This window comes from Cryptomeria japonica, chromosome 3, assembly GCF_030272615.1.
Source record: "Cryptomeria japonica chromosome 3, Sugi_1.0, whole genome shotgun sequence".
Lineage (NCBI taxonomy): Eukaryota > Viridiplantae > Streptophyta > Pinopsida > Cupressales > Cupressaceae > Cryptomeria > Cryptomeria japonica.
The window spans coordinates 429,178,091-429,238,229 of NC_081407.1; the positions used below are offsets into that span (position 1 = coordinate 429,178,091).

General features: G+C 36.2%; 1 long non-coding RNA gene across 1 annotated transcript; it reads right to left on the minus strand.

The window, feature by feature from the left end:
* Positions 1-24,396: 24,396 nt before the first annotated feature.
* On the minus strand, positions 24,397-28,545 carry LOC131070415 (uncharacterized). Its single transcript, XR_009112322.2, has 3 exons — positions 28,093-28,545; positions 27,469-27,574; positions 24,397-24,819 (listed from the first exon to the last, which is right to left on the minus strand). It is a non-coding gene; the product is annotated as an uncharacterized LOC131070415 (long non-coding RNA).
* Positions 28,546-60,139: the final 31,594 nt, after the last annotated feature.

Consider the following 60,139-nt stretch of genomic DNA (forward strand, 5'->3'; position numbering starts at 1 on the left):
CTCACCCACTTGAAACCTTTAATGGTTTCCCTTAAAGTCTTCAAACTTAATGGCTTCCCTTAAAGTCTTCTTAAGACTTTAATGGTTTCCCTTAAAGTCTTCAAACTTAATGGCTTCCTTCTAGAGTCTTCTTAAGCCTTTAATGGTTTCCCTTAAAGTCTTCAAACTTAATGGCTTCCTTCTAGAGTCTTCTTAAGCCTTTAATGGTTTCCCTTAAAGTCTTCAAGCATTTAATGTTTTATCTTCCTTTTTCTCATTTAAATAAATTAATATTTATTTGAAATGCAAATTACACCATTTAATTGAAATTAATGATTTTATTTCAATTGAAATTCCCAAAATTCCTCCCACTTGCATTCTCCTACAAAATCCACTTGCATGCCTAAATCCCTTCTAGATTCTTCTAACTCCTAATTAGCCTAATCCTATCCTAATCATTGTCACATTCCTAAATAAAAGGAAGTCGCTTCTCAGAAACCTCCAAAGTCTTCAATAACCATTAAAGGCTTTATGTCTTCAAATGGTTAACCTCTAAAGTCTTCCAAACCATTAAAGACTCTTACATAACCATTTATGGTTAACTCACATTTTACCTTTGGTTAGAGACTTTCCTCTAACTTAACCATACTTTTGACTCATGGGTCTCTTCAAAGCATTTATTTCTTTGACTAAGGTAACCATTAAACCCTTGCACATTCATTTATCCCTTGGATAAAAGCAATATCCATTAACCTAACCCTAACCCAACCCCCTAGGGTAACCATCATGTCCCCTCAAGCATTCAATGCTTCTTATCTCTCCTCTCAAGCCTCCTCATGGTGACACTTGTCAACATGGGATTGGGTTGAAAGTCTCACATGGATTGAATATCTTTCAATCCTAACCCTTGTTAAGATTGCTCAATCTTAACCCTTCATTTCCCTATTTCTTCTATAAATAGAACCCTTCTCCTCAAGCAAAGGAGGAAGCATTAGAGTATTGTTGTTATACTGGTATTAGCATAGAGCTTTTTCATAGCATCACTATCTACACTTGCATAGCATTTGTTTATCACATACAACCGTCTTGAATCTCCATATGGCATCCATGGCTAGTGCTAAAAGATGAGAGCTACACTCATGTGGAACTTGAAGAGGAGAGGAACAAGGGAGGAGCAACTATGAGCATCTTGATTAGCATTTGGAGGAGTATAGTTTATCTATTCTATGTTTGTATGCTTTCTATTTCATGCTTAACATCTCTCTTGATATGCCTGTTTAGGATAATCTTTTGTTGCTAACACTAATGTTTTCTTCTTATGGTCTTGTGTGTGTTGCCATCAAACTAGATTTTCTAATCCTTTTTGCAGAGCATCAATCTCAATCAACCTTCACCATGCTTCTTGTATCATTACAAAGCTCTTCCTCGTAATGTTTTGATGTTTCACTCTTCTTCATTATCGTTAATATGTATAGTAATATTTTTTATATCTAAAACCTTATGATGTTTTGCCTTTTATTTAGTAATTCAATTTGCCATAATGGTCTATAGAAAAATACAAATCTTGGTTTTCTTAGATATCATCATCATCTTTTTCTTTAGTTCTTGAATGAAGCAAATTCTCTTTTAAGTATGGCTACTTTTAATTTCTATTTTTTTAGACTCATCACTACTTTCAAATCTTTATTCTTGTACTTGTTCTTATGACCATCATTACTTGTTTGACTTCTGTGTGTAAGAGGTTGTTAATCTAAAATGAATTTATTCTTACCTCCAAGGGATGATCCTATTATTCCATGGATTTTGATTTCAAAATTAAGGTGGTCATAATATGCTAGTAGGTCTATATTTACATCTTGTGATTCTACCTACAATGATTGATCACTTGTTACAGACAAATTATATCACCATGAATTTTAGTGACTTTACACCCTCTACCGTGGATACATATATCAACATAATTGTATCCAATTTTACTATTTTCTCCCAAAACCAAGTCTAACCTCAATAAGAACTAAATGAATTATATTTTACATGTATACATTTACAAATACTCACACTATAACCAAATAGCCTAAAATTCCTATTGAAGAGCTCATATCTCAACCTCAATACTTATTTATTAAGAGGTTTTATATAAATACCCTTATTAATCCGATTTAACACCGAGTAAAACAAGTGTGAACCAAAGTTTACAATGCATATAGAGGAACAAAAATGGTCATATGATTGATACTAGTTGTACTGTTAGGTGTGCTGCCAACCAATGCTTGCCATTTAACAAAAGAAATGGAGTCTCATTTTGTAAGTTGCAGATGGGTGCTCAAGGGTAACTTTCCCGGTTATTGCATATTGCTAAGGAGGTCCACATGTTTCCACTTATGATAATTACACTGTATTGAATCCTTCATGATCAAAGGTATGCATTTAGTTAATGAAAAGTGCATAGATTTTTGTAATATTTTTGAACATCAACGTTTTAGATTATATTTCATGATTAGATTATATTTCTAAATAGAATAAAAATATATATTCAACGATCCACTCTAGATCCCAACTAACCAAATAATAAATAAATACCAATAACTTGCATAGACTATGAAGATTGGTCAATTCTAGATCTCAACTAACTAGTGGACCAGAATGTATATACACCATTAAGAGTTTCTTAGGCCATAATTTGTAATCAGTTTACACATGTGGACATGGTAGGATTGACCTATCATAGTTTATAATATCTGAAATTTGGACTCAAGCTAGGGTTTAGAGCATGAATTCAATGGATTGGTGTGTCAGATCTAATGATCAAATTGGATGAGGTTCAGCTTCAATTTAAGCCCTCAAATATGACAGCCTAAATAGATTTTAGTTTTATCACACGAGTTGGGATTCAGAGACACGCGAAGTTCACAAGTCAAGAGACATTGGGGCCCAAAAGATTCTGGTTTGCATGTGCCTACTAGCAGGGTCTTATTGCTTTGTTATAATCCTTAGTGTTGCACTGGTTGAGTGGGTCTACAACATAATTTAAGCCTATGATTATTGCCTGATATATAGCAAATCAGACATGTTTTAAGTCCATGATGTCAACATGGTCAAGTGGCATGTTTTCATGGATACTTTCGTGTCACTCATTGATATCATGCACATGTTATGGGTGAAAGTCATGTGTCTAGATGTCAACCTTCTATGTAGGTGCCATAACCAAGTATTAGTTGAATCCATAATTTAATACTTACAATATATTTTAAAGTAGTTCTTGTGTCAATGTATCAACTTTTGGTTGCTTGATGTATGATCATGTGCATAGAGTTTTGGAAAGGAATAATACTATTGTTCACAATGCTTTTAAATGGCTAATAAGAATCAACAATTGCTACTCATAGATTTTGAATTCCTTTCAAATGTATACAGGTTCTAGACTCAAAACACACTTCTATACAATCGTGATAGGGCCAAAAGTTATAAGGTTATAGACCTCTCAAAGAAAAGTGTGAGCCAAATTCTATTTAAATATTATGTTCATTGTCAACTCCAAAAACATAATTATATTCAATCCAATCACAAATATGTTTAATCTAATATAAAGGTTATGCATCAGAACAATGTTGTAAAGGGTATAAAGATAGTAGAGATGCTCCAAAAGAACATAAAAATTGGCATTACCAAAGGCATTACAATCAAGTGTCAAAAGTAAGACCATGGAAGCATGTAAAACAATAATAAACTAAAATTAGGGTTCTCAAATGTGGTTCTATGTTATTTTGTGAAGAAAAGAGGGTGTGATACAAGAAAAAATAGGTTTCCTAACTAATGCATGAGAGATGGATATTGCAAGTAGTTGTAGTTGAGATAAGCATGGAATGCATTTGACATATGAAATATTGTCTTATATTTTCTATACTCTAGATGTAATGCATGGTAGAGTCAAACCCCAAAACCTTTTAATCAACCCTTGAACCTTCAACCTAGCTCTAAGATAAGGCCCTCAAACACTCTCAAGGCCGTGATTAAAATCAAAGAACCAAGGAAGAAAGTGTCACTTTAAAATTGGTAGGACAAAGAGATAATGACACAGTTTGAATTCGATAATTGTATGTGTTGACCTATAAAATTACTCTTAAAGGAAATAGCCTTATGGGAAACTCAGTGATAGGGGACCTGCGCGTTTTCACTGAGTGACCTCCGGGATTTTAAAACTCGGTTCTTCTTTCTTTTGGATGGAGAAAAGGGAAGGAAAGGAACATGAAAGAAAAACTATTCTAAAGCGATGCGCTAAACTGATTTTGATGCAATAAGGGGCATAAAGAACTTCACATACGTGTCATCTTTGAGGCCCATTCAACAATCTACATGCCCAAAACAATGATTAAGATATAACCAGAAATCCTTTTAACATAAAGCAATATATAGCATGCATCCACCAGATAACAAGTGTTAAAACATAGTTTAATCGGTGGAATCTTAAGCATATATTTCTAAAGTTATGTTAGAATTGCAAGGATGCACAAAAAACTATTAAAGCATACTAAAAAACAATAATCATAGAGGCTGCAGGCACAATTTGATTATCCCCTCTTCAGAAATACAAGCACAACTTAAAGGCTCAATTCCTATCTAGAATACTCGACTATCTTTTAAGATAAAAGTTTTGAACCCTTTTTACAATGCTCCCTCAGGCTTATATAGAAAAAAACCTCTTTGATCTGAAATGGTGATTGTAACTGAACAACTTTCTGCATACCCACCTCGTGTCCACCGCCATCATGGAGATTGTTGTAGCTGTCGTGAGCTTGATCTTTGCATCATTATTTTCCTCCATGTGCGCGACATGGTTGCCACATGAAAATTCCCTTTTTCTGTTGCAACCGCTTGATCACACGGGTTTTTGTTTTGTTTGCATTCACACTTCCTAGTTTTGCCATGTGATGCCTCTTGCGGCCTTCTGCCTTTGAAAGGAACAAAGGCGCGCTTTTGAAATCTCCCCGGGCTCAAAACATTTCTGGGCCCGCGCTTTGTCAACACATGGCACGCAGGTGGAGCTTTTGGAGCCCTCTTTTCCCTTCGTCGTTGAACACCCTGCGTTGCTAACACATGGCACTCTCGCCTGCCTTCGAAAGAGTGCAAAGTCACGGGCCTGTGAGAAACTATGCCATGCTGACACGTGGCGTGCTTGTGCCTACTCCCCGCAAGCAGCAGCAAACTAGTCTTGACTTGGCGGAATCATAACTTTCTGCTCGGTGCTTGAAATTTGAAATCCTCAAAAGCTCTAATTTTAGTCCCTTAACAATATGTCTTTGGCTATCGAGTTAAGGGACGGAGAAAAATTTCAACCCCAAATTTCGCTTTGAAAGCCTCCGAAAATGTAAAATATTGCAACATAGACAAAATACTGAAAATTGGATTTTCGATTTTCTCCCCTTTGATCGCTCTGGATTTCCTTCGAGCTGATTCTGACATGTTTCCATAAATGCCTTGATCATAAACCCCCAAAAGTGTAGATATTATCTACAGTTCTTGGCGACTCATGGGGGACTTGTGCCTGCGGAGGTTGAACCTAGAATCGCTAGTTTCGCAAACCAGAAATGCCTTAGTCGGGCGGGAGCTTTCACCTTGCCGATTCGTTTCAGATATCTCAAATCAATTTTTTATGATAAATCACAAGGGGACACAAATGCCAAAATTAGAGAACCAATAGCCTTCGAGTCACTAAAAGGATCCACAAAATGTGTGCGCTACTGCACTTGGAGAAAACTGGAAACTAAAACATGCATTCTCCTTAAGAGAATGCAACTTAAAAAGGAAAAACATCTAACTACTATTTACATGATCTCCGAACTATGTAAGGAAATCAAACAAAGCCATTAACTGGCTTATCAAAGTAACTTCCCTTTCTGACCAACTCCTGATGCTTCACATGTTCTTGGGCAATTAGGCAGAATGGGAAAAATATTAAGCATCCAACAGACTATTGGAATGCCTCCCACAGGTTAGGAACAAAGAATCTCATCCACTCTCAAATGGTATCTTCCTGCAGTGAATGAGTGAGTTGAACCTTCTCTCCTTAGTACTCATCTTCATGCTTAGAGGCGAGCATGACTATGGGTGACTCCTAGCTCTCCAGCTGAGCTAGATGGTGGATGGGGCATTTGCGTGAAAGTATCAAGTCCAGGCAATCAGCATTGGACTTACGGTCATTATCTGCTTCCTACAGGTCCTATTGACTAATAGGGTTTGGTCTTGATGGCTCATTTGATGGAATGAGAACCTCCTCCTGATGTGCACTCTTATAACGATCCTCCTGCTTGGGAGGTGATGGCTTGATGTCAATAGATGAGCAAAAATATTCTAACTCGTCCCAAAATAGGTCTTCATTAGTCTCCTCTTTGCTTCGCTCCACAACATAGATCACCCTTATTTTGTGGCAATCCTCATGATGATCTATAGAAGCATCAAGCTCCTCCTCTTGTTCAACCTTGCGAGCTTTCTCATATTCACACGATCCACCATGCTCCTCAACATTTACTTGCTTGTTTAAAACTTCTTTCACTATAGAAATAGAAAAGTCCTCTTCCTCATGGTCAACAAAGCAAGGAAGTTCATCAAATGAGAGGAATAAATCCTCTTCTTCATTTTGCTCCCTTATCTGGTTGATGCCTCGCTGCTACAATTGCTCACCTTCATTTTCCTTTGGTGCTAAGGACGATTCTTCAACCTTGCAAGCATATAGAATCTCACAACCGACAAACTCCTCCTCTTCTTTCATTTATTCACGAAACCAATCAGCCCTCCAAACAACAAGTCCACCCTTAAAAAGTGAAATGGTATCAGGACCAGGGAGCTGAGGGGGAAATATTTTTTGCAAAAAAGATTGAGGGGGCTCATTAGGAGGCTTCCCCTATTTGATTCTTGGGATTTCTAATTCGGGAACCCCAACGGATGATTTCTCCTCTAGCACGAACTTCTTTTCGATAACTGCTAGCCCTTTGATCTCTTCTTCCCTAGCAGAAACTTGGATTGCAAGAAACTGCTCTGGTTGTTTTCTTCGAGCCTCTGCCCGCTATTATTGAAGCTCGACCTGGTTTGCAAGTTGATATTGTTGTAGACAGTATTCTTAACCCATGTTAATAGCCTTCAGTTGTTCTTGGAAATTCATCATTATTTCCCCGACGCTAACATTTTCCAAGTTTCTTACATTTTGATGTTGGGGGAAGCGGCTGGCATGCTGATGGGAGACATAATAAGCCTCTTTCGGTTGCTGGTAAGAATATGCAGGCTGCTAAAAAGGTTATGCAGGGGTGGGCGGGAGGCAAGTGTTAGGAAGTTGCTCATAGCTTGTCGTAGTAAGGGAATATAAAGCAAAACCAAGAGCATAGCCAACTTGATATTATTGACAGGGAGGTGGAATGCTTTCATTTTCATGGAAAGGGGGTGGAAACATGCACCATTCGTAATACCCTTCCATGATAAAGCATAAGGAAAATAGAGGATCTGCAGATAATGTTCTAAACAAGAGAAAAAGGTCTACCCAAAACAGAGAGCCTGGTAAATACCAATAGAATCACCCAAATGATTCGAAACTTCAAAGTTTCTAGATGCATGCAGAATACATCCTTAAGGTTGAAAGTGTTGAAGGATGCACCAGATCTCCAGTGGGCAATGTAAAACTCGTGAAATTCAGTCCCACCGAGCGTGCCAGAAAGAGAACTGTTGACCTATAAAATTATGCTTAAAGGAAACAGCCTTATCAAAAACTCAGTGATGGGGGACCTGCACGTTTTCACTGAGTGACCTCCAGGATTTTAGAAGTCGGCTCTTCATTCATTTGGGGGGAGAAAAGGGAAGGAAAGAAACATGAAATCCAAACTATTCTAAAGCGATGCGCTGAACTGATTTCGATGCAATAAGGGGCCCAAAGAACTTCACATACGTGCCAGCTCTGAGGCCCATTCAACAATCTACATGCCCAGAACAACGATTAAGATGTAACTAGAAATCCTTTTAACATAAAGCAATATATACCATGCATCCACCAGATAACAAGTGCTAAAACATAGTTTAATCGACAAAATCTTAAGCTTATATTTCTAAAGTTATGTCAGAAATGCAAGGATGCACAGAAAACTATTAAAGCAAAATGAAAAACAATAATCATAGAGGTCGTGGGCACAGTTTGATTATCCCCTCTTCAAAAATGCAATCACAGCTTAAAGGGTCAATTCCTATCTAGAATAATGGACTATGTCTTTTAAGATAAAAGTTTTGAACCCTTTTTACAATGCGCCATTGGGCTTATATAGAGAAAACCTCTTTGATCTGAAACGGTGATTGTAACTGAACAAATTTCTGCATACCCGCCTCGTGTCCACCTCCATCATGGAGGTTGTTGCAGTTGTCGTGAGTTTGATCTTTGCATCATTATTTTCCTCCATGCGCATGACATGGTTGCCACCTGGAAATTCCCTTTTTCTGTTGCAACTGCATGGTCACGCAGGTTTCTGCTTTGTTTGCATTCACGCTTCCTGGTTTTGCCATGCGATGCCTCTTGCAGCCTTCCACCTTTAAAAGGAACAAAGGCACGCTTTTGAAATCTCCCTAGGCTCAAAAAACTTATGGGCCCGCGCTTTGTCGACATGTGGCACGCGGGCGGAGCTTTTGGAGCCCTCTTTTCCCATCATTGTTGAACACCTCGTGATGCTAACACGTGGCATTCCCACGTGCCTTCGGGAGAGTGCGAAGATGCGAGCCTGCAAGAAACTATGCCATGCTAACATGTGGCGCGCTCATACCTATTCCATGCGAGCAGTAACAAATTGGTCTTGACTTGGTAGAATCGAAACTTTCCGCTCGGTGCTCAAAATCCGAAACCGCTTACGTCATCGGAAAGGTCCTCAAAATCTCTAATTTTTGTCCTTTAACACTATGACTTCGGCTATCGACTTAAGCGACCAGGAACAGTTTCAACCCCAAATTTTGCTCTAAAGGCCTCCGAAAATGCAAAATACTGCAACATAGACAAAATACCGAATATTGGATTTTTTACTTTTCTCACCTCTGATCGCTCTGAATCTTCTTAGGATTAAACATTGGGTACCAAGGTTTTCACATAAACAAGTACATATCCTTCCAACTCTACTAGTAGTCACACAAAATCGTGTTCCTATCCTACAAATCATCGAAGACAACCATGAAAAACCCTCAAGCACGTGGATATATTTGAACATCTCCTACAAATTGGGAACTCCAATTTCATTAAAACTTGTCAAAACCCTTTAAACCTCCCAATCAAGCCACGTTTTGGAAAAACACTCAAATTTTCAACAACTTTATTTTCCATCTTCCTATCTAAAATAATTGTTACAAGACTAGCCTTGTGTTGTCCAAAACTCACATCAACATCCACTACACCACTAAAATGGCGCTCTTTGTCTCCATAAAACACTTGCCTCACCATTTTCACCTCCTATCGAACCGACAAACTCAGCAAGCACCACTCAGGGTTTGCCCCCTCCACCCACTTTGAATATTCACCTTCTCCCCAAAAAAGACTTATTTTTTTCCATTTTGCCAACACCTAATTGCTAGGGTGTTGTCGTCCTTCGTAGAAACCATTGGAGGGACCTTCCCCCTTTACCCTTCCATACTACGCCTTTTTGTAGCCTCCAACAGACATCCCCATCCCTGGTGGAGCATTTTGAAAACATGTCGTGTATGATCTCAACCCATTCTTTTGGTTCGCAGCTAGAAAATATCTTTGCACCTATGTAGATACCCTAGCAACAACCGCTTTCTTTGGCAGTAGTGGCATGATTCTCTTCATTGATTTTGAAGGAATGATGGATTTTAATAATGTCCATGAGGCCAAAGCAACCTATGGAACCCACAGATAACACACACCGCAAAAAATCAAAGCATTAGGACTTTAAACAGTATGTAACCTCTTTTCAAGATCTGCTCTTCTGCAGTGGATTTTAATTAGTAGACTTGTCAGTTTTTCGAGTTTTGTTTCCTCAAAAAGCATGTTTAAATTGTTTGTTTCAAGATGTCTTCATAAATGGCATGAATGTCATTGTATGCTAGACATTCCATGACAAAATACCGCTCCATCTCTACTACTCTAGTGTTACAAAATAGGCATATTCTTTTCTCCCATTCCTCTTAAGGCACCTTCCACCTACCTGTTTCACATCTCAAGTGATAAGAGTCGGTTCAAAGCTGAGCCATTAGCATTTTGGCTTTCCATTTAATATCCGCTCCTATATAAGCTTTTTCTTCATGGTCTCCTGTGGGGTTGAATTTTGTTATATAATAAACTTTTTTACGTCCATCTTGTTTTGTCCATAACCTACTTCTGAATTTTTCCTTCACAATTTTTTTAATTTTTGCATTCATGTCTAGGCATTTTTGAATGCTCATGTACCATTTTTTCATCCATTTGTCATTTTGTTTCATCCATAAATGTTCTTCCTTCTCTCCAATCTTTCCTCCATAATCAACTTAGGCCAGTGATGACTTCCATATTCTGGATCTTCTTTAGATAACTTACTAAATGTACCATAGCTAAAGCTTCCAAAGGATAAGTGTCAGTTTCTACCAAAAGAATCTCATATGGGACAACAGTTTTAATTTTGAAATTGCTTAAGATTAGGTGTTTTTAAATTCTTTCTAGTTGTCTCCATTTCTGATCTGACATATTGCTGCCCCAAATTTCACACCCATAAAGAATCATTGGAGTGACAAGCAAACCAAAAATCATTCTCTTGGTTTTCCAATCCCATAGCTCAACATTTCTACACCTGTTTTCTAGCAAGTACAGTGCTTTCCAACCTCCTTGAATTCTTTTTTCTCTACAAGTTTCCCAGCTAAGCTTGTTGTGAAAATCAAGCCTTATATATTGTATTCATTCACAACTTCCAACAAACTACCTTCAAAGAGAGTCATTTTGTGCCTTTTAATTTCTTTTCGAAGAAAAGATCGTCATTTTGGTCTTGCTAATATTCATTTTCATTCCAACTTATTGGCAAAATGCTTCAATTGTCTTCAAGTGTTCTCTCAACCCTTTGGTAGTTTTAGCAATTAATATGAGATCATCTGCATATAAAAGTAACTTTAGCCATTCTTCTAACTTGTCAATATAGAGCCCAAACAACATTGGGGAAAGCGGGCATCCATGTTTGACCCCAATATCACTGTCAAAACATTTTGGCATTCCCTCTAAGGTTCTGATTTTAGCCTTGTCCTACTCATATAGCCTATAAATTGCAACCCTAAGCTCATTCGGAACACTCAATTCTTCCATCATCTTCAATAGTTTATCCCGAGGAACAATATCAAAGGCTTTTCTAAAATCTACAAAGTAACAAAATGCCTCACCCCCTTAGGTATTCCATAATTTTTCAACCAAGAACCTAAGTGTAACACCATTGTCTATAGTAGAATATTTTGGCCTAAAACCAACCTGTCCTTTGGCTCTTTTTCCTTCCCTTTTTTCCCAAGTGCTAATCCTTCATTCAATCATGCTTCCAAACAACTTCCCAAGAATGGGGTTGATCATAATAGTGTGGTAATTTGATGGATTGTTAATATCACCACTTTTGTGAAGGGGGACCACAACACTAGTTGTCCAATTTTCTGGGAAACCCTCTTGAGTGGCATTGTTAAAGATAAGGTTGATATGAGGTGCAAAGGACCTCAATACCCCACTTTAGATATTCTGCCCAAAGTCCATCTATATCTTGTGTCTTTCCTCCTGCCAACCTCTTTATGCCTTGTTTAATATCTTCAATGGTAAAAAGTTTAGCAATGACATTGATTACCGAAGGTTGTTGTTTATCTTGGTCACACTCATATTTGATCATATTTACTAGTTACAGAGGAAAAATAATAACTAAGTAGGATCTTCTATCTATATGAGATAAGTATTAGTGCTTTGGCTAGAGACTTTACCCATAAAAATATATTGGGTAATGAGTCACGCAGTAGAAGATGATAATTCCTCAATAGAATTGCATGGAGACCTTTGTCTAATAGAAAAATCACTAACAATGTTTTCTTCCTACCTCATAATTCAGTATAAGCCTAATGAAACAATCCCACCAAGATTCTTTTGAGTAGCATTTTTATTTTGTTCCAATCTTTAGTTTTTAGTTGAAGATGAAGATATTGGCAAATTATTAAAGTGGACTTTCTTTTTTTGGATAAATAACCAACCTCACATGAAAATCTAAGTTTGAGAACCTCCATTTACCCAAACCGCTTACAAATTTGTATTTGATAAAATAAAGGTATATAAGTATGTATTTCTAGTTTTAATTTCTATTTTTATGTGATCTATAGAAGTGGGTATGTAACCCTTCGTTGGGTGGTGCTTTCTTGAACAATTTTCTGATCAACTACTACCCACTAAATTAAGAAATGATGCTAAGATGAAGGTTAGAAACTATTCACTTAAATAAATCATTAATTAAAAGAAATTCATATTCTAGTCATATATTTATGCTCAATATGGCTTGGATAGGCTTTCACCTTAAGTTATAATCTATTATAATTGTTTGTCTCCTACAAAAATATGTGGAACTTACATCTTCAAAGTTTTTTAGATTACATTGTTTGATATTGTGTAAGGAATAACTACAAGAACAAATAAAACACGAGAAGGCTATGTAATCATTAGCTTAGGGATTCACGCGAGTCACATATTTTCTTTTAGTTATACTATATATAGTTGTTTATTTATTAACAAAATTACACACTTAACATTTTAGATTGTGTTTTATAATGATTTTAAAAGTAATTTATTTTTGCAGTCATTTAACAAGGGCTTCTATAGTATAGACTTAATACATATGTGACAAGGATCATGCAAGTCTACAATGTGTGATTGCTATAGAACTCACTTATAATTACATGTTAACTATAGTTTCATCCAAGTCCCTTATATTTATCAATAATTAACACAAAGTTATCCATTTATATTATTTCTTGTTTCATAACACTAAATATGCAATATTTTATTTTGGTCTTGAATTTTAATTATACGATTTCTAGTCTATAGTGGAACAAACAAATTATGTACTCTTAACTTAAAAATTGGTATCTATACAATTCATTGCTTTCCTAATCTAAATCTTAGCATAAATTTGATACAACTTTTTTTTTTTTTTGATAAAAGTGGATAGAACCACTGAACTATATTAAATTTTAAAAGTTTTTAACAGTGTCTGGTTCAAAAAGCACTAAAGGGAAAGAACCAATAAGAAAACCCTTCAGTATTGCTTAAGTAACACAAGCCTATTCTACCCAATACCAAATGCCCATTGGCATAGTACATCAAAAAAACCATCCCAATTACATAAGCCGCATTAGATATAAAGGAAGCCACCAATAGAAGCTTTTAGAAGGAAGATTAAAGTATGATCACCGAGCATATCCATTGCTGCCAAAAAACACCAGTCTGAACCACCCCTGTCTATGAAACACAATTCTCCAAACCACTGGTTAGAATGATACCACATAGCAGAAATGAAACCATAATCAGAGACCTTGTCAAAATAAACATTGTGATCAAGCATGACAGAACCCACACCAAATAAGGAGGTTGATGAAGACTACAACTATGCCCTTCTTTACCTCAAATATTCCAAAACCGAGGAAGGGATCTCATCCACACTTACCTCCTGCATATTAGCTTCACTGTCAATGGCTAAGTTAGCCAAGAAATCTGCAATCTTATTCACTTCCCTATAACAATGGGAAATTAAAAAGGAATAAAAAAAATCTAATTTTTGCAAAATATGATCAAGTATATATTGTAATTGCCAACAATTCGACTTCTTTTTCATGACACTTTGAATAATAACCATAAAATCACCCTCAATTATCAAGTCCTTAATTCCCAAAGATATAGCCATATCCAAACCAAAGGACAAAGCAAAGAATTCTGCACAATTGTTAGACTTGAAACCAATCACATGACAACGAGCCTGAACAAATCTTACCTTATGATCATAAATTACCATACCTGCCCTTGCCAGGCCAGGGTTCCCACAAGAAGCACCATCAAAATTCAATTTAAAGTGCCCTTGCGGAGGAGGTTTCCAACAAGCAAAATTTCTCTTACTTATAACATTAGTCTTATTTAAAATAGATCCATGAGAAGGTAAGACTGATAACATTCTCCAAACTCGAGTTACCCTACCATCCCAATGAGAAAAAGAGGTAAGGGTTTCCAAATTCTTATAGATAAAAGACAAAGCAACTTCAGAGATGGAAGATTCAATGCTCAATAAAACCTCAGCCAAGGAAGAACTTGTTTGTTTAAAAATCCTATTATTACACTCTAACCAAATATTCCAAATCACAATAGATGGAGAAATAATCCAAAGACATGCATAGAAAGATGAGGCAAACAGGAGAGGCCAAGCTCTAAAGTGGGAAAGGAGATCCTTACCAATAACAAAGGATAGATTAAGCTTTTCAAACAACCACTGCCAGCAAGCATAGGAAAAATCACAGTGAAGAAACAAGTGTGCAGAGGATTCTAAATTTTTATTACAAAAGACACAAGAAAATAGTGCAATAATACCCAACTTGTCCAACCTCATTCCTGTAAAGACCCTGCCCTGCATTGCTAACCAAGCAAAAGCACCAGCCTTTGGGAGGCAAGCCATATGCCAAAACAGCTTGTATGGCCAAGTAGATAAATCTTTAGCAACCAAGAGAGAATTATAGCCATCCTTAACTATGTACTTACCAGAGATATTCCTTGTCCAGATAAGCTCATCGTCCGCATCAGAAAGAATTATTACTCTCTCCCCCAACATCTTTTCATATTCCAATTTCACATTTTGATCAATATCTAAAAACTCAATTGATTTCCATTTTGCCACCTTAAGATTCCCACTATACTCAATTTCAAAATAATCAGCCACAAAGACACCCCAAAGGGAAGAAAGAGTGGAAATTAAAGGAGACCAATCCCTCGAGTTCACCAAAGGGGGATGTCCATTCCAAACTTCCTCCCAAAACCTGACCTTTCTACCATTATGAACAATCCATAAAAGATGAAGCAAAATCATTGATCTACATTTACATAGAAAATTCCAAATAGCTGAACCAGACGGTAAATTAGAAACTTGAAAAACGTACTCTCTTGGTCCGTTATTTAAATATTTAGCAAACATAATTTGTGCCCAAAAGGAGAATGGTCTCTTATACAATTTCCAAACCAGCTTAGCACCTAAGGCTAAATTCTGACTTTCCAGACTCCTAATGCCTGTGCCCCCAAGGTTTTTAGGCAAACAAACTTTATCCCATGCTACCAGAGGGAGTTTCTTTTTACATTCTTTATTATTACTCCAAAGGAAGGACCTAAGAGTATCTTGCAAACTAACAAGAGCCGCTTGCAGAGACTGCAAAACAAACATGAGATAAATAGGAACAACATTTAGGACAGACTTAATAAGAACAATCTTACTAGCCAAAGATAACCATCTATGATTCCAGGATAGGATCCTTCTAGAGATAACTAAAATGATCTTATCCCAAAACTCAACTCTATCCTTCTTAATGAAGAAAGGTATACCAAGATAAGAACAAGGAAGATTTCCAGATGCATATCCCCAAAAAATCTTCAATCTATCCTGAACCAATTGTGAAGCATGAAGGAAAAAAATCTTTGACTTATCAACATTGACTCTCTGACCAAAAAAGGATGCATAATTTTGTATTATCCCCTTTATCACTCCTGCCTCACCCAAAGAGGCCTGACCAAATAACAAGGTATCATCTGCAAACAAGCAATGCGAAATGCTTTGTGAAACATTATGAATCCTAATTCCCTTCCAAAGCCCTCCCAGCTTAGCAACTCTTATAGCCCAACTGAACGTTTCAGCTAGAAGAATTAACAAGAAAGGAGAAAGGGGATCCCCCTGCCTCAAACCCCTAGAAGAGGAGAAAAAACCACAAGGGGAGCCATTAATTAGAACCGAGAACCTTGCAGAAGAAATACAAGCACGAATCCATTTGACCCATGCCTTGGAAAAGCCCAATTTAAGTAGAACAACACACAACGCCCCCCATTCTACTCTATCATATGCTTTCATCATATCTAATTTGAGGATCATGGTCGGGATTTTCTGAGTAGAAATAGAATGCAGAGCCTCATGCGCCACTATAGCTCCCTCTGTTGTCTCCCTTCCTGGAACAAAACCACCTTGTTCTAAAGAAATGATCCTAGGCAGAATTTTAGCCAACCTTAAAGAAATAGCCTTGGTAAAAATCTTGTACAAAGTATTACATAAAGCAATAGGGCGAAAATCAGCAAATGTCTTGGTAACCTCTTTTTTAGGAATAATTGCAATCATTGTAGTATTAAGCTCTTTCAAAACAGACCTATTCCTTCTAGCTTCCTCAAGGGCCAATAAAACATCATTCCCTACAAAATCCCAGCATTTCTGAAAAAATAAAGGAGTAAATCCATCCGGTCCCGGAGCCTTATCAGGGTTCATTGCAAAAACAACATTCTTAACTTCATCCAAAGAAAAAGGAGACATCAACATTTTATTATCTTCCGAAGATACCAAAGAAGGAATATTAGAAGAAATGTTATTATGAAGATCTCCATGCTCCGAAGACAATAGTGACTTAAAAAACCTAACTGCCTCTGAAGCAATATCCTCATGTTCTGTTAAAAGTCTGCCATTTGGACACTCAATACAAGATATCCTATTTCTACTTCTCTTAATTTTTGTTGAAGAGTGAAAATTTTTTGTATTTCTATCACCATCTGAAAGCCAGATCTCCCTCGATTTCTGTCTCCAATAGATTTCTTCTCTGGACAAAACTTCTTCAAGCTCTGCTTTTAGCAATTTTAGCTCATCAAAAACAAGAGGCACCATACCATGTTGAATCACATGTGAATTAAGACATTCAATCATATCTTAAATCCTCTGTTTTTCCTGAAAGATGTTCTTAAAATGCAAGATATTCCATTCTCTAATATAAAATTTCAAAAATCTCAACTTCTTAGCAATCTGAAACATTTGGGATCCAGAGCAATAAGGAGCAGAACTCCACCATTTTTTGAGCAAAGGCAAAAAAGAATAATCTTTAAACCACATAGGTTCAAATTTAAAAGGCGACTTAAAAGGAGCTTTATCTTCTAGAATTGATAGGGAAATTGGAAAATGATCCGACCCCGAAACTGGAAGAATAGAGGAAAAAAATTCGAACTCTGAATCAATCCAAACATCTAATAACAAAAACCGGTCTAACCTTTCCACAATCTGAGAAAAATCTCTTCGCATATTTGTCCATATGAAAATCCCATTCTGAAACTGATAATCAAAAAGACACATGTCCTTAATGAACATCCCAAAGTCTTCCATAATTTTTTTATTAGGAAGAATACCTCCTTTCTTTTCTCCCAAGTCAATGATAGCATTAAAATCCCCCCCAAAGATTATAAAGGGACCATGCCTTAAAGGGGAGGAAATCCTCTTAAGTTCTCCCCATAATTTAGTCTTCCTTTGAATACCAGAAGGAGCATAAATATTAAAAAGCCAAAACTTAACCTTTCAAAGCTTACTTTTAACTAAGGCCAACATCTTGTTTATAGTAGAAGCAACTAGCTCAACCTCAATGTTATAGTTATTCCAAAGCAATGCCAAACCCCCTGATGCACCACAAGCTGGAGAGGAGAGGAATTCCCACTTTCTCCAAGAAGAAAAAACCAAATCAGCAAACTCCTTTGACAATTTTGTCTCTTGCAACATGAAAATTTCACACTTAACTAAGTCCATCTGGGACTTAATTAAGCACCTCTTGTTAGGGGCATTTAAGCCCCTAACACTCCAAGATATAATTCTCATTTCTCTCGAGGGGAGACCGAGGCTCCCCTCTTTCCTTTAGACGGAGAAGACTTTCCTTCTCCAAAACTACTTTGAAGATTACGCTTTACAGCCCCCGACCTAGTCACAGGAGGATTGATAATAGACCTCTTACTCCTCTTACCCTTAGGAGTACCACTTCCTTTCATAGCGTCACCAAAAGAAACCAAATGCTTCCCTTTCCCAACACCAGGAGAAAGAGACAAAGTCTGCTGAATCCCAGCATCAATTTCCAATTGAGTCTTTCGATTCTTTGGAGGCCTACCCCTACCAGGAGAAACCACAGATGAAGCCCTAAATAGAGTAGTTTGAACAATTGGTAAACTCTTACTTGACTTAGGAGAAGTCATGGCTAAATTATCTATGATGCCCACTTCTGATGAGGCCAAAACCTCAAAAGGGTTAGCAGATGTAGAAATAGGAAGGGTCGATTTAATTCCCCCAAAGTCATTCTCAATGGAATAGATAACCCTATTCGTAATGTCCTCATCCATCTGATGCTCATGATCTTTAAAAAGATCATTTACTTGGTAAACCAGATTTTCATCTGGCACAATAACAGGAATGTCCCCCAACTGAATATTATTTCCTAAGATGGCGTTATTATCCACATCCACATCAACATGTTGCGAAGAATTAGACACCAATTCTTTGACTTGTTGAGCAAGGATAGCATCATCAAGAAACCCTAGAGAAGAAACCCCAACGTTAGACTCTGAAACAACCCCATCATTCTTCGCAAAAATCTGACCAATCCCCTGACAACTTTCTAAGTATTCTTCTGACTTCATAGGACAGACAAGATTCCCACCACCATCATTTAGTGACTTATCCAAAGAATTCGAGGTAGTGAGATTTGGAAGCAGATCATCCACATTGTTGTCCCCCGAAACCACAATATTCTGGTGAGCTACTGTCTTATCCTTACTTGTAAAAAACCCTACAGACTCCGGATCATGAGACACAACATAAACCTCTCGCTTCCCAACATCCCTCATAGCCTGGTTAACCTCAAAAGTAGCAGGAGGTTTCCCAGTGGAACCATTAACTAATAGTTTATCCAGAAATGGATTATCGTTACTACCCAAGCAATGTTCTGCCTTATCCAAAACAGAGGATTTCGAAAAATCCATAAGCAAAGGAGCATCCAATTGCAAGGAAGTTTTACCAAAGTCTTTCTCCAACTTATTAATTGGTTGTTTCCAGATACCCTCATGAGATTTAATGATATAGGTCCGAGGGCAAACATTATTAGGGTTAGTCAAGACACAAATTTTTACCAAAACCTCCCCCTCCACAAAATCATATCTTGATGATAAGATAGAACCACAAGTATTACCAGTTTGCTCCAAAACCTTTGAGTCCATAAATTCAAACGGTAATTTGGGCAAGCCAAACCAGAAAGGAACTAATTTAAAGCTTGACCAAGCAGGGACATAAAGTGGTTTCCAAGCTGAAACAAACACTAAATTTTTACCAAACCAGTAATGCGAAGATTTTAAAACTTCATCCCTAACAGAAGAAGAGTTGAAAACAATAATAAATGCATTTGTAGAGAGTAATTGAAAATAACGCATATCAGACCACTTTTTTTGCAATTTATGATGAAATTTAGATAAACTAGTTGCATCCCCCCATATTTCCCTAGAAATAACATGTCTATGCAAACAACGAGCTTTCAAATCCACAACAGAATCAAGTAAATCAATGCATGGAACAGAAGCCCATACCTGTGAAGACCCACCTCCTAAATCAAAGCCGGTTTGATTTTCACTTACCTTATCGTCTTTTCCTGATGTTGAAGATTCCCTTACCTTATCCCCCCTTTGATGTGACAAAGATAACTCAAGCCGGTTACTGTTAGATTGTTTGTCCATCATCTTTTCACTAGTGTTCAACTGAGAAGCCCTAATTGCCTCATTTACAGATGAAAACTTCACAACTTTCGCATAGGACGATTTTCCTCCCAGCTCTGTAGATCGTTTACCCAGAATCCCCTTTAAATGATTTGGGATAAAATTTTGCCGCAGGCCCTGACCAAAATGCTTACGATCCAAAAATTGTTGATGCCCTTCACCAGATCTGTCCATACTCCACCAATTTCCATTGCTTGGACCTCTGAAAAAACCCCAAAAATACTTAGAGACCGGTCTGAAATTTCGTAAGTCTGCCCTCAACCAATTCTGCGCCGCCATATCTACCCATTTGCCCTTCGTGAAGACCAGTTGTGGGACATGTGGCAAATCATCCCAACCCACATTAGCCCACGTGCCAATAACCCTAGATTCGTCCATGCAGAGCACTTTTAAAATATGAAAGATCTGGATTGCGCAAAACCAAATTTACTGCACCTTTTGCTTTTGAGTCTTTGAAAGTATTATTTTGCCCTTGAACTTGGTTCACAGCAAAAAATGTCAGGATATAAAAATACCAGGAAGAGACACCATCTCTTGCATGTAAGGTCGAAGCTGCTTCTGGAGGTCAATGTCAATGTCAAGATTTGCCCTGCTATGGCCTGCAACAATTCGCGTGCCCTAGCCAACTTATGTCCTTTTCCCCTGCATTTCGTAGTTCTAGCCTGAAAGGGTAGTGTGCCCTAGTGCTAACTGTGAAAATCATGCTCATTTTTTTTCAAATCGCGCCCATTTTCTTGCAATTTTCTCCCACGTTATTCAACACATGAAAATTCTTCAGCGGCCCTAATAAAATACTCCAGTTTTCACCTTACATGCTCTCCTTGGCGCTCCTTCACCATTTTTACAAAACCCTTGCTATCGCACCTCTAGAATACTTATTTATTTTGAATTGATAAATTTGATACAACTTTATTATATATGATACTTGTTTATTTTCCAGTTCCTAACATACAAAATAATTGTTTCCTATAATCATAAATAAAAATAACTTGCATAGATTAGTTCTTTATAGCCTCAAGCCTAAACTCCACAAAGAGAAAACAGCCATACAATGTCTAGTTGATCATTGTATAGTAAGAAAAACAAGAATGTATTCATTTATAATAGGAAAAATGAGTTTACATTTATGAAGTTAACAAAATAGTTTGAAACCTTAATACTACCTTGTTATACTACAAATAATTATCTTTGCAATTCTGTTTTAGTAATAATGAGAGTGATTTTAAAGACGGTGGTTGTTATTACGTAGCTCCTGGTTCATTGAATATACTTAACAAAAACCAGACAAACAATTCTAGAAAGGTTTAATGTTCATGACAAACCATATATTATAAAAGGATTCTACAAAGGTTTTAAATTCCAATTTCTTCCTATATTCTTTTTTTTTATATAGTAGTAGCCATTCAAAGAGATGCTATCCAAAGCCATTGATTGAGCTGCAATTCAAAGGCCTCACATCATAATACACCCATAATTTATAGGTTTAAGACATTCCAGCAATTGAGCTGCAATTCAAAGGCCTTACATCATAATACATGGACCCATAATTTATAGGTGCATCAAACAAGCCCTAACAAACCCAAAAAGCCACTAGTTTCTAACCTCCAACAATCACTAGCCATTTAGAGAAGACCTAGACTTCCTGTTAACCATTCAACAATGGACTTGGCCTTCCTATAGGCCATCCACGTTTGAATGGCCACCACTTTTGTAGATTTTTCCAGCTGCTCCAGAATAAATTTCCAACACTTTTCATAACTGACCATTCTCAATCTAGATGCATCTTGACCCTCTCTATCCTACTTTTTCACAAAATAGCACAACATTTACACAGTTTTCAAGTCTTCATTGCCCTGGTTAGCTTAGTTTCAATCATCATTTGATTGCATTACATATCCTAGCTCATTTGGTGGTTGTTAATCACAGTTTGATTGGTTTGAGACGGCTTTAGTTTACATTGCATTTTTGTGACCTTGCATAACTTTGGTTTGCATCTAGTTTCAATACGTGCACAGGCAACAACACCTAGTACCTTTTTCTATGTTCCACTGAAATGGTTTTACTTTTCACATACACAAAGTGTTTGGGTAAAGAAACCAAAGTTAAAATCAAAGATTCGAAATGCATACACAACCGTGTGCCTAAGCAAGGAGGAATTGTTTTTCAAATCTACATGAAATCCTGTTATGAGGTGCACGCTGATACAAAGGCATTTACTCAAATTGCAAAGGTTAAAAATACCATCTGTAGGCGCATAACTGGTTGTGAGACTTACAGGGCTAACTATGCTTGTGAAAGGCAAAGGAAGCATCTTAAGTAGCAGAACATCAACAGCAGTCTTCGGCAGCATGGCAATTTCATTATATAGCAACATTTAACTACCATAAAAGTCATCCCAGCAGCAGGCAATCAGACTCTAAAGAGCAGAAAATAATACGGGGCAGTAAATGAGCAGCATTATTCCAGCTGCAGCTTTCATAATTGAAGAAAATTTTAATATCATAAATCAGCAGTCTTTGTCCTTTTCAGACACAGTAGTATTTGTCATCAAAGGCAACTGTGTTTTAAGGACTTTTCATCAATATTTCCATCCGATGTGGATTGTTTTAGTAAGTATGATAGTTTTCCACCAAAAACCTTAGAAAATCAGATTTAGAAAATCAGATTTTAAGACACATAAGACAACACAACTTGCAGAAAATGCTGAAAGACAAAATACATTTTTCAGATCTTCCCAAATTACTAGAAATTGCAAAAAAGTTGAAGGAGAAAATAATATAAACTAGCAACGGTGAACACAACAAAATTCTTGACTTTTTGCAATTCAAATGTGCATATGCTGTACTCCCAAAATCTCAGTAGCTGTGTTTTTTCTTGTCAGGAATTGTGTTATATTTCCTATAACCTATTCCCTAATATCATATGGATTTTTGCACTTTGATAGGCGTAATGTAATCCACTTAAAAGAGAATATTGTAAGTGATCTTTAATTATCTAAGACAGCAGTTAACTTTGACCAAAAGTTTTCAGATAACTTTTGGATCTTCGTATATCATCATTTTAATTTAATCCTTGAGAAATTTTATGCTTAAAAATAAAGCAAAGAACATCAGGGCTTCCTGAAAGCTCATAACCTTTTATTACATGCATAGATAATCCATGGATTACCGGGGACACCCCACCCCAAACTCCCCACTGGAGGAGCAATTGTACATTTAAAAACAGAAGCTCTCCAGCCAATGTTAACATACAACGAATGCAATTACACATGCACATATGCATTCATCCACACAAAGAACATTATTAAAGTTCTTTCTACACATAAATGTCAATGTTTATTCAAAAACATACAAATGTGTAAATTAAATGTCAAAGAAAGTTCACACATAAAAACATACATCATTTCAAACATACTTCACACCGATTCAAACATCTCAAAATGCAAACACATACACAAGAGTGTTAAAACATGGTAAAGTACAAACATATCATACATGGATTCCATTCAAACTTGACAAATTTAAAGCATACATGCAACCAAAAGTAAATGCCAGATTTATTTTGAACACATACAACACAAAGTGAAAGCCAAATTTAGTTCAAACACACACAACATTAAGTCAACTTTGAAATGTACACATGCACACATGCATTCATACACAAAAAGAACATTATTGAAAATCAAATTTCTTTCATACGCTCCACACAAGAAAGTAGAAAAAATGAATGTCAAAGTTAATTCCAACATGCATACACAGAATGAATGTCAATTTCAGTTCAAACAGACACAACACAAAGTAAATACCAAAATTAACTTTCAAACATGCACAGCCACACAAACAAATAAATAAAAAGTTAATTCCAACCACACATAAATAAAATGGCAAAGTTATAAAACATGTTGCACATAGAGTTTTCTCAAACATGACAAAGTTAGAACATACAATGTGCACAAAGTGAAAGTCAAAGCTAACTCAAAGACACATCACACAAAATGAATGCAAAATTTAGTTCAAATACAAACACCACACAAAACACACATCAAAAAACAACACATGAGGTTTGTTCAAATATGACAAAGTTAAACATAAACCATACAAAAGTGAATGCCCACAATAGTTCAAATGCACACAAAGTAAATCCAAAACAAATACAAAGTGAATCCCCAAGTTCAAACACATTTTAATGATTGTCAAAGTTAGCACACTCTTCACGGCTAGTGTTGAAACCACTCACTTCACAACTCATGAAACACACTAAAAAACAAGTTTGAGAGTGACTTCAAACAAACAACTAATGAATGTCAATGCTTGCACCCACACTTCATATAAACAATATTCACAAACAAAGTGAATGTCAGAAGTGTCAAAGTTCAAACATACAAAGTGAAATCCAAAATTCAAACCCACACTTCAATAAATAATCAGTAAATCAATTCAAGAACACACGTCATACAAAAAATAAATGAATTTCAAGAATAAACATGTTTAGATCACAATGCACTAATAACACAACAATAATTTTTACAATGTTACCAAATTACATTATATTAAAAGATATTGTAATAATTAGATATTTACACTAGACTGAAAATTTCAAATCATTAAATGCGATGAAGTAAACATAAAATAAATAAAAAATAGATTTGAATTTTATACAATATAAAAATATAAAAATCAACACAAAGACATTAGACTGAAAAGAATGACCATGATCAATGATCATTCCCTCCAACCTAAAAGAGGGGGAAAATTCAACCCCTCTCAAATAAATGTATATATACAACAAATCCTTTACATATCAATTGATTGATTTGATTCAAAAGTGCAACTATAAAATTTTAATTAATTTTGCATTGACTGCAACAACTATTGAGATAATCTAGCATCACTGTACAAACCTGGCAAAGATATCTATGCCTATAGTAATCACTCTACAAACCTGGCAAAGATATCTATGCCTATTGCCTCTCGCACATCAAATGCCTGAACTAGATCTAGACATTATCAGCATTGTTTTCAATGTTGCAAGTAGATCTGCATAAAATCACAAGACTAATTATTGATTCATGATTTATATAAAAAAAAAATTAGTAAAAACCAGTTTCCTAGATGCTACTTATCAAATTCAATCAAAGATGCTGCCACATTACCACTGATACACCAATCTTAAAACCCAACAAAACAATTGATAATGGATTCAACCACCAAATCTATCAGCTAAAAGATATCTCTCAATATAAAATGTTTAGTGAAACAGGAGAAAACCAGCTGATACAGCCAGTGGAGAAACTCATTCAGAAACTCATTGAATCATAAACAATCATAAACAATTGTCACCATATTTACGCCTCTAATCACAATAAGTATATACACCAAGAAGCCCATGTTGTACTCTCTAATGTGTCTTTCCCAGTGCATACCACACCTGTAATCACAATAAGTATATACACCAAGAAGCATATACAAAAAAATTGGAAGCTTGATTTGAATTAAAATGGTTTCGTGTGATATGTTAGCTCTAAGCTCTTCTATAGGATTTTGAAAGTCTACCTCGACAATTTAGAGTAACTGGAAATTATGAGGAATTGTGGAATTGTTGACTACATTACTGCCACTTTGACAACAAAATATTTTCAAGAGATGCTCCAAAATTATGGGGAACTTTCAATGTCAATCCAAAGCACCGGCTAGACATACCACTCCTAAACAGTAGCTGCTCCTGGCCTTCTTAACCAAAAGGAACCTATTCCTACTACCATTATCACAATACCAGCAAACTAAAGAAAACAGAAAATTTGCAAAGCTTTGCTTTTTCTCAAAGTCACAACTATACCGATACATTTTCAAAGCAATATATAAAAACTGTGGGAAGCCTCACTTTCACTCAAACTCACTAGATTACCGATAACAGTACATATAAAGAGAAGAATGTAAAGAAGTTGGGGAGCTCTGTTTTTCAAGTCAGCAGTGCCATGTAGCTATTATGTGGAGTCTTTAATTTTCTCAGAAGGTGTCGGTTGAAGGAATATAGTAATGAATGATGATTCAATAATTTTCATTACAGTAACTTATTTAACAGTCTGAGAATACATTACTACATATACAATTAAGAATATACCTGAAATTACAACTACCTATAACAAATAACTAATTATAAAAATTAATGTTCATTAGCCTTGGCAGATTCTTAAGGATTTTGAAGCCACGATTCTTAAGGATTTTAAAGCCACTATAGTGTGATTCGATAAGATATGTCATACTCAAGCTTTTCTAAGGCCTTTGAGTTGTATAACTAATTATAATAATTAATGGTAGTGCACTATTTACAAAACACACAATTCCTTTTTAAGATTGAAGAGAATATAACTTGAATACACACAAATGCAGAAAGACAAAATATGTTTTTCAGATCTCCCCAAATTGCTAGAAATCACAAAAATGATGGAGAAAAAATATTTAACTATCTAGTGTAAAAGAATAAACTAGCAAATACAGCTAGTAAAGTATGAAATGCCATTTTCTGAACTAGTTGAAACAAGACTCTTGATTTTTGCATAGTCAAATGTACATTTCCTAATCAGTTATCTCATATGGATTTTCAGTATCTGTGGTTTTTCTTGTCAGGAATTGTTTTATATTTCCTAATCAGTTATCTCATATGGATTTTCGCACTTTGATAAGCCTAATGCAGGATTACAACTAACAATCACTTAAAAGGGAATATTCTAGTGATCTTTAATTATCTAAGACAACAGTTTTCCAGATAACTTTTGAATCTTTGTATATCATGATTTTAATTTAAGTCTTCGAAATTTAGTATTGGTAAAAATAACCAAAATAAAGTAAAGAAAATTACGAGCCGAAAAGCTTATAGGGCTAAGTCAATATCAGAAACAGAGATTGGCCTGCCCTGAAAACCAATAACTGTCAATTAAAAAAGAAATTATAATCCCTGGATAATCACAAATACCCCAACCCAAACTCTCTACTGCAAGAGCAGCTGTATATTTACAAACAGAATCTCTCCAACCAATGTTAACACATTAAGTAGAGAGTGCATCAACAGAATCTCTCCAGCCATTGTTAAAACATTAAGTAGAGAGTCCAGCTTAAGCTGGAAGAACTTATACAGTCGTTAAGTTCTAATTTCAATTCGTATAAGTTCTAATTTCAATTCACCGGAAATAAAATCACTAGCAGTTGAAATGAGCCAGTATGATGGTCGGCTGTTCAGATGAGGCAGCTTGAGCTAGACATGCATTGCAGGGAGGGAGGAACATAATAACCAATTTCACATATTTCCTAATTAATATTATCGCCACTTTATGTGATATAGCAGGCATTGCAGGGGACAAGAAACATAACAACCAATTCCACACAACCGTTGATGAGTATTAGTAATGATAGTAGTGAGTTGAGAGCTTCTGGATATGAGTAATATACAGTTATATCCAGAATGTCTCATCTCATCACAATGCACTGTGATCTCATCATGCTGGCTGTTCTTGAGCTATTCGGGAGAGAAACAAGTAAAAATGATTTTCAAATCTATCTTGATTGATATTAGATACTTGGGTAAAATGCAGGGTATTTACTTTAAGAAATAAGCTCTAGCAAATTCAATATAAATCTTAGATATAGTCAAATAAAGAGATAGAAATGATAAGTCAAAGGCATGCATACCTGGTCATCCCATGAGTCAATGGTAAGTCGAAGGCATGCATACCTGGTCATCCCATGAGTCAATGGTAAGTCGAAGGCCAAGCAGAAGATGATTTGTATTGTCCTCCTGAATGCGATAAAGATTAATGTTGTGAAACAATCTGTTGAATCCCTTAAGCAAAATTACAAGCATCAAAAATTCAAATCACAATTCAAAGTACACCACAAGAAAATTAAACAAATCAAATTCAGAAGAGGTTTCCTTGAGAAGCCAAATTGAGAATATAAAAGCAACACACTGAAATATGGACATGAAAAAATATAAGCATAATTCCTTAACCACTCTAGGTACACAAATTCATGAGATAGAGACCCATAGACCTACAATATGGAACAAATGTAAAATACTTCAACAGTGACAAGACATTTGCATGACATCCAAGATTGTAATACAGAAGTTGCAGAAACTCCCACAAATTGAGTTGATTTTTTATAGGTGGATAGCTGTTAGGGCATCTGGGTGGTCAAAACCAAGGCAGAGAATTCACAAATCGAAATGGAAAAAAAAATCTAAACAGCTGCAGGCAAACAGGCATACGATGAACAACAAAAGGGCAAAAAAACAACAACTAAAACTCTACATACCCATAATGCACTTTCAGTAGAATGCTTGCGAAATATGTTAACCCAGAAAATGAACACAAGTTGAAAACCGTATAATTCCTCAATCCCTGACATACATTTGAAAACCATACAATGAGCACATCAAATCATTAATTCCTCAAATCCCTGGATGAACCCAAGAGCCAGTTTATCTTCTTTTATAAGAGGTGAAGTTGAAAACATCAACGGTAACAGTGGTTTTTTAAGACATTCCCTCACAGCCGTTGCTAACGTTTCAATTCATTAACAGTAACAATGCTTTTTTCAATGATAACAGTGTTTTTTTTTCAACAATAACAGTGCTTTTTTTTTCAACAGTCACAGTGCTTTTTTTTCCACCGATAAGAGGCAACAGTCATGAAGAAATCCCTGAGAGCCAATGGCCCAGACTCTACTCCACTTAACCAGGATAAACCCGAAAAAATGAACACCTTAAACATATATTCTTTCAAAAATTTATCTCCAAATTACAAACTCATCTATTCAAATACAAAAGAATAAATTAAAATATTAAAAAATAATCTTAAATAAATTGTTTTGATTTATAACATAATTTATTTAGAAATGAGTGTTAGCTCTTCATAAAATAATTGGATAAAATAAAGATGGTCAACCAGGTATGAAGTTTTCATAAATTTTTTATGGGTCATAAATTAAGTCTAGAACATTCATAAATTTCAAATGAGGTGACAAATTAAACCTAAATTTTAATAAATTTATAATTAAATTGACAAATTAAGAATTACAATAATATAAATGTCCAATTGTGCTTAATAAATTTATAATTAAATTGACAAATTAAGAACAACAATAATATAAATATCCAATTGTGCAATAAACTAGCCTGTTATTTGTGTGCAACCTAATGTATAAAAATTGGGTGGAAGATGGTATAAACTAGCTTTTGTTTGCATAGGTCATTGTTTCTTAGAATAGTAACATGTGTTTTTTTTAATTATGTTCTATGCATTTTTTTATTTTTGAAATGGTAAAAATAGCATAAATGAAGCATAAAATATAGTTTTACTAAAGTAGGGTATACATATGGAAGTGATCTTATTACATACAAATATTTTTTCTTTTTTTTGTGTAGATTAATTTTATTTAAATAACTATAATTAAGTTATTATTAATTTTTCATTTATTTTTATATGCTTTGACAAAAAAACCAATCCAATGAAGTATAAACATCACATTTTTGAGTAAATATTTGATTAAAAAAATAATTTAATATTAATGTAAAGATCTTTTTACTATTAAATCATTAATAAATATTAATACTATTGAAAAAATTTAAGTTGTATATAGAAGTGAACATCAAATCTTTAAAGCAAGTACTGGGAAACATAGTTCTAAGATCGATTATTCAAAACTAAGCAATGATGGAGGGGTCTGCAAGTTGACAAGCACAATAATCTAGGGTTTGCCCCTTTGCAGGGGTCATCCAAGCTATGGGGGAGGGCATATGATCTTCCCCCTATCTTTATCATGTCACTCTCTGCATTTAATGTCTTTGTGTGTTGGGTGTTTTGCTTTCAATTTGCGCATGTTGAATGATTGAACCATCAATCAAGATGACACTTATGCGAGCGGTAATAAAACATTCAAAGTTGCCCTTATTGCCTCTTCATCTTCTATTTCTTACACTATGAAATTTGATGTGAATGTTTCTACCCTTTTTGAAGGTAATGGTGAATTAGGAGGAGGAGGTAAGTGGGATACCCCTACTATGTCAGAGCCTTTCCATCCTCTTAATGTAGAAATGATTGATGCTTTGAGTAATGAAAAATTTAGGTTAAAAAATGTCGTCGTGTTTTTTGTGGCTATGGACACTGCTAAGTGCCTCGCCTACAAATTTCTTAACGAATGGTTGAAAAATATTTGGGTTAAGAAACTAGGGTTTCATTTCTCCTTTTGTAGAATGATTCAAAAAGGGCTATTTATCATTTTATTTTGTTGAGAAACAATACTGGTCCATTGGGAGTTGCACTTTTAGAGCCCTTAGGTGGTTGCCCAATGTCATGTGTGATGAAATTTTGGCATTGTCTTGCCCTAGGTAGATTGCTATAAGCCAAATCAAAAAGTTGCGAGAAGGCACCCCCCTTCATTTCCTAACTAATTTCCACCCTTGTTGTGGAATTTTACTCCTCAAATGTTGGAATCCATTTGGGGGGTTTTGAGGGTGGATAACACTTAATCCTTGGTCTCCCACATGGATGCTAGGGTTCTAATTTCTATTAACCCAAGTAAGGATCTTCCTAGGTTTGTAGAAATCAACCTTGACAATGACCCCATGGTCTATGTTAATGAGAGCCTTGGTGGGATTAACGCTTGTTTTCTTTGCAAGCATGAGGAGCACATTCAAAGGAATTGCCCTATCAAAATGTAAACCACCTGTTAAGTCGAATGCTACCTCTAATAGTAGGCACACTTAGCATTCTATTAGTAAGTCTACCCTCCCTATTCAAAATTTGCCTATTTGTGCATCAAATGACACACAAATGTTGTCATTTTAGAGAGCCTCAATTTACTTAAGGAAGCGGTGAGGGTTGTGGTTACGACCCCACCCTTTATGAGTCTACTAAATTTGAGATTTTAAATGCGACCCCCCACCCTCCCCCCCCCCCCCACCGCTCACTCAGCCATTTCTATTTTATTGTCTTGGATTAAAGAGACTAAAGAGAATAAATTTAAACAATTTGTTCATCCCAAGGCTCACAATCTCAGGAAGAAGAATGCCCAACAACTTGCATTGGAGAGGCTCAAAAAGTCCAAGGGTTGTTTGATGGAGGTGTCACAATCTCCTATTGACCCTGTGTCTCCTGCAAACCCTATCGTTGCCCTTATGGATGATGATTCTCAACCTCTACTATGGGAGGATAGTGTGATTGAAGAGGATAATCAATCCTTCATTAAAACTATAGTTAGGGGTATTGAAGAGAGGATACGTTCTAGTATAATGTTGAGTGAGTTGGATAACTTGGTCACCCCCAAGGGAAGGGCTAACCCCCTAAAACTCACAAACAATTTCACTGCTCTTACAAAACCTCAGATGGAGATTCCTCAAGGTAGTGAGATTGGTAGATCTCCCCCCCTCCTTGGTGATGAGCAGATTACCCCCTCTACCCTACTTTGTGATAGCATGTCTCCTAGCAATGATAGCCACAACTTTGGATTTAATAATGATAATGCATTTTTTGAGATTATCACTATAGATCCTCTTATCAGAAAATATGATGTCCAATGGGGACCATGGTTTGGCCATAGTTCCATATGATGAGTCCAAGATGAGCTATAGTGTTGTCGACACTAAAGCTCACCCATTAGAGTTAGGCTTGGAAATCTATGAGATTTTGCCAAGATCAAGAGGCAATGGAAAGCACAAATAAGAGAGAACAAAATAGATGATAGGAATAAACTGTATTCTATCAAGATGAAAATACTAATCAATTGGATCATCAATCATTACATATAATGAATATGAGCCTGCTTATATAGGCAAGGCTATATGGATATGTGAGCACACAAACATGACATGTGGCTCAATAAGAAACAAGGGTAGGTAGGAGAAACAATATAATATTCCACATGAAGTGGATCACCCATCGAAGGTGGAATTATCACTCCACAATAAGTGGATATGATAGAGTAGTAACAAGATCAACACCATAAAAGGTGGAAATTCTCCTACACACACTATCCCAATGTGGCACAAACACCGAAGTGTCTCATACCCAAACTACTATTAAATGCATGTACCTAAGTAAACTTAAGTAAAGTGTAATAATATCCATGATGATTAATTATTTACACCAAACCCCCCCCCCTTAAGTTCAACTTAGGGGAATGCACTTAAGTCTACAATGCAACTAAGCAATGCAAGATGGGTCCCGACTACTAGGCCATGTTAGGTACCCATGTACAAATGCAAATGCATGCAAACAAAGGCAATGAAATCTCTCACAAAGTGAGGAAAGAGAGAAAAACCCAATGGGAAAAAACCCTCCCCCAAAAGAGAGATGAAAACTAGATACAAAGAACTCTCATAGAAGTATGTGAAGGACAAAACCCCATGTGAGGAAAAAGTCCCCCCCATATGAGAGAAGAAGAAGAGAGACTAGGAAGCCCCCCCTCAATGTGGAATATGCACCAATGATAGAAGCTCGACGATGAATGAAGAAACTGCTCCACGAACGTCGAACCACGTTCCTCCCCTTAGGAAGAAACAAAACCAAAGGTGTATCCATGAAGTATCCCCAATCATGAAAGGAAGATGAAGCAAAAATACTCATGATGAAAGGAATATCTGAAAACTGCTCAAGTGTCCCCATGTCGATGCTGAAAGTTACCCCCTCCAAAGGTGGTAAACTGTGCCACACTGCTGAAAAAGGCACTCCAAGATCTAGTGGAGAAAAATGTAGAACAATATCCAAAGACTCACATGTATCCTCAAAAAATAAAGAGACCTCCTCTAGTTGTTGAGCAAAAGTATCCACAATCATGTCAACCTCTAAAGATTGATCATGTAGAGAATGCACAAGAGGGTCAGAGTAATCCCTCGAAACAATCGAAGAAGGATCATCTTCATCAAAGAGAAGATGAATGTCATCAATGATGTCTCCCAAATCTGCAATGTAGGACTCCACAAACAAACCTGCAATGTCTATCAAGTAGGCATCCCAATCAACTGAAGTTGGATGACACAAAATATCCTGCTGCACTGAATCACAAGAAGGCAAAACTGTCGCACTAGCTGCATCATCAAGTGCAATAGGTGGTGTGATATCAATAGAAGGAGATGAAATGCAAGACTCAAGAACGGGGTCACATGTGAGAATCCCCAAGTTCAAGTGCCCAAAGTTCTCCTCAAAATCTGAATCATCAACATAGGAAGAATCAACCTCATCAATAGGACCAAAATGTGAAAAAGAGTACAACCGAGATGCATGATCAACCACCAATCACAATGATAGCTCCACTCTCGAAGTCTCTAATGATAACTAAAATGGGTGTGAACTCCACAGTTTTCCTAGTTGCCCCATGTGTGATTTGATAGATGGAAAGAAGATTGTTTGTCAAGTGGGGTACACACAACACATCATTGAAGGAGTTATCCCCAATGACAATAGATCCTTTCCCAATAACATCCATGTATGTATGATTGCCAATCAAAATCTATGGCATGTGGCAAGGCTCAAATGTAGAAAACATAGACTACTAAGATGCCATATGATGAGAAGCCCCTGAATCTAGAAGCCATCTCCCTAAATCATGACTTGTAGTAGCACAAAGAGATTGTCCCTTTCCTTTATCTGTCCCAAAAGAGTGATCCTTTCCTTTATCCCTAGAAGAAGAAGTTGATGTAGACATTCTAGAAGGTAGGTTGATTTTGTTCTTCTCAAGAAGATTCTTCAACTCACCAATATCCTTCTTATAACAATGATGTTCATCATGTCTTGACTTCTTGCAATATCCACAAAAAAGATTGTCCTTATATGATTTCCTCTTAGGTGAGAATGGTGAATCACCTTTTTGTGGAGAGGAAGATTGTGCTCCATCTTGTTGTGGTTTTGACTTAGGTTGCTTTTGATTCTTGCCTTTTCCTTGATTGCTCTAATTCCCTTTATTAGCCACCAAAGCTTGTGACTTTGAAGATTTGAGAATCCCCATTGTGGTCAACTTAGATTGCTCAAGTATCAACATCTTCGTGAATGAATCAAATGAGGGAGAAGTGTATGAGGAACCTTGAGCTAACCTATGGGTGTGAAAGCTAGATACAAAGGCTGCATACTCTGAAGGAAGCTTGTCCAACAAGTTATAAACCAATTGAGCATCTTTTTTGTCAATTCCACAATCCTTTAGCTTTGCTCTTAGCTCATTTGCTTTTGTGACATAATCTTGGATTGGATCAAAATCCTTGGGATCCAAAGTTGTGAGTTCACTATCAAGCTTGCAACCCTTAATCTCATCAACTTGACCATACAATTTCTGAAAAAATATCCCAAGCCTCTTTAATTGTAGTACACTTATCAATGTGAAAAATGAGGTCATCTGTTACATACTTTCTAAGAGTTCCAATCGCCATATAATTTTTAGTGAGCCATTCAAGTTGAGCATTAGGATCAGCCTTAGGATCAGGTGGTGCTATAATAGTCCCATTTACATAATGAATGAGTCATTTTTCCTTTAGTTTACTCCATGCCTTAATCTTCCATGATGCATAATTATGAGGAGTTAAAAGTGGAAATTTAGGAGAACCCATAGAACCAAAATAAAAAAACACAAGATAGAGAGAGGCACAATCACACAAGGCACCCCCCCAAAATACTCAATCAAGAAACCCCCCCTCAAAATGGTGATTTGGCACTTTATACTTAGTGTGTATACAATGGGCCACTTGCAAAACAAGGCAAAGTGGGCTTCTGATTTCAATTTACAACTTCTCAAAATAAGATCTAAGAGACTTCAACAAATACTGCTAGTGATCTAAACTGAGATCCAAGCAAAATGCAAGTACCAAATAGGCCAAAAAATGACCAAATACTGAAAGTACAAGTTTTACTTAAAATCACTAAAAACTAATGGCAGATTATGAAAGTAGACAAAAAATTATGTACTCTAAAAAAAAACGGCACCTGAAAAGGAGTCCATATGAGCCCAAATGAAGTCTCCAAAGTTGTAAAAATCAAGATTTCATGATTTCCGAAAAACTTGTATCCAAAAAATAGAAAACTCCCACACCACTGTACAGATCACGAAATTCTACCCCAAAAAAAAAAATTGCTCGAAAAAATGAGTTCGGATGAGTAAGATATCACTATTTGAAAATTGCCTGGAAAATTATAATTTCTGCCGCAGCTCCAAACTTCAAATGCCTCTAGATTTGGCCTCCGAAGTCCAATTTGGATGAAACAAAAGGCAAAACTGACTTTCTTGGACCTCCTCAATCCAATGGTGACCTCAGATTTGACCCATCAAGCTCCAATAATAACCGGCAATAGAAAACTCCAAAATGAAAAACCCCAAATTTCTCTCTATTGGCAAACCAATGGCACTCTAATGGCTTTGGTACCATGTGAGATTTTGCCAAGATCAAGAGGCAATGGAAACCACAAATAAAAGATAACAAAATAGATGATAGGAATAAACTGTATTCTATCAAGATGAAAATATTGATCAACTGGATCATCAATCGTTACATACAATGAATATGAGCCTGCTTATATAGGCAAGGCTATATGGATATGTGAGCACACAAACATGACATGTAGCTGAATAAGAAACAAGGGTAGGTAGTAACAAGGTGTGGGTAGGTAGGAGAAACAATATAATATTCCACATGAGGTGGATCACCCACCGAAGGTGGAATTATCACTCCACAATAAGTGGATATGATAGAATAGTAACAAGATCAACACCATAAAAGGTGGAAATTCTCCTACACACACTATCCCTATGTGGCACAAACACCCAAGTTTCTAACACCCAAACTACTATTAAATGCATGTACATAAGTAAACTTAAGTAAAGTATAATAATATCCATGATGAATAATTATTTACACCAACAAAATCGGGTCTATGTCCAGTGACTCGGCCACTAAAGAGGAGCGATTTCTAGGTTAGAATCTAAGGAAGGATTCTACTAAAGAATATTGTGAAGTTTTGATCCCTGCTAGAAATGGATTTCTCACTAAGGCTAAGAGAAAGAAGAGGAGACCCAAAGGGAAACAATCTCCTTTCCCTAAGAGGAAGGACAACAATAAAGATCTTCCTACATGTTGTGACGTCTTAAAGGTTTCTAAGGACATCATTATCTAATGTTTCTGATGGTTTTGAACTGCATCTCTTGGAATGTTAGGGGAATTGAATCCCCATACAGGAACATGTGGTCAAGAGATTCTTGAACCAACACACTAGTACATTCGAAGCTGATTTTTGACAGCAATTTGTCAGATTTGCAACAAATTTTCGTCGGAGTGTCGACAAAATCCACCGTCGAAAACTCAGCGTCGGATTGGTTGATGATGCCATGCCCATCAGAAATTCGACAACCAACGGACTCTGTCGACGGTCAAAGAAGTCGTCGGTCGAAAGCTTGGTATTCGTCGTAATTTCGATGATGATAATTTTTATCAAAAAATAATTATTATTATCACCGAAGATAATTATTATCACCGATTATGCGTTTTCATCGAAAGAATAATATCGATCAGACAAAAGGAAGCTACATCGATAAAAGATATCAATGAGACCCATCGATGTCTCATTGATATAAAAGAGCCATCGAAGGAAGGAAACACCGATGAATTGCAGAAAGGACTCACTAAAGATAATAACTTCATCGACAAAAGCTATCAAAGAAAGCAGAGAGGGTCTTCATCGACGGGAAAAGTTCTCGAGGAAATAATACTATCGGTGCAACATAAAAAGGACCCACCGAAAGGAGCGTTTTCATCGAAAGAATAATATCGATCAGACAAAAGGAAGCTACATCGATAAAAGGTATCGATGAGACCCAACGATGTCTCATCGATATAAAAGAGCCATCAAAGGAAGGAAATGCCAATGAATTCCAAAAAGGACTCACCAAAGATAATAACTTCATCGACAAAAGATATCGAAGAAAGTAGAGAGGGTCTTCATCGACAGGAAAAGTTCTCGAGGAAATAATACTATCGATGCAACATAAAAAGGACCCACCGAAAGGAGCGTTTTCATCAAAAGAATAATATCGATCAAACAAAAGGAAGATACATCGATAAAAGATATCAATGAGGATATAGGTTTCAAGGAGGTTAAAAGGCATGTTCTCGATATGTGTGGTTTTGCCAATGTAACTTTATTAGTGAAGAACGATAAGGGAAAATAAAGAAAAGCTTCAGTGAGATAATAGACTCGTTCATCGACGGGGCATAGTGATATTGATGAAAGAAGTATTTCGATGGAAAAATGAAGGAGGACGCCGAAGCCCAAGGTTTCTTCGACATAAGACCCGATGGATATCAGATATGTTTCAATGAGGAGACAGCCTTACTGACCGAATACAATATTTCAATGAAGGAAAAAAATAATTGATCAAAGTAATATTCGAAACAAAAGTATTGTCGATAGAAACGAAGAGATCGATGGACTAAAGAAACAAATGATCAAAAGACATATCCTCATCAAAATGATTATTGGTTACCACAAAAATCGGAAACAAATCCCATGAAAGGTCACATGGCCATTAAATTCGAACGTGTGCCCGGGTGACCATTGTCCAAAATGACCATTACTAACTGATTAAATACGCCATAAGTAGTGGATCAACATCAAAGGACACAACATTAAGGAATTCACAGGTGATGAACTGAAAGCAAGAATTGGGCGAATTCACAGATAAAGCTCAGTAATTCCAAGTAAGTTGTTTGCACACAGACCTCTTTTTTAAAATTCAAATGTAATCATCATCTAAAACTAATAAGACCAGAAAGGGAAACGAACCTATCATTGTAGAAGAAAAACCTAAAAGACAGAAAAGGGAAGGGTGTTCTTTGGCCCAAGACCTGATTGACCAGTGCCCATCATCCAGTTTGAGGTCCAAGAAGATTAGAGCTTATGAGGAAGGCCTGGAGGACCGGTTTGAGGATCTTGGAGACATATGGACAGAATTGAGAGGGTATGAATTATTCATATATGGGTACAACAGAAGAGCTGCCCCTCAACCTATCAACAATTTATGGTGATTGAACTTAGGAAGGTTAGTTGTGGCTAATGTACTCGTGAATGTGGAGCTCATGAAGGCATTGGCAAACAATTATGACCCTAAAACCAGGACCATATATAACTACATGGGTGAGCCAATTCTTGCAATCAGAAAAGAGGTTATTGACACCGTGTTCAAGTTGGATTGGGGATTTGAAGAATTGATTGACCTCAAGAAGCTAACAAGTGAATATTTTAACCTAGAGCACATTTACAAAATGTGGAGACTCCCTATACATAGACCTAGGAATGCAGGGTCCTTAGTGCCACTAGGTCAGGATGACAAAGCTCCCTATGATGTCAACTCTTTCCATCCATATTTCAAGTATACCTATTGTTGTGTTGCCCAAGTGCTAGGGATAAAAGCCCATCCTTTGATGGATATTGCAGCCATGGTCATTTGTGCCGATTTGCAGTCTAAGGACCCCCGCTTCTTTGATTTTTCTAATTATTTGGTTGAGGTTTTGAATCATGGGTTAGAAAAGTTAAAGGGGGGTGTCATCAATGTTCATTTCAAGCATTATTCCTTACTTATGCATATGCTATTGTATGTGGGCCAAGATGAAGGGTTATGGCCAGAAGAGTTATGTGTCAGGACATATGACAATGCTGGGATGAGAAAACCAGTGCAACTATGGGTTTCTTCATGGGACCAGAGGTATGTGAATAATCAATATTGGCATTTTGAGTTCTTTGTCAAGCCATTATATAGACTGTTGGGATGCCCGTGCGATCATGCCCTTGCACTAGAGGTTCAAAGATTCCTAAGACCAAAATATTTCGCTGAAGATCCCTCAATTGAACACAATTGGGGAGATTGGTATTGTTTTTCAGACTACACACAATTCAAGGTATATGGGTTCGAAGGGAGACCATACTTACTACCACTTACAGCCCCTAACAGAGTGGCTTGTCTGGAAATTATGCTGCAACTGTCTATAGTGAGTACAAAACATCTGACAAGCCATGAGAAATAATCAATTGTACCTGGGTTGTTAGTATTTTTAGATTTTATTGTGAAAAGTTCAAAGAGTTATGGCCTGCTGCAGACAAAATTGGATTATTATGGCATGGCTATGGGGGATCCAAGGCCCAATTTCAATCCTGAAGGATACATAAGGATAGCCCAGTCATCACAAAAGCTGAAGGCTAGAGAGCATAAATCTTACCTTCAGATGACCTCATTAAGAACATTGGCAGAGAAGAGGCTAGAGTGAAGTGAATAAAGTTTGAGAAAGCAATGCATGCTTATAAATGGAATCTTTTTATAAGGAAAATGGATGAGAACGTGCTACAAAAGATTGAAGACCCCTTGGAGTTGGCCAACAAACTTATGGAGCATGAATTGGAAATACTTGAGGGAGTCCCGCCTCATGTTTTTAGGGATTACATTGATACTATTAGGAATACATAGCATTTGGCTCATATGTCTCCTGCTTCCACATCTGACATCATTCCATTCACTCCTCAAGAGGATTACCCCCCTGGTTATGCAGAGGATACACCGATAGACTTGGCAACATGACAATTGAATGTCCGAGAAGTGGCCGACATCAGATTCCTGGAGCATGAGGATTTCATTGTTGGTAGTGACTTCATTGCTTCCAAGGAGTTCGCCGCATTCCTCTATCAACATAAAGGATCTCAAATTAGGAATAACATGAGAAATAGTAAAGAAGAGCACCAGCTTCAAAAGTTACAAGAGGAGATGGATCTTATGATGAGAGAAATGACACTTGAGAAGGGAAGACAGTTGCTTAAGGAAGCTGGTGTGCTATTATACTCTGGATGGGACATGAACTCTACCTTGTTGTTTGATGGATTCCTCAAGAAACAGGACCCAAGTAAGCAAATGATGCCAAAAGAGATTGATAAACTCTTTAGAGGATCAGGATATGATCCAGATCAAAAGGCTCTTCTACAGTGGGCTATCTATCCCAAAGATAAAAGACCTATATTAGTTGATACAAAAGAAGCTTTTGGACATTTGATGGTGCAGCAGGTTGGAAAGATTGACCCTAGAACAACTGCCAAACTAAATTTGGATGTCGCTAAACTGAACCAAGATCAGATAGAGTTTCTGGTCCGAGAAAATTCTACATACAAAAGCCTATATGAGAAAACCGATGAAGAAAAATAGAGGCTGCAAGCAAGATTGCTTCAGATTGATACAGGTACCAGTCAAACAGGGATGACATACGATGTTGACAGAAATGCCATGGATGCCTTGACAGATGCTATGTATTGGAGGAACAGGGCCGAAAAGACATCTCGACAAGTAGAAAAGGTACAACAAAAGATGGATAAGTTGATTCTGGAGATCATTGAACATAGGTTCAAAAGTATGATGCAAGTTGCAGAAATCTATTGGAAAACATACCTGGAACAGTTAGAGCTTTGAAAGAGCATGAAAGGCTCAGGTCTTGGCTAGAAGACATGATGAATGACAATAGTTTGATTAATCTAGGTGAGAAAATTGAAGTCGAGGCTTACTTGAAGTCCCATGATGAATTGGAAAATCAATTAAGGAAAGAGATTCAGAGGCTGGACGATGGGAATACCCCTAGGGTGCCCTCTTTTTACAGTAATGGTGAGTTAGTATCGTTTGAATAGGGGAAACAGGAGTTCATTGATGAGAAGAATCGAGCGTGTACCAGAGTTGGATCGGGACAAAGAATTGTCACTTTGTGTTAACCATATTCTATCCAATCATTTCCAGACAGAAAGTGACATGAGGACACTAAACAATGACGTTATAATGTATAAAGATGATAAGTACATTCAACACATAGGAATGTTGAACTTGTTTATCTTCCAGTTTGTTAACAAAAGTGCTAATTAATAGTTATGTGTTGAAAAGCCACGATGCTTGGTGACAATGTATACCCTCATATAAATGAGGGAACTTTTGTAACAATAAGGATCATTAGAGAAGAAGTAGAATATAGCCTTAGGCTCACTATTGTACCATTTTGCGAACATGCATAATATAATCAGTCGTCTTTCCTTTGTGTATATGTTGTGGATTACTGCATCTTTCTGTAGGCAGTTGCTTGTGATATTATCTAAAGGAGATAAGGTTACTTGTGTTCTTCCAGTAAAACTGTGTTTCATATTGTGGATTTGAATAAAAGATTTACTTGCGAATATAGTTTTGTATATAGTGCGCCTACATATTATATCAACCATGGTGCGCCTGCATATGTATATAGTTTTGTTTATAGGTGGAAAGCCTGAGGTTCAATGTTGAACTTGGTTGCTCTGATACCATATGTAATATTCTATTAATTCTATACTTAAGAAAATAAATTGTGATCTATATTAAGATAAAAAATTGAGCATTTCAAAATAAAACATAACTACTTCAGTTGAAGGAGAAAACTAACTAAATGTTCTTCAACATAATAAGAATCTAACTAATTTATCTAAAAGGAAGGTAATCTTTTAACGATAAAAAAATTTGAACAAATATTATTAAGATAATCAATATGAGAAAGGAATTCAAATGGCTAGTTTCATCACTTAGATAAAGCATCACCATCTTGGCCAAGGTTTTAACATTGCAAGCACCAATGCGTTGTTAGTGTTCACCTCCCTTTCTCGACTTGTACATCCAGTTCTTGAGCTCAACAAACTCACTAGTTACCAACCATCTAAACAAGCCATCTGCTTAATGTGTACTAACAATAATGGTTATTAACGACCATCATATGATAAATAGCATACACTTGAGCCAACTAACTCACTAGTTTACTAACCAACTATCTAGTGAACTGATTAATGTCTACTAAGAATAACAGTCATAAATGACCATCATAAGATAATTAACATACACTTGAGTCAGTTGATTCATTGGTTACAGAACTTCTAGGTTTAGCTGATCCAATTCGTTACATAACAGTCTCATGTCTACTGACATTAACGGTTTACAAGGACCTTCATGGGATTGTGACATAACCTAACAAGTCAACTGCTACAAATCCCCCATCTCTAACAAGCTTCAACTGTCATCATGGAATTAAACCTAATACAACATTGGTTCCCTTATTTAGCTAAATTAACACATCATATTATGACTCAACAAAAAATACGATTCTAATATATTTTTTTGTCTTTCTATATTCCCAAAAGTATGCATCTAATTGATGATAAGAATCCTTCTTCAGGTCTTGCAACCATGGAGACTGGTTATAATTTGATTATAACCGATGTGCTTTGATTCCAAAATGAACCATATTCAGTTGAACTATGAGTTAAGAGTGGAAAACAAATAAACATAGAATAGCTACAAATTATAGCAAGGTATTGTGACTATAAGATAGAAGCCATCCTAGGAGCCTCCAATATATCAAAAGTTGAGAAATTAGGTACAAAGATAGTGATCACTATAAAGTTGCAGTCAAGTTCAAAGCATTGATTTGTGGGAACAAAGGGTTTCATATAGGGATAGAGCAGTCTCATGAAATATCATGACAGTCATAATCATAATCTAAAGAGTAGTCAAATCTTCAAGATAGATTGGTGATAGTGCAGTCATTTTCTTGAGCATCAAATCTGAATTAAGTAAAATATCTTGATTTGAGAAATTAAATCATAGAAGCCATCTCTCTTTGGAAGAAATCATCATTTTCATTGATACCGTAATAACCCATAAGTTATCGAACAAGCCTAAAAGCATTCTATCAAAGTATCTAAGATTCAAACAGTAACGATGAGACCCAATGATGTCTCATCGATATAAAAGGGGCATCGAAGAAAGCAAACGCCGATCAACTTCAGAAAGGACTCATCGAATATAGTAACTCCATCAATAAAAGATATCAAGGAAAGTGGAGATGGTTCTCATCAACAATAAAAGGTCTTCGAGGATATAACACTATTGGTGCAAAAAGACTCACCGAAAGAGATGGTCCCACCAAAAAAAGGTATCAAAGAAAGCAGAGGTGGCCCCCATCGATGAGAAAAGGCTTTCAAAGAAACAATATCATCGATGCAAGATAAAGAAGATTCACCAAAAGAAGCATTCTCATCGAAAAAGTGATATCGATAAAACAGAAGAAAACTACATCGATGAATGCTATTGATAAGGATATGAGTTTCAATGGGAGGACAAAGAAGTCACTGAAGTCCAAAGTCTCTTCGACATGAAACCCGACGGACAGCAAAAAGATTTCGATAAGAATATGAGTTTTGAGGAGACTAAAAGGAATGTCTCCGATACACATGGTTTCATCGATACAACTTTATTGGTGTAAGACGACAAAGAGAGGATAAAAGGGGCTTCAGTGAGACAACAGACCCATTCATCGAAGGAGCATAGTGATATTGATGGAAAAAGCATTTTGATGGAAAACTAAAGGAAGTCACCGAAGCCTAGGGTTTATTTGACATAAAAAGGGACCAATGGATACCAGATAGGTATCGGTGAGGAGACGACAATACTCAATTTGTTTATCTTCCAGTTTGTTAAACAAAAAATGTTGGTTACCGGTTATATGCCGAAAAGCCACAACGCTTGGTAATAATGTATACTCTCATATAAAGGGGGGAGCTTTTGTAACATGAAAGAGAATTAGAGAAGGAATAGATTATAGCCTTAGGCTTACCATTGTACTATTTTGGCAAATATACATAATATAATCGGTCGTTTTCCTTTGCTTTATGTTGTGGATTATTGCATTTCCTACAGGAAGTTGCTTATGATATTATCTAAAGGAGATAAGGTTATTCGTGTTCTTCCAGTGAAATTCTTTATTTCATATTGTAGATTTGGATCAAAAAGATTTACTAGCGAATTGTAATTGTTCCTGTTATTTCTTCCTTGGATGGTCTCTTAAAAGCTAGGGTTAAATTCATTCAAGCGGTTTATAATATAGACATTGAAGTAGAGCTCATAAGAAACAGTAATTGACAGACTCATCGAGAGGTGGTGGGTTTAAAAATTGTCTCATAAGTTTACACAATAAGTCCTAAAGAAATATAAAGACTATGTAGCCCAAACAATGAAGAAAGGCACTGGTTATCTATAGAATATAATTCATCAGTTCACATTTCATTTTAAAGCAATAGGAGTAGCTAAGTAGGAAATATAGAGTAGACTATAAATAGTGTATATACATAAATTTCAAGCACAGAAATCGAATAATTTCTACAACAACAATCTTGAACTCATCTGCTATATCTCCATCTTGGCAATTTATGCCATTCTGAGATGCATTAGGTTAGTCTCAGTCACTAGAACACAATTTGCAACATGCATTAGGAGTTGTCCTCCTTACAAATAGTGCAACATTAAAAAGGTATTATCAAAGCTACAACCACAATTCAAAGAGGAAGCTTACAAAGATAGGACAAAGCTAGGTACAGTCATAAGTCAAGGCAAATTCATAGTTGAAACTCAGTCCAAAATAGTGAAATGCAACAAATGACATGAGAAGTCTAAAGAAGTATTATAGCAATCATGAGTCAAGGATTAATGAAGAGATTTTTTCCATCCATGATACAATCCTTAAAAGCATCCATGATACAATCTCAAACACACTTTTTACCGTTCTCTTGGTGATTGTGCCCAATTGTGTATGTCTTGCTTATGTATGAAAATGGCATTTTGCAGCTTTCCACTGACCATGTATTTGAGATGTCTTTGATTTAGATATGGCATGAGCTTAGTCGTAGAGTGAGACTAGGGAGTTGGACCATCTCAACCATGGTGCACCTGCATATGTATATAGTTTTGTGTATTCATTAAAGATTTTCATTTAATTTTAATCAACTAAAGAGCAATATTCATGACTTACAAGTAATAAAAAAACTTACAAGGAGGAGCCATATTCATTACTTACAAGTAATAAAAAAAATTACAAGGATGAGGCATATCCATAACTTTTACAGTCCTACCTTGGATATCAACACTAGAAGCAACTCATATTGTTCGTGTACAGACAAGACAATATGGGAGTTCATTATACCCAGCAACTTGTGGTGTTGTTGTTCATGTTGGCTCTGTTGGACCCTGCAATTAAGTTTCAATATACATTATTCAATAAGATTAACTGTGCAACATAATGAAATATTGAAAAGTGTGTTACCTTGTTGAGCTTCGCTTGGTTTCGAGAATAGTTTAATATTCTTTACTTAACAAGGCCAACCACATGAAGGTGCAAGCTCATTTGGCCCCTCCCCCCCACCTAACATCACTCTAAATTCCCCGTTGACATCTTATAACATTCATTCATTAATTCTTTCTACAATTAATAAAATATAGCATTCATTCATTAATATCACATAACGTTCATTAACACATAACATTGATTAACATTAATTAACACGCAACATTCATCAATATTAATTAACACATATCATCCATAACCATTAATTAGCACATAATTACATTCACTAACACATAAAAATTAGTCATTATCAAATAAGTTAGATTACAATCATTTATTTCTTTGTTTTTTCTTTGAAGCTATGAAAAGACTAAGTGGAGCATCGGTTTCTTCATCATTTCCCCCCTCTGCAGATGTTCCGCCAACTGCTCGTGATCTCAATGTATGCCTAGTCCTATACTAAGGATGAGGACACTGAAGTGAAGGGGGGTCCTCTGCAATAACAAAGAAATGGGTTAAATTCAAAAACAAAAATATTATTGTTACAAGTATTTCATTAATTTAGAGAACATAATTGTTGTGCTCTTTACCTGATGGGGCCACATCATTTTGTGTAGCCTCAACCTCAACATGTTGAACACCCTCTAGATCATCTGGAGTTGAAATACTAAAGGTTACATTAATGTTGAACACCAATTGCAATTATATTTGTTTAAAGCAATAACAGTGGTCCTCTTTACCTAAGTGGGGAACATCACGTTCTTGAGGTTGTGTACCCAAATCATGCTCCACTTACTCACCACCGACTACATGCTCTAAAATATTAACAAAAAAGGTTACATTAATTACTACTCTAATTACAAATTAAGATGTTTAATTGTATTAATAGATAAAAAAATAAATTTGAATAGCAAATGAATACCTCCACTACTAGGATGCACATCTGGACCTTCATGTGCAGGTGGTGTTTCACAATTAGCAGGCTACATTCCAATGACATGCACATTGTTATCATTGCTTGCTTATTTAAAACAAATATAGTCACTTTATGTTGGAACTCAACATCAATTAGATTATTGGTAAAGTATTCAATTTGAAACAACTTCCATTTAGCATATTTACCTGTGTGACGGATGCACTCGAATGTTGTGTATGCCCACTCAATTCTCGTAGCCGATCAGCCACGACTAAATAGCCTTGCTGGTAGGCAATTCTCTTGTCATCTTCTGTGGGCACTCTATTGAATTCAGAGCCCTGCAGTTTTGCTTGGTACCGTGAATTTTGCTTGCATTGTTTGATAAAAAAAAAACATTTGCAATTTATTAATATTTTGATGCAATATTTCATTTACATGAGATACTTACAATTCGTGTAGCAAGTTTCATGTAACCACCAGAGCCAAGTTTGTGTTGCCTGTGCTTTTCTTGCCTTGCCTTGGTTGCCTTTGACGTGTCACTCAGTCTATAAAAAGTTTGAAATATGTTAGATTATATAAATATAAAGAGTAATTAATTAGTACATAATTACATTTTTAATAGTATCCCGTACCTTCTTCTGGCATCTAGTGGTGTATTTCCTTTTTTCCTTTCAATTCTCTCCTTGGCATCCAAAATCAGGTCCTTCCACTCCCTCTTTGGAATCATGGGGGGACGCTCGTACTCTAGGTTCCTCTCCAAATGGGTCTTGTATTGGTCCCTCACATACTTTAGATATGTGCCAGCTTTTTCAAGGAGCTCGGTTTTGTTAAAGGTGTCATTTCCAAACCACTTAACCATTTGGTTTGTCAATTCATCTTTTAACCTTTTTTCTTGGTCATTCCACCTTTTAAAGCAAAAACAAACCTGTTAGATTCATAAATGAACTAAAGCTACAATTATTACACTTCAAGAAATGGATCAAAGGAAAACTATTCTAGCAATGATATGAAATCAAAAGTGGATAAGGGTTAGTTCACATATGATGTACCACCTTTTACGTATGGTGGGCCCAAATATCTGCAATGCAATGTCACTAAGATGTTTATAGAAAATGTCATGCCTGCAAAAAATTCATGGGATCATTAGTCCAAAATGAGTGATCATAAAGTAAATTATAATTAGAGTATATATAATAATAATTTTAAAGTACCTGGAACCTTTTGTATCTTTAAGGGAAGCATTTCTTCGTTGCTCACCACCAATGTGGCCTGCAACGTTCCCGTACTAGCAATACGAGAAGATCCAGGAAATGATGGTATGTTATCAGCAGTAGTTGCCTCTGGCACATCCTCATGTGCATCTCCTCCTGCAAAAAATGAATCCACTATGAAATGGCATTAGAATTCAAGAAAGAACGCTTGAAGGGAAATAAACACATGATAGAAGATAGAGCAAAAGAGGGATTTACCAACAGTGGGCGGGCCAATATGATGTGCACTAGAGGATGTCTGCATGCTACGTGTTGCCGACATTGCAGTCGGCAATATAGGTGAGGGTGACCTCTCCTGAGGCAGCGACGACATTTGCACAGTAACATTGACAACACCTAAAGAATAATACATTAAATATATCAAACATTAAATATATGAAAAGTGCAATAATTATAAACAAGGATGAACCTTTATTTTGAAAATTGACAATATTAAGTATGATGTGTTTTGGGTACTTAGAGTGATAAGCCAAGCAAGTGATAATACAAGAAAATCGTCATCACTTGAAGATCCTGCAACACCCTGGTCATGGGAACGACTTTCATGAGGGTGGATAAATTGTTGTAAAAACAATACGTACATATTTTAGTTAATGACATAAAAGAGAATAAAATATAAACCATTATTGAACTTTTGTTATAATTAAAGCTTTCATTACTGCTTACTTGCAAGTTTTCTGTTGTCTTAAACAATAATTCCACCCTCTGTCCTATCTCATCAGTGGTAGGATGCACGGCTGCCAAAGCAACAATCTCTTTTCTAATTTTTATAAGAGGCATTTTAAAGAATTTCACAAGGTTTGTGGGATCTTCAGGGTCATCATTGCTTAACCCTAATGATTCCACATCTATAGAAAGGTGCTTAGGTACTGCAACTCCCTTTCCCTTTCCTCGAACATCTGTCTGTGTTAAGAATATCATTAACAATTACAAAATTAGTATAAATCACTAAAAAAAAGAACATAATAATGTAACAGTTTGCTTCTATCTAATTTGTACAATTACAATGAGGTTTACCTGCTCGGTAGAAGTGTCGCAAGCTACATCTCTGTCTGCGATATGTGATGGATCCATGTTGGCCTGTGACAAAGAAAAAATATAAAAAACGTTAGCGAAATTACATAGTACACAACATGAACAACCTGAACTTTGTAGACAAAAAGAGTATTAAATAATAAAAAGATGTTGTCATCAAAATCATTGTAAATTTTTTAATTCCTTACCTTTACTTTGTGTAGACTATGCAAGATCCTCAACTAAATGGTTGACGATGTTTGTAGTCAACGACCTGTTCCCACCAAGGGTGACAACATCACATAGGGACTATACCTGAAATCAACACCATCAATTGAGCATCATAAACATTACTACATTTGTAAGTTGATAAACAATAAATACATACGTATCATAAGCATCAGAAGCATCACATGATGTGTCATCATATATGTAATTGAGCATCACAATTAGCATCACATATCATGTGTCATCATAAACATGTAATCCATCACATATGGATCATAAATCACCATCCATCACATAGGTAATAAACAATCCACATTCTATAAATAAACACAAAGTTAAAAAAATGTCACATGCATCATCATAAACATGTGATCCATCACATATGTATTTTAAATCAACATCCATCACATAGCTAATAAAAATCCAATTTCCATAAATAAACACAGTTTAAAAATTGTCACATAAATAGTCACTCTCCCTATCTCCATCTCCATATTAAAAGGTGCATCATGAATTAATTATGTAATGGCATTAGAATTCAAAACATAATGAATTAATTATGTAAAAAAAATTCTATCAAGAAGTCAATATTAAATAGATAATAAACTAATCGCATACCTCATACATTTCATTCTTCATCATCATGAACATCAAGGTCATCATCGCCAACATCATCATCATCATCATCATCATCATCATCATCATCATCATCAACGTCTTCGCCATCATCATCACCATCATCACCATCACCATCACCATCACCATCACCATCATCATCATCATCATCATCATCATCATCTTCTTCTTCTTCTTCTTCTTCTTCTTCTTCGTTATTGAGAAACTGTCGATCATGATCATCATCCACTTCATCTTCTACTTCTTCGGTATCTTCTTCTTCCATCACATTATACTTTATCGACCTTCCTCTTGGATCATGTCTAACAACAAATGACCAACCCGGTTTATGTGGAACCTCTGAGTAAAATACTTGTTCACATTGGCTTGGAAGAACATAGGGCTCATCCCCAACTGGTTCAAATGACCTTGTATTTAGCATTATAAAACCATTATCATGCTCAATAACAGTTCTATCAGGATCATTTTTATTCAATCTTAGCCTATACCATTTGACGACGAACAAAACTAATTTGAAGGAATTAAAGTCACACTCAAGTATATCATCCAAAATGCCATAGTATCGATTTTGAGACTGTTGAGGATGAATGTCATTTCTCGATGAAATATTTGTCACCTCAAAGACTGCAGTGATGCCAGAATCACAAGTTTTCTTCGTGTCATCCAACTTTTTATGCAAAATATATGACCAATGCAGCACATAGCGTTGTGGTGTTTGACCTGCAATATGTCAAACATGTAAAATTTATTGCATTGTGAGTTGATAAACATATGGGTGATTAATAAATTTATACGTACCTATTTATCTCTTAAACCATATGCTAAATCAATTTCCCTTTGCGTAACATTGGAATCTCCCTTACGATGTGCTTCTTTAACCAATGAAGCCACACCTTCCCATGTTAACGTGCGTCCAGAATGTTGACAACATTCAATCCATACCATCATCCAATCAAGATTGTTTGCAATATACAAATGTAGTGCATCCCACTCTCAACCAATTGTATAAAAAATAAATAGACGTCTTACAATCGATTTATTTTGAAGATTAAGAATTAATTAACTACACTAAAATCTTATAATTACCTCTCACTTTCCTCAATCTACCTTTCCCCATCAAGTACTCCCCTTTGAATTTGTTAATGGTGTTGGGATCCCAAATGCGATCCATGTGGATCTTTGCTGGAAACTTAGGAAGATATTCAGAAATGTACACCATAGTCTGGTATACCATATATCCCTCCACCATAGTCTGGTATACCATATATCCCTCCACCATAGAACCCTCAAGATGTGCTCTTTGTCGAACCAAAGCCTTCAAAAATTTCAAGTGCCTCTCAACCATCCACATTGACCTAGTGTGTACAGGTCCACACAATTCAATCTACTCAACTTGGTGTATGAGGTAGTGTTCTTGTGCATTGAAAAAAGCTTGAGGTAGACACTTTTGTATTTCACACATTAATTGAGGAATTTTTCTCTTCCAATATTTTATATCGTCTTTATGGATTTCTTTACATGACAACCACCTACAAGGTATTCAAGACGCAAAAAAATATATTACATAAGAAGTAAAACAAATATCAAATATAATATCTATACAACGAACTAAACAAATCTCACTACTTACCTCATGTATTTTCCAAGATCATATATGACTCACTTGACATTATTGTCGAAGTCGTCTGGGAGAGATAGAGGTAGAATGTACTGCAACAATTATAAAATTATCTTTTCATTTTTTTGTAACATAATGAAAAGTACACGTACGGGGTGTGTGCACAAAGATGGTGGTCAGAAAAGTGGACACCACCCAAAAAAAACTTGGAAAAACAGGCAGCGCGTACATGGTTTTAAAATTTCAAATTCTCGCGTACGCGCTTAGGTTTGTTCTTCCCGAGCCTAGAAAATGTAGCACGTACGCGCTGCGTTTAGGAAACTAAGCACGTACGCGCTACGCCTAGGAAACTTAGCATGTACGTGCTGCTTATAGGAAAATGAGCACGTACGCGCTAATAATCCTAGTAAAACCGTGTACGCGGTGCCTGATAAAAAAAGTTTTTAAAAAGAACTGGGTCCTCATTTACCCGAAAAGCGCATTTTTTATTTTGTTTTTTTCCCATTTTCTAACCTAAACCGTGAACGGGGTGCTAAATTTGTCCTCCAGGCTATGGATCAAGGTTAGTTTTGTTTATTTTTGTCTTTCTTTCTAGTTTATGCAATTTATTTTACATTTTGAATTTAATTTCATAAATTTTGATTAGGTTTTTTTATTTTTTGTTTCAAAAACCAGATTCTTCTAATCCAGAACAAGAACAACCAAATGTACCTCCTGAAAACCCACAAGAACAACCAAATGCACCTCCTAAAAACACACAAGAACAACCCCCAATTCCTCCTTTTGACTGCATAGCCGAAACACAGGAAGAATTATCTAATTAGTTAGGGCAAAATACATCCAAAATCAATAGACTGATTGTAAAATTGAAAACTTCTGAATTTGACCATCATCAATCCCTCACCACTAGCCTAAAAACATTAGCTAGTGGTGCCATAGGTGTTTCCACAGAAATTACCAAATGGGGAAGCTTTAGGGATAGGTGTCGTCAATTCTATGCCAATGGGCTATCATACGATGGAGTTAAAAACAAAAATATCTAAACAACAAATATGTGCCCTTTTTGTTGACCCCAAAACTGGTCAGTCATTACCTCCTAATGCAAAGAGGTTTCCCATACATTGGTATACCAATGTGCAGATGAAGAATGTTTTTTGGCAGAGGTGGTAGATGGTCTTTGACGATCCACCTTGTTATAATTATGAGGTGCCATTATATTTTTTGAGAAAAATATATTGTGAGTTTGTGCTCAATGTGCGCCCAAATTATTTTGACATGAGAGAGTTTCATGGTAGAGGTGGTGGCTCTGCCCAAGATAGACTTGGAGCCCGTAGGCGATTAGTCGCGGAGAGTCACCGCCCCCTAGCACCCAAACCCAAGGTGCATCAGGTTGTCCAATTAGAGCTGAAAGAGTCGATGGAGCTACAGACTCTTCAGGTGGCCACAACATTGACTGGTGCCATCATCCAGCATGGGACATCATTAGCACACCCTATTGTATTGGATGATGAGCCGTTAGAGGGCGACAAAGAGCCCATCGAGCATATGTGTGTCAGTTGCTCAAGGATATGCTCAGGGATAGCTGGTGCAGATGGATACTCATATCATCTATGCACGATTTGCAGTTGTAGATGTCAGGCTCACACGGTTGAGGATGTCATGCTGACAGATGAGTTGATGGACATGGTGTTTGCCCATGAGCCACAGACACAGTTGTGTTGATTTGAATTCATAACATTTTATTTATCAGTCACTTAAATTTGTAATTACATAAATGAATTTTCATTTATACATCGATTTAAATTGAGACAAATAATATGCATTTCAGGATGTAGCAGCGGTATCCCATACACCTCCCCCAGTTACCATAGCTGCAACTTCGACGCCTGAGGTATAAATTTTGTAACATGTTAAAATAGAATAGTACACTTTGAATTCAAAAAAATACAAGATATACTAACTATCTTTAATGCTTGGTCCAATTTTTGGTTTGTAGGTGTTGCAGGGGACGAAATGTCCCAAATTGATGACATCACGCTCTCAGTGATCGATTTTGGCCTACAAGGCTATACGATATGATATTTTATACAACTCTTTTTCTGTATTGTTTTGATGGAATATGCAAGTCATTTCATTTTAGATTTTTAAAATTATGTTTAATTTATTATCTGTACTAATATCTCATGTTAATTTTGTGTTTTTAGGGTACCACCTCCGCGTCTAGGGCTCGTCCTAAGAAAAAGAATTCCTCGAAGACGCCAAAACGTGTGAAGAAGGTAATTGAACATATTTTTAGTTGTACAATTGTATGAAAATGTTGAAATCAAGTATTAGTTGGGGTTTGTAGATTGATTAGTGTTTTTTGTCTATTTTACATGTACAACGGCCATTAAGCTTTGTGGATATGTTGAATGCACCTGATTCGCTCGCGGATCAAGAGAGGGCGGAGGTATGTATCTCTACTTTATTTTCTTGATTTCATGATTATATGCACGCGTACATGTGAACTTGTGATATATTATAATCTTATAATTTTTTCATACAGGAAATATCCATACCTATTTTGTCAATGGTGAACCCTCCTCCTTGCATTGGAGAAGCATCTCAGGATCCGGTACACTTTTGTTTGATATGTAAAATTAATTGTTTTCAACCTTCAATACTTATCATTATATTAATTGTATTTAATCTTTGTACATTTTTTGTATAGGTAATAGCGTCAGTTTCTACATCGATGGTGAGCCATCCTCAATCCATTAGAGAAGCATCTCAGGCACAGGTACGTCATTGTTCTCTATATTATAGCTTTTAAGTGTTTTTGATATATTTATGTTATTACATTGTATTAATTGTACATTTAATCTACAATAGACTCCTTTGCGGTACGACCATAACGTGGATCAATTTAAGTATGTCTTCAAGAAAACTCCTAAGAGTGACAAGGAGAGGAGAGCGAAGACATTAGCTCCTAGATCAACTGATGAGGTAATCTACATTTCAATTGCAAAGGAATTAAAGTTAAATGAGTAGTTTTGATGTTAATTGTGAACTATTTTCTACAAAATAATTCTAACTTGGCTTTTGAATTGTGGTTTTGCAGCCATCTACAGAGCTGCGTATGGCACCGAAGAGGCTTGATTTTGATGATCCACCAGAAGTTTAGGATCATATAGTGTTAGTTTTGGTCATAGAATGACCAATACATGTAGATATATTCTACATTTTTATTGTATATCGATTTGGACATGGCATATGCCACATTTTTGTAATACTTGTATTGACTTGGCAGACATGCCTTTTTTTATATATATAAATATCGATATTCGATCCATTAAATGTGTAATGAGTTCATTATTTTGTATTTGTTGTATTTTGTGGTTGTCCTTTTATAAATTTAAATGAATATTTGCATATGTAATCAACAATATGAATATAAACAACAAAAATATATGATATAAAGCATTGCAATCATGGAATATGATTTGATAAAATTTCTAAAATGTTGAATTAACCCTACAAAACTCCTTGTATTCAGTTCATTATTGTGTATTCGTTGTATTTGGTGGCTTCCCTTTTATAAATTTAAATGAATATTTGCATATGTAATTAACAATATGAATATAAACAACAAAAATCGACAATATGAATTTAAACAACAATGTGTTTGGTGCGAGAGCACCCTCACACTCGCAATGGTCAAATTTTGTTCCTCGTGTGCACAAACCAACATCGCGAGCACATCCAAGTGGGAATTTTTACACTAGGCATGCCCCTATCATGCATCCCAAAGCACCAGAACGTTGAGAGTCATACCCTACTGGTGAGATCTCTCAAGTGCCCTGAGTCCAAAAAATTGTCAAAATTTGACAGACTGTTTCTTCCAATCCACGACACATATGGTCAATTTGTTTGATCCCATGGGGTCATGTGAGACTCCTCTACAATAGCCTATCTCTGTTTTCGACGACTCGAAGCCATTTTCAATTAGTAGCATTTTTTTGCCTACTCAAAAAACTATCAGTTGCTTGCAAGGAAAAGTTGCAAGATTGGCTAGAATTGATTTTGTTCCTTGTGTGCACAAACCAACATCGCGAGCACATCCGGGTGGGCATGTTTATGCTAGGCATGCCCCTATCATGCATCCCAAAGCACTAGAACGTCAAGAGTCATACCCTACCGGTGTGATCTCTCAAGTGCCCTGAGTCCAAAAAATTGTCAAATTTTGACGGACTATTTCTTCCAATCCATCACACATACGGTCGATCTGTTTGATCCCGTGGGTTTGCGTGAGGCTCCTCTACAATGGCCTATCTTGGTTTTTGATGACTCAAAGCCATTTTCATTAGTAGCATTTTTTTGCCTGCTCAAAAAACCATCAGTTGCTTGCAAGGAAAAGTTGCAAGATTGGCTAGAGTTGATTTTGTTCCTCGTGTGCACAAACCAATGTCGCGAGCGCATCTGGGTGGGCATTTTTATGCTAGGAATGCCCCTGTCATGCATCCCAAAGCACCAGAACATCGAGAGTCATACCCTACCGGCGAGATCTCTCAAGTGCTCGGAGTCCAAAAAATTGTCAAAATTTGACGAACTGTTTCTTCCAATCCACGACACATACAGTCGATCTGTTTGATCCCGTGGGGTTGCGTGACACTCCTCTACAATGTCCTATCTCAATTTTTGACGACTCAAAGCCATTTTCAATTAGTAGCATTTTTTCACCTGCTCAAAAAACCGTCAGTTTCTTGCAAGGAAAAGTTGCAAGATTGGCTAGAATTGATTTTGTTCCTCATGTGCACAAAATGACGTCATGAGTGCATCTGGGTGGGCATGTTTACGCTAGGAATGCCCCTGTTGTGCATCCCAAGGCACTAGAATGTTGAGAGTCATACCCTACCGGTGCGATCTCTCAAGTGCCCTAAGTCCAAAAAATTGTCAAAATTTGACGGATTGTTTCTTCCAATCCACGACACATACGGTTGATCTATTTGATCCTATGGGGCACGAGGATCCTCTACAATGGCCTATCTTAGTTTTTGATGACTCGAAGCCATTTTCAATTAGTAGCATTTTTTCACCTGCTCAAAAAATTGTCAGTTGCTTGCAAGGAAAAGTTGCAAGATTGACTAGAATTGATTCTGTTCCTCGTGTGCACAAACTGACATCGCGAGCGCATCTGGGTGGGCATACTTATGCTAGGCATGCCCCTGTCATGCATCCCAAAGCACCAAAATGTCGAGAGTCATACCCTACCGGTGCGATCTCTCAAGTGCCATGAGTCCAAAAAATTGTCAAAATTTGACGGACTGTTTCTTCCAATCCACGACACATACGGTCGATCTGTTTGATCTTGTGGGGTTGCGTGAGGATCTTCTACAATGTCCTATCTCATTTTTTGATGACTTGAAGCCATTTTCAATTAGTAGCATTTTTTTGCCTGCTCAAAAAATCGTCAGTTGCTTGCAAGGAAAAGTTGCAAGATTGGCTAGAATTGATTATGTTCCTCATGTGCACAAACCAACATCGCGAGCGCGTCTAGGTGGGCATGTTTACGCTAGGCATGCCCTTGTCATGCATCCCAAAGGACCAGAATGTTGAGAGTCATACCCTACCGACGCAATGTAGAAGTTGCTTGACAACTTTTTTGATAGTTTTTTTGACAATGACAATTTTTGCTCAAATTGTATCTAGTCTCAATCTATCACCCCTATGACCCGATAATGAATAATTATCCATGATTATACAAGAATCAAGAATGCTCATGATTGACCAAGGACACATCACATATACTCAAAACATAGTCACAAAACATTGACACACAAAATAGTCACAAAACATTGTCACATATTATTCAAAAATTTGCCTCTAAATATGGTCAAATCAGCTCTTGGCTATTTGATTATACAAAAAATTGTCTTACAAATAATCTCATGGGATTTTATACAAAATTTGGCATTACAATATATGTGATTCAGCTCATCGCCATTTTAATATACAAATCATCTCAGGGGCTTTTATACAAAATTCGGCATTACAATATGTGTGATTCAGCTCATCGCCATTTTAATATACAAAATTTGGCATGTACATATGTACAAATCAGCTCATTGCCACTTAAATATACAAAATTATGCCCCTAAACATGTAAAAATCAGCTCATGGGCATTTATATATACAAAAAATGAATATAGAACAATTCGTCGACGATTTATACAAAATTCTCAAAATCATTCTACTTTGAACCATAGAATCAATCAAGTGAGCCTTCAGGATCGGCTCTAACCCGTATTGTGTCAAGTATTGCCTCGTGGTCAGATTCATGAACTTTCCATAAAATCTTGTTATGAGGTCTACCACGATACTTCATCAAATGAATATTTGTTGCAACAACAAGGTTAGAGAAATGAAGAATATGTCTGTGTGTTTCAAAGTCCTCGAACAACCAAACATCAGAATTCTTGATAGGGTATCTCCGAAGCCATGTTCCTGTCATGACAACAGACCCTATTGGGTACTCAATACCCTCTCCATCAATGATTGTGCTTGTCAATTTTCTTTTAGGCTCAACACAACGACACAAATAGTAATTTGTTCCTTCTTCATTGTTCTCTTCTGCAACAACTGCATACACATGACCTGCATTTTATAAAGTGTTAATTAATACCAAAAATAAAGTATGATGTACAACAAAATGAACCAAAAAGAATACTTGCAAAAAAATTAACTCAAAAAATCACCTGAATCCACTAGGTTGGATACATGGTCAAAATCCACTGATGTCTCCATCTGGCTCAATTGTAGTGCTTTGGGAATTTGATATGAATCAATGGGAACCAACGGTCTACAAGACCATTTGTCAACCCACTCTTCTGATTCACATTCTTCCCACAAACAATACATACATGAAGAGCGAAAACATACCATCTGTCTCGTATAAATTACCAGTGAACTTGAATTTTAACTCATAAATGAGTGCATGTCACTCGATCCTGCAACTATACAACAATCTAGATAGTTTTCAATGTTAGATTCAGTAATCAACCAAAAATATCTATGAACTAATGACATACTTGGATTACCTAGACCCATCATAGACTTACACCATCGCACAATTTTTTCTGCATCTACCAACTCAACACCACCTTCATAATTCAATTCTTCCCTGGCTAGGGCTCTTTTCACACATGCTCCTGCACCATCGTGCTCTCCCTTACCATGTCCAGCCTCAGTGAAATTCCAAAAATGTTGTACACCGCTTGTCACATGCAACCTTGCATTCTTGAATTGTGCGGTGCAATTATCTGACCATATTAAGTGTCAGTTGTATCGTATGTTCCTTTCCCTTAAACTATCATAGAAAACTTTAAAGCATCCTTTTACAAACTCCAATGAATGAGTAAGATCATCACTTACGTAGAAGTGATACTCTCTTACAAACTTTCTATCCTTCTCTGTGTTATCATCTGCATGCATGAATGCTATGTGTACAAAAATAGAAACTTGTGTAGAGTGATAATACATGGATTGCACTTCATTTTGAGGTTGTAGTGTATAATTTTCAGCGAAATCAATGATAGAGACAATGGTGCCAAGAGGAAATGTGTCCTTACACAACTTGAATTGCTCATCTAACCATCGAGCTCTATGTGTATGCATTATGTACTGATAAACTAGTTTCTCTTGAAACATTTTCATAAATTGAGCTACATATATATCTTTTTTCACTAGCTCACATCTCTTCAAATCTTTTCCATCTTTAACTCCATATGTGACTGTCTTGTATTTTCTAAAAGAAACTAGTTTCGTACCAATTCCATGCATGCTCTCCAAATGTATGCATCTTGGTAAATGTTGCAAACCACCACATCTAGCACAAAAACCTTCCAAACAAGGCATCTTATAATAAATGCAACCATCATGTCTATTACATAACACACTTGAAATAAATTCTCTTGCCGACTTAGGAGGTGCTTGTATATTACATTCCTGCAAAACATCGTTAGTGTGCAAAGTAGAACAAATATGACAAAAAATATCATAATGCATGGAAAATTCAATATGCATCCTACAACAACACGTGGTGCATACATGATTAATCTTAATATAAAAAGGTTTTGCCATTTCAAAAAATCTTTGAGAAATTTTTATTTGAGGAAACTTTTGAAGGAATCTTTCATAAAATTTAGTTTGAGTCATATCCAAATAGTGTTTCGCATGTGGCGCATGATTTTTAGACCCAATTCGCCTTCTAACAACATCTCTTTGGTTGGGCAATACTCTTGTGTTGTCATGCCAAAAATTTTCAATTAATGTTTTTAGTGCATCTACAACAACCTTGTCTTTGTGTGGTAGTCTACCCGAGAATGCCCAAAGAGAATTATTGTTAGGTTCCTCTATTTGTTCTCACCTCTTTAATGCTTTACTTAATGTTGTTTTACTAACGTTCAATGACTTACTTGTTTTGCTTATCAAACGATCTTTTTTTATTTTCTTGCTCATTATGGTTGATGTAATGACACGTCGAGTAGCATTAGAATCTTTACTACATGATTTTGAACCAATAGATTGATGTGCATCAAATAGATTTCTAACAATAGTTCTTTCACTGTTACTTTCAGATGATCTTAGGCCTAGAATTTTCATTGTCTCTCTAAAATTCAAAATTTTAATCATTTGAACAATTAATTGACATTTTGCGGTTTGATTTAAGTTTTTAAAATATTTTTGCCATATTCTTTTAACCACTCTCCTACAAGTTCGTTCATTCATTTTATTGGGCATTGACTTCAATATATTCTCATCAATGTCAATTAGATACTTTGGTTTCCTACAAATGATTCTAGGAGGTGTTAACATCGGTGCATTATGTACATTCAATCTATCAAGTAGAGAAGGTGTAATATGTTCATCATTTAATTGATTATTCAATGCGGTATCTTCTTCAATTGCATTAGGTTCAAATAGTAAATTATCAAATGTTTCTTCTTCAATTGCATTAGGTGCATTATATTCGTTTGGTAAATCGAATTGAGATGTTGAGGTTGACATACCTTCTTCTCCCATTGTTCTTATGTCACGCAATTTCTTCATACGCTACCTTTGTCTTTCCTTTTGAGCCTCTCGTTGTTCCATCGTTCCTCGCTTGTTCTTTCCCATGGTTGAGATCAGTTGACCTAAATAGAATCATATTACATATATATGTAAAGAAAAGTTCAAAAATAAATAAATAACCATAAGTATGCATCTTATCACTATTTTTTGGAATCAAACTATTAAAAAATCACAATTTAATCATTTGAAAACCATGCAAAAATAAAAAACTAATAAAAACAACAATTCAATCATTTGAAATCATGCAAAAAACAAAAAATTCACTTACTTTTATGTATACAACAGTGATAAAAGTGCAGACACAGTTTTAGTGGGGCCTTCAATGACCTCAAAAATTTCTTTTGAGGTCGTTGAGGCTTTTGGGCAACTAAAACTATGCCTAT